The sequence below is a fragment of the Rhipicephalus sanguineus genome, chromosome 4, assembly GCF_013339695.2.
Source record: "Rhipicephalus sanguineus isolate Rsan-2018 chromosome 4, BIME_Rsan_1.4, whole genome shotgun sequence".
In the NCBI taxonomy this organism is placed as follows: Eukaryota; Metazoa; Arthropoda; class Arachnida; order Ixodida; family Ixodidae; genus Rhipicephalus; species Rhipicephalus sanguineus.
The window spans coordinates 46,890,857-46,962,311 of record NC_051179.1 but is presented as its reverse complement, the minus strand read 5'-3'; the positions used below and the strand labels follow the sequence as shown (position 1 = coordinate 46,962,311).

Here is a 71,455-nt window from a genome sequence, read left to right as displayed (position 1 = left end):
TCACGCACGTCGATCTGCAAGACAGCTGCGCACTGACGTGCACAGTGGCAGCCACTGCAATGCGTGATAAGCATCCCGCAGAGCGGCCGAATGGGACACGCGTTTTCAAGTCGATAGTTCCGTGCATCAAGAACAATGTTTTAGCGCTGACGTCATCTATATACAGTCGCGATTGTAGTAATCGCTCGCGCGTACAATGTATACCATCGCTGCTATACTGTGTTACTGGCTGTAATCTACTTGGTACAGTTATAATCCAGGGCAGGACTTCTTGCTGCACTAGTGACATTTAGATCCCCCTCTCCCTTTCCCCTGAAAAGACACGAGATAGAACAAACATTGGTGTTCAAGCTTGACCATTCTACATTAACCTCTTCGGTAATCACTGACACTTGCAGCTTGCATGAAACACTCCCTGACACTCAGTACAACACTTGCTATTCCATATTGTATGCCTGCTTGTTTTTTACCCGCTTGAAGGAGGTTGTACGGAGTTTGGTGCTCGCAAGCCAGCCATCATTGGCGCATTACGCTTCAGCAAGGACACGTGCCTCGCGGAATACTTTAGCCACCTTCGGTACAAATCTAGCCGACAGTGGTATAGCACGTGGTCCACGCTTTCCGACGGGTACTGCACAGTACTAATACTGCCGAGCGCAGAGAGAGAGCGAGAGAGAGAGAGCGAGAGATCAGCAGTGTTAGCACCGGCCTTCTGCACAGGTTTATGGTGTACGCTCTTTTATACGTGACTGGTCGACAGCACTCGGGACATCTCTGCGGACGCGTACACGATGCAGCGAGCGCTCGAAAGCGTGGCGCCTGCGAGAGCTCTGCATGCTGAGGTGTTCTTTTCTGGTATCTCGTCTTCACCACTTTTCCTTATCACGAAGGGGTCGCCTCCGCTAGTCGGCAGCGGCCGGTTGCGCAGATATAGAGTTTCGCCAGCACCGCAGGATACGGGCCGGCCGCCGGACCGCGTCGCCGTTGCTTGACCGCCCTCGGACGAAGCCCCTTTTGTGTGGAGCGCACCGTACCGCTGGCTTCGATATCCATCGCAGCAAGTCCAGGCCGTATATCGACGACTTCGACCACTGACCGCTCTTTATTATTATTATTTTTTGCGCACCAGGGTCTCGCCACCACGTTAAGCGTCGCTTCGCCACGCCTGCTCAGGTATACACCTGTATACTATTTTACCGTTTCTATAATGAAGCCACTATCTTTGGTCGTTGTGGGGGTTTCCTTAAACTCAGATATCGTTTGCTTTTACGTTAATACAGTCTGGAGACACGCAGTGCTGCTAAAAGTGTTTCCTGCTATTAATGCACGTCATAAGATGGACATTTTATTAGTTATTAAACTCGGTATGATAACGGTACCCTTTCACGTGGTCAGAAAAGGAGAAAGAAAAAGCTCATTTGAAAGGTCTAACGAATGCTTGACAATAAAACTTTAGTCTACAGAGGCCTTTAAGCCAATCTTTTACGAATGTTTGCGTATAGCTGACTCGTATTTATCTCCTATGATGGGTGAGCGACTTTTTACTATTAGGCATCCTTGCTTTATGTGCAATTCGGCGGACAGAGGCGCATTCGCGGTTGTGGGAATCACTCCTCCTAGGTTGCGAAGTATTACTAAAGAATGGGCAACCATCGGCAGTAGTTTCGTTCTCCTGGAATTCGTCGTAATGGGAATACTTTGTTTCCGAGTTGTTGTTTTTTTTATTGTCAAATTATAGCGTTTCGGGATGTGACTATAACATGGCAGAATGCCGCCACGTACCAAACCGCAGCTCAAACTTAAGTCTCTCGACGCGCAAACGCTGACCCTCGGTCTTTATTTAATTCGTCTTGAACTGATAGTGACGCTAAAACGATTACTTCGCGTTTTTGTTATCAGCATTTCAGATGTTCCACCGTCATTCTTTCGCACATTTTTTTATATTTTATTTTATTCCGAAGTTACGGCCGCAGTGTCACTTCCGCAGATGGTGATGATTCGCTCCCGCATGTGTCGCTCTTTTGCAGTCATCCTGTTAGTCAGCGGCGATTCACAGTGTATTACTGTATTACATTAGCAGTGACGTCTCGCGGGCAATGACAGAACAAGGAACTGATCCCTAGCTCGATCGTGTAACTGTGGACTGTTTCTAGAAATACTGTATGCATGATAGAAGGAAATCGGCATCTGGGTGATACACAATTTGCAACGACATCTCCGGCAGTGAGTGTTTGTCGCTAGCTGCAGCCCGTGCCACTGCTTTCGCAACGCAACAACGCGATCTTTCAGCCAATTCAATCAGTTGCTACTAAATACCTGAGGCAACAGGTGAAATGAGTTAGTCCTAACGAGAGGCGTAGGTGAATAGAGATTTAGTGAACTGTTTAATTTGTAAACCTCAGGATTGCGCGTGTGCAGCCCAGGCCCCTAGCCAGGATTTTTTTTTTCGGGGGGGGGGGGGGGGCACATGCTGAAAGCCTTGACAATTTGAGAAAAACGCCTATTTTCATTATTTATTTTTGGTAAAACACCATGTATCATAAAAATTTCTGGGGGGGGGGGGGGGGCGCCTCCCCCCTGGCTACGGGCCTGGTGTAGCCCACGTTTGCAAAAAAAAAAAATGCTAATATAGCGGCAATCCTATAGGAAACGCGGCATTGAACAATGGGCGAAATGTGCGAGCACATTGGCTTTCTTTGGCATAACGTTAATTCACTGATGTAACTTTAGGAAGAATCTGGGCAACTTACAGAATAGAGTCGGCATATTGCAGCGATTCGTTTATTAGTCTAATGTCTCTAGTTTCATGCATTAACGTCTGCCGCGGTGCAGTGATTACGGTGATCGCGTCTTCCGACCCGAAAGTATAGCGTGTTCGATCCCGGCCACTGTGCTATCATAATGCTCAGCCAAAATTCGACGGCGAGCTGCAAATCTTTATATATATATATATATATATATATATATATATATATATATATATATATATATATGTGTGTGTGTGTGTGTGTATATATGTACACACACACTGCATTTACGTTTCGAAGGCTTCTACAGTCAGTCCTGTATACCGACTCCTATGACCGATGTGTGTCTTTTTTTTTTTTTTTTACTAGCCCGTAATGATTTTCATATGATTTGCTTGTAATGGTTCGAACGTGCAGTCGATGCAAGTATATATAGATGACATTTCGCAAACATCGACAGAAGAGGCGAGTCAGTGGCCATGCAGCGACACGGCGTTTAGAGATCGTGACCTTTGCTGCCGAGACGGCGATAAAAGGAAAAAAAAAAAGAATAACTGCGTGCCTTGCAACGCTGATAAAGTTGTCGAGAAGAAAGGATCGGTAATCGTACGCGTCGAAACAATCTGCTTTGGAACAAAAGGAGAGCTGGCGAGCAAAAAGAAGCTCTCGTAAGTGAGAAGGTGGAGGGGTGGGGAAGAAATAAAACACGTCGTCTACACGCACACGCAGGCACGGTGTCGCATTCGTGGCTGGTCTAGAAGTGTATATAGACCGGTGTAGCATGACGTCTGTGCAAGTACGACTTTTGGTCACGCTGTATTCACGTTGCTTGGACTTTGCTCTGCTCTGTACTGTCATACCCCGCCAGGCGATGACTCAGCAGTCGCGGCATTTGTTCTGCTGATCGAGAGTTCGACGATTAGATATTCGCGCTCAGCGGCAGCATCGACCGATTGCAGATTGGTCGGGGATGTTGAAATGGGCCGTTTACTCGAGTCCGTGGACTACGCACACACGACAGGTCACGAGGTCATCCCGCGGTAATTCGTTTTCTGAGGCTATAGCTTCCGACGAGGCCAGCCGCAATTCGAAGAATACTCCAAAGCAATCGCTCAATCGATATGTTCTTTCATTGTGACTCTATCGATCAATTCTTGCATTCTTACGTCGTGGATACATATCAGTGGTTAACTCTTTCTTTCACCCATTGTGAACATACAATCGGTTGTTTCATACCATCATTGTGAATCTATCAGTAGTTCATTCTTCATTCATTACGAATCAACGAACGATTAATGAATAACTATTTGCGAGGCAAGATGACCGCTGGTCAATAATAGTAACGACTGGATTTTGAGGTTAGTCAAGCGCGCGAGGAGGAGGCAGAAATTTAGGTGGGCAAATGAGATTAATAAGTTTGCCGGGTAGCGTGGCCGCAGCAAGCACATGACCGGTTTAATTGGAGAAACCTGGGACAGGCCTTGAATGCAGTGGGCGTAGTCAGGCTGCTTCTGTTGCTGCTGCTGATGATGATATATAATGATGATTTTGATTATTCTGTTACAAGGCATGCAGCGTGTGTGCCTTTCCACCCGGGCCGCAAAGACATGCGGCAGCCGGTTACATTTGGTGGTTCCGGTATACATAGTCCATTTAGATCTCTCCCTCCCCTTCTCTTTCTCTCTCTTCCATCTTTTGCGTGCTCCACATCGCATCGTCAGCAGCGATTTCCTGGTTGCATACGCTGCCCGCAAAAAGTGCCGCTCTCTAACCGAGACTTCCGCTATACATCGTGAGGAATGTAACTATGAAACGCATACGCGCGGCCTTTTATATACTGCAAAGCGCCAATCACACAGAGCCTCCTTTCACACGTCAAGCTGTGCACGCTGGGGCGTAGCCGGCGTTACCGCGAATAACTCGTCGATACTCGATTGCGAGACCAATTGTTCGAATGTATCTTTCTTTTTAATTCTTATTCACTAGACCGAAGATTGAATGCACATAAAAATTGAATGCACAGAAGCAACTTACGGAACTTCGTAATGGGCCCGCTGTTGACTTGGCGCTCGGCTGACGGATGGGAAAACAAACAAACAAAAAAAGAAAACTCGGAGTCCCTTATGCATTCGCCTAAAACGGCTCGAAGCCGAAAGCCATCTTCTCTTGCTTCTCAATCGATAGTACTGATCCCTCCTTGTGATCCCCTCGCCTCCGAAAGCTTCCTGTTCCTAGCGTGGTTTTGCACTGCCTCCGGGATCGGAGGGTGACGTAGAGTGACGTCATCACATGATGTATCACTCGTGTTGACGCTGACGGTCACTTTTCGTGTTTGACGAGGCATCTGAGGCTTTCGCCTTAAAAAAATCAACACCCCCGTCAAGTCGGCCCGCACTTCACATATGTATACATGCATGCTCAGCTAACAAATCGACTGCGCGCCCGTTTACGTGAGAAAGCGAACGCGGCTAACAGTTCCGCATATTTAGTGTGGTCTTATTACGCCAGCCTCTTTGCGCGACATGTTGCGTGCCGCGATAACGGCAGGAACGTGGCCTCCGCGATCAGCGGATTCTTTTTTTCTCACGGCGTAATGACTCTCAGTCCTCGTTCTGTATACTCTGTTCAGTGTTTGTGGGTGTGCTCAACGTTTCAAATGCCGCCAATAAAGAAACAAAGCGAATGGCACACCATGCTGTATACTTGCCGACATCTTCATTTTAGCGCTAGAAAAGACGCGAGAGACCACATGCATGCGTGTGAGACGAAACTTCCGTGGCAGGGAATGCCTATGCTCTTGCTTTGGGCGGCTGTAACGCCGGTAAAGTGCCCACGACTGATTCGCACCGCATCTTCTTGCATCTCTCATCCGCAGTGACTCAAGAGAGGAGAGGAGGAGGAAAGGACGACGGTCGCGAAGCCCTCTTTTTTTCGCTGAGGAACCTGCAGTCCACGGAGAAGGGAACGGGGTCGCTGCGCTGCTCGACATTCGACAGGTGCGAGCCCTTTCTTCTCAAGTTTTCAGCGGACGCAATGGCGCATCCTCTTTATTTCTAGTTTTGTTTTCTTCTTTTTTTTTTCTTCAAGGCGCGCCTAGCGTTACGTGTATGCGTACTGACGTAGGCCACACGTACACCCCCGCACAATCCCTTCCCTCTCTCTCTATCTCCGTGGAGCAAAAGCCACAACCACGTGTACGCACTGGTCGGGGAAGTGTGTGCGAAGCGTTTTAGTGTGCATGACCCCGGTACGGCAGTGTGTGCGTAGAAGTCGAGTGGGCTGGCCAACCGGCTGCCGTGAATGAATCCGTGTCAAAAGGCCGCCGGCCCGTGCGTCCTCGGTCGGGCCCATGTTTGGGCAAGGCGCGGGCAGGCCCTGCCGCCCTTTCTCTGGCTTCGAGCCGGAGGCGTCGGCGTAGACCGGACGTCGTGGGCTTGAGGTCATGTGTGTGTGTGTGTGTGTGCGGCATTCGGAGCAGAACAAGGAAATGGGAACGCGCCGCCTATAGTCATGGGTACTGGCACACCGGTGTGCCCTTGTGCGCTTCGGCTCAGCTGTCCAGTGACAGTGGTACACCGTGGCGCTCCTCAGTATTGCTAAACTCTACTACTACTACTACTACTACTACTACTACTACTACTGCTACTACTACTACTAGTAGTAGTAATTGCAGTAAGGAGTGTTATGGTGGTAGCTGTAATAGCTGTAGTAATAGTTGTAGTAGCAGTTCTAGTAAGAGGTGTGGTGGTAGTGGCAGCGGTAGTAGTAGTAGCAGCAGTTGTAGTAAGGGGTGTAGTGAGTGGCTGCCTTAGTACTGGAAGAGAAGCGTACACAATTAAAGAACAGACTTATCTTGGCTCAAAAGATGCAAAAAACAAAAAAAGACAGTTGATGGCCCTTTCATATGAATTTCGGTCATAACACGAAAGTGAGAGGTGTATTCAAGAAATTGACCGCCTCTTTATTGGACGTTAAGAAATACAAGTGCGTAAATTTGTACAGTTTCCAATATAATTGAGTTGCCTATAATTTCTATTAACAATTAATTTATAACGCACTACCGAAACGCTTGAACAAACTAATTTCACTAAACGCGCATCGGTAACGTCTAGCTCCGAGTCCTCGTATCCTGAGACATTCTCAGCGGGTAGTTTGCCGAAATGTATAAGTAAATGATATACTTATTTCCTTTCCGCCTGGAAAATTACAGAACTTCAGATAAAAGTTATGTGCAGCCGTCAGAGCACTCCTAAAGAACCTTGATAACATTCGAACTGAATAATAATTACAGACAGTATGTTAGAGAAAACAACAAACGTGGCTATCACATTTCGGAAGTGTGTTTGGAGTGGCATCTGGCTATCACATTTCTAAAGGGTGTTTGGAGTAGCAACTAAAAGATGTCGCGCGTCGTGAGCGCTGCTGCTTTGCTTCTTGTAGCGACATCCTAATACAGATCTACCGTAGTAGAATACGTTAAGTAGTTCACCTTTCATCCGAAACACCATTTTAATGGCAACACTTCCGTGACGGATATGATGTCGGTGAATTCTTGGTGGAGCCCGGCACACGTACATGTCAGAAAAAAGGGGGGGGGGGGACGCACTGACATTGATCGTATAACCGAACGATTCCGTGAAATCCACCCTATATAATGGCCATTTTCCACCTCCTCCTTGGCGTTATCGATCAACCATCCAGTAACAAGACAGTCATAAACAACGCTCACTAAAGACAAAAAAAAAAAAGTGATATGAACAACCATGAAAACGCGAACTGTTGTCGCATTTCTGCTGCAACACTTTGTAAATCCTTACAGTATTTCCTTACGTATGCCCTTGGCTCTTTCGGAAGGACTGATCCATTAGCTATATAGCCTCTAGTGACTTAAGCGCCGCGCAGTGCTGTGCTACATTGCAAGGCCAGCGCCTTATATAGTACAGATGGCTTACTGAACGATATTGTCGGCTAATTGATGGCTAATATCTGCTAGGGTTGACTAACGGCGACTAAATGAGCGCGGCACGGATTGGCTAATGGCCTGCTAATGTTCGCCATCGATTGATAAATGGTGTCTGTAGTGATGGCTACTGTTACAAGCGCGCTCTTTTGTCCTCCTTCGTGCCAAACGCATGTATATCTATAGTGGGCCGAAATTCCGCGCGCATTGGCATTAGCAAATATCGACTGTTACTTTAAGCATTAATGGAGAGTATATTAGTGCTGAGGCCTCCAACCTCTTGTTAGTTTAAGTATTACTAGAGAGTATATTAGTACCGAGGCCTCCAATCGCTTGCGTTCTATTGTACTCTCCTTGCGATATTTTATTCGCCAGCTGGGCTACAAAAGAACTCAAAAGCTTGGGGCCGCTACGGCATAGGGGTCCCCCATACTAATACTTTTTAAACCACGGCCGCAATTGCAGAAATTTGTTAATGAATACCGCGTCATCTGTACGCACTGTAGGCTTACATATGACAAAACTAATATTGATAAAAAAATCCCTTGAAGAGGGGGTGTCGCCGCAGCCGACGTTTCGGCAAGTGGAGTTGTCTTCGTCAATGCAGCTACTCAGAACTACAAGAATATCGTTATTGCAATTCAAAACCAAAATAAATGTTATACGAACACGACACCTTATAGGTTGCGCCTTTCAGACACGTGCACGCTACCGCGGCTATACAATACATCCGCGCGCAGGTGTATTGTATATAGCGGGGACGTACGTCGCGCCCGCGACGTATACGTCCCCGCTAGAGAAACCGAAAGCGTGCCTCGTCTCCTTTTCGGGCGCTCCCCCCAAAACACCGCGGCGATCGAATAGTACACACATACACGACGTCGGGTCGTCCTCGAGGGAACCAAGTCCTTGAACGGTGAGAGAGCCAACTCCGCGCGTGCGTGCGTGCGCTCGTATACGCGTCGTCGTGTACCCCCGATATAGCGACTCGCCCGCGAGTACGTACTACGCACGCACGCCACAGCGCGCACACACACACACACGGGTGTGTGTACGCGCGAGGGCAGTGGCGACGGCAGATCTCGCCAAGGCAGGGCCGCGTGCAACCCCCCTCACCGTTCCACGTCGCTGATGACATCGAGCACGCTCAGGCTGTACTCTTGCTCGCAACTTTCTTTTTTTTTTCTTCGGAGCTCCTTTTTCTCACTATCTCTAGAACTCTCGTTCTTATCTACAAACACGCCACGATATCATCTGCCGGGGCCTTCGTTCTTATACGTTTCGTCTCTCTATAGATAGCGTTCTTATACGAATCTCCTCCCCTTTCGTCTCATCAAATCTATCTATATGTATACGTGGCTTGCTTCAACCCATTCCCCCCTCTCTCCACTCTGGTTATACCTCCACCGCACGATCTCCATCTTTTTGTTTCTTTCTCCACTTCTAAATGCCACATATATATAAATACTTCGTGTTACACACACGACCCGCACATCACCGCGTCGCCGGAAGAGATCGAGCTCCCGTATGTAACTCTCTCTCTAGGTAGAGAGAAAGATAGACCAGCGCTACATTGGATGCGTGCGCAGCAGCAGCGATGGCATCGTCTTCGTCTTGGTCATGCGTGCGTGCGTGCGTGCGAGCGAGCGAGCGGTCAGCCTTTCGTCCAAGGTAGAGGCGGGCGGCACGACCAAAACTTCGTGACTTCCCGGCTGCCATTGCAAGGAAGGGCCCCAGCGCTCTTCGTGCGTGCTATACCCATATAGCGGTACTTCTCCTTTAAACGCTCGCCTATATATAAGAGGTATAGATAGATACGCGTATTACCCCTCCGCAGCGCTGTTCCCCTCCACTCTCTCCCTGCCAGAACCTCTCACAGCTCCACCGTTCATATCTGTATCACGACCGAGGACAGCCCCCCCCCCCCTCACCCTCCACCCCGCCTGCGGGGGTCGGCTTCTCTCTACTCTCGGCCTTCTCTCTTGTATTATTGTTTTTACTTCCCCTACATTTCAGGCCTTCCCGGTGCACCGCTTCTCATGTGTCCTCTACGCGAGACAGTTACGGCACTGCATAGTTTCGGTTTCTCTTTTCTGTTTTCATCTTTGAAAGCCACTTACCCACCTGCGGGGAGTAGAACAGCAATCACAAAGAAACTAGAGTGAGTGAGAGAGAGAGAGAGAGAGAGATATGAAGATGGGGTGGAGAGGATGATTTGAACGGCTAAGACGAAGCGCGTGCAACTCTGCGAGAAAGCGCGCCCTCCCCCCCCCCCCTTTTTTTTTATTTATACGTATACCTCTAGCATTTATTTTCGTCTTCGTACAGCAGTCCCTCGTCGGGTGTCACGGCGTAGTATAGCGGAGAGCATCGATTGGATAAAACTGCGCTATTCTTGTGTACTTCTTTATCTCTTTGTTCACGTGTTTCGCGACGGGGCTCGGGTATAGTGAGCAGATCACGGTAGCGTGTTCTCTTCCGCCTCTTTTTTTTTATTTTTACAGTCTTTTCCGAACCTGACGGTCCGATATCTCCCGACGACGTTCCTCGCTACTTGTACTACACCGGCTGCCTTTCCGCAGTCGTCTCGGCACGCTACGCTCGTTTTATCTTTGTTTGCTTTACTTCGTTTCTCATTTCGTCTTGGTTGTTAGTTTTTTTCTCTCTTTTCTTTTATCACTTCGATGTGCGACGACGTGCACGATTCACTGCCTTATAGACGAGGGTTGTTGCGGAGAAATTAGGGTATGCAGCACTCCTCTCCAAGTTGAGTGGCGACGCATAAAAATGATCCCCAATAGGGGGTGCTCGCGCACGTATATTTGGGTGTGTGTGTGTGTGAGAGCGGCGCAGCTTTTCTTCTCCTAATTCCGTGCATAGACTTGCGGTGTTACGCCTTCAACGACTTCACGTCTCCGCGGCGTGTAACGTGCTGCACGCGAGTATAGTAAGCCGTCAACTGTACAGTGCGTGCAGCTGTCGCATACGCTCTTTCTTTTTTTTTTTTTGTCTCTGTGTTTTGTTTATTGTTTCCTTGCATTTGTGACGCTAAACGGAAGAGGCAATCAAGCCCATGAGCTCGTATTTCTGCGATTGGATGTGAAGTTGACAACGTGACTAGGCTGATAAAATCATCCTGTCTCTGTAAACTCGACGCTCACGATATAGTGGGTACATGCTGTATTCGACATTACCTGGGAGCATCGCGTTACCCTTAGTGGATATTTGAGTGTTCCGCGACGTTACTATGTAGGGGTAGCACAGAAGACTGAACAGGTATACGACGTCAAAGCATGGGCCACTTTGGTCATTACGCTTGAAAATGCCTGTTCAAGAACGGTCAAATGTTGGCTGTACGATGCATACTAACGATTCATCTCACCGCTATGAACTATGCATAAGGCCATAGCCTCGGACCGTCGTAGCTATAGACCGTCCTACGACGATCTGATCGTCACTGAGCGGCAACAACGGCTCATCGCTGCACAAGCTGACGGCAGTATGCATTTGGGGCTATATGCACCACGTTATCTCACTTATGAGACAAACTAGCCTATAGGAGGCGAGAGGACAGCGCGAGCCTTGAGAGTAGAGGTGTCTGCAGATGTCGTGAAACACCCTACTCTACTTCGGTTCCAGCACGGCTACAACACGGAGCTCGAGCCATTATGCCACTATAACCACGTGGCTCTTTATGTATGTTCGTGCGTGTGTTTGCACAGTTGCGCTCGATATGACTTGCAACACGGGAGCGCGTGGCCTCACGAGTTCAAAACCTGCGCATAGCTTCCACTAGGTCTTATTTCCATAACTAAACGCTGTTCTCTTACTTGGGGATGATCACAAATGAGGAAATATCATTCAGTTGCTGAAATGAAAGCAAGTTGAAGCCATGCACAATCTTTGAACTCGTGAGGCCATGCGCTCCCGTGTTGCAAGTCATATTGAGCGCGACTGTACGTGTGCGTGTACTTACACATACCCACTGTAAAACTTCCGGGAGAGGGAAAATCGAACCCTCCCAAATCACCCCCCTGTCTAGGCCACTGCTGTAGGTCCCTTTGGATTCCTATAGGGAGTGTCGCGTGTATATCCTGCTCAACTTTAAGGTATTACGAGAAACAGCGTGACACTGCCGACGACCGCGATACGGCGTTGTTTGCCCAGCCAGCAGGTGCGATGTGCGCTTGCGGTCGAATCGGAGCTGCGCGTCACGCGACTGCTCTTGGATGGTAAGGAAGGAAGGAAGGAAGGAAAGAAGAGAGAGAGAGGGAGGGGAAGAGAGGAGGCTCTCGCGACGAGGAGAGCACCTGTCGCACGCTATACGCCCCATCACCGTCAGAAGTCATGCAAGCCGCGCACGAAACACTAGGCACGAGCGGCATTGTACGGATCGACAACTCGGTAAGCGTGCGTGCTCCTCCTTTGACCAGAAGCCTGTTTTTTTCATTAACAGATAGATAGAAGAGTGGAGAGGAAGGCGGGGGGAAGTTAACTACCGCCACCTAGATTGAGTTAACGAGATCAACGGATTTCCGGTTCGTGATAACCTGTACGGAGTTGAATGGGGGGAAAAAAACGGAGTTGAATGAATAGGGGAGTATGATAATAATAATTTCTGGGGTTAAACGACCCAAAACCACGATATGATTCTGAGGGACGCCGTAGAGGAAGGCTCCGGAAATTTTGACCATCTGGTGTTCTTTAACGCGCACCTAAATATAAGTACACGGGCCTCTGGCATTTCGCTTCCATCGAAATGCGGCCGCCGCGGCCGGGATTCGATCCCGCGACCTTCGGTTCAGTATTCGAGCACCATAACCACTAGACCACCGTGGCGGGTGAGGGTTCATAGCTACAACAGCGCAAACGTAACGAGAAACCGAGAAGACAGATGACAGAGTGCTGACTTCTAATATTTGTTGAAGTCAGCACTCTGTCCTGTGTGTTCTTGGTTGCTTGTTACGTTTGTGCCGTTACATCCATGAACACTGCATCACCAACTACTGCCAGCAAATGTTACTGGGAAATGAGGAACTATACTATATGTGTCGTTTGCGTTGGCACTCGTTGTTTTGGCTATAGTCAAGGTAAATACGTAGCACCGCGGCCTTTGCATTTTTTTTTATTTTCATTTGTACGCACGTATAGGTAGTACTTCTCGTATTAACTCACGCGTAGTTCGAACTTTGTGGGTTTTGGTCCTCAACAGCGGGCGGGGTGTTGTGTTTCCGTCCATTTTCATTCACTTGTCATTGATTTAATCATTACTACACCTCGGTTAAGAACTACAAGTAACACCACCTGCGCTTTCCTTGGCTTCATTATCTGTTGGCTTCGTATGCTTCTATCCGATCGGACATCACGGAAATACTCTTCTATTACTTTATAAAAATCGCCCTCAGGGAAGTTCTCTTGGGTTTTCCTCGGAGAGTGAGGGAGAAACACTGATGAAAGAAAGTGCAGAGATTGGCCTGAGTTGCATCACTCTATAACCTGCGCCTCCAGGCTAGGCGATCGGTCTGAGGGAACGACAGGGGAAACGTAGGAATAAAAGCGCGATCTCAACTGTCCTCCAAGTCTCTGGCTGCCCTCAAAAGAGTTTTCTGAACAGGTGTAATTGAGTGTCGCGTCTGAATCTTACGCGACGAAAAGTTCAGTGGAAAAAAAATGGAGCATCTAGAAAGATGAGCGTCGGCAGGATGTTGTGTTGGTGGGTGAAAACCCGTTGTCGCATCGCCGTGGGAGGAGGGGGGCGGGGTGGTGAGCGCTGGTGTAGCTTGGATGAGGGGCAAGTTCCCCTTTTGCACCACCCTTCCGACGCCCATGGCTGGAAGTGACGAAAGGTCGTCGAACAAGGAATGCCCTTAGAATAACAGAGAGCCGAGCTGTATAGTTGGTACGTATTCACGTTAGAAGACAGGGCGTGCAAACACGGACACAAGAGCGACGTCCAGAAAACACAAACACTTGTTGAAGGCTATAGCTCGTTGCTGCTGTAGAGAGAGATAGATAGAGAGAGAGAGAGAAAGAGGCAAGGAAAGACAGGGAGGTGCACCAGACACACGTCCGGTTTGCTACCCTGCACTGGGGGAAGGGATGAAGGGGCAGGCTACAATGCAGATTAAGGGGGAAATCCCTTTCATCGGATACACTACCAGTGTATATAGCAGCAACCGGCACTGTCGCTTTGACCGATGTCGTTCTCGCTGTCTCTCTCTCTTTTCATCCGACACCGGAATCGTCGATGAACTCGTCAGCGCCCGTCTCGATCCTCGTGCAGAAAGTGCAACAACGCTGCGAGATAGAGAGAGCCTCGTCCTGACCGACCGGTTTAACGTCGCCGTCGCCAAGCAGCGCCAAGGCGGGCACAGCGTGACTCACCGACCGCTCTTCGCCGCCGCCGTCGTCGTCGTCCCCTTCGCGTCTACCGGGGAGGATTGGTTCACTCGGATGCGAGGCGCGTGTCGTTTTCGTGTAAAACGAGAGGAACCCCCCTCTTTCCCTTTCTCTCTCCTCGGCCAGACTTGTTTCTGCTTGCACGCGCTGATTTCACCGTTCCGGTACTCGCGCCCTCATCTTCGATGCGTGCACGCGTTCTCTCGCCGTGGAGCGGCGGCGGCGACGGCGACGAGATATCGTGCCTCTTCCGACGCCCTCCGTGCAGCTCGGCTGCCAATAATACACCCCGTAGGAAAGGCGTTGCCACTGAGAAGAGCGGCGAGCAAGCCGGCCGAGAAGCGCGCGTACCTCCGATGGAGCTCGACATCAAGTAAGACCTCGTTAAACGTTCTGAACGCTGCGAGCATATATTATATAATACACTTAAAGCAAATGCACCACGTGGGCCTTGTATCGAGCATACTTCGGTCTTACCAAAGGCCCATTTTGGCGTTGTTGATAGTTACCGCTTGTGCGTGTGTGTCCCTTCTTGACCCGACCACGGTGGTCTTGTGGTTACGGTGCTCGAGTGCTGACCTCGAAGGTCGCGGGATCGAATACCAGCCGAGGCGGCCGCATTTCGACGGAGGCGAAATGCTATAGAGGCCCGTGGGCTTAGATTTACGTCCGCGTTAAAGAACCCCAGGTGGTCAAAATTTCGAGCGTGCTTCGACCTGCATGCCTCGGTGCGAAAGATGCAGCACACCGCGTAGTGGGCAGCATGCACGCAACGAGACCACGCTGCGGAGGGACGTGTTTTTCTGTGCTCTAGTTGGTGCAGTTACATAAAAGACAAACTGCAGCGCGCAAGCGCTATTTTACGTACACGTCAGAGACGTGCAGTTGCCTCCCATCCTCTGCGGTGATGCGCCCTTGCCATACGACGCGTCTTTGAGGCGACCACCATGTTGAGCAATTCAGCGTAGTGTAACTGTTCCAACTGGACGGGGCGTGGTGCTAATTCATGATATACGTTCGTATAAACATCGATTACGGGCAAAAAGACCGCGCACGGAAAGGTCGTACACAGCACACCGTCTTCTCCTCTACATGTGCGTGGCGTTCATTTTGCGTGCAATGCGGTTATTCCTGCGTATAGCGGTTACATACCATTAGCGATATCGCCCGCCACCGACTGCGCATGCGCAAGGAGGATAACTGTAAAACTAAACATGCTGACGCCATAGTCGTGTTGTCACCTGCAGCGACCATCGTGTTTGAGTGGTACCGTAACTCTTAAAAGCAAGGTATACACTCAGCTAATGGCAACCCAGCCAGTCCAGTAACTCGCACACAGCACGCGACTGTGACGTAGACATTATTTTTTGGCAATAAGAAGTCTCTCTCGCTGAAGGATAAGCCGCGTTATAAATGCATTCCAGGTGGTTGCTAACCGTTTGCTGTGACCGCAAGTGTGGATGCACGAAAAGCCGTTAGTCCGCGTTATCGACGTGCACGTTTTCTCCAAGAGATATAGCTAACCGTTGGCGCGACGACCATCGCGTAATTAATATTATGTCGCGTGCACACGGGCCCCCGCCAGGCGTTGCTTGCCTTTTGCTCCATGTAGTACCTTTCTTGAAGTTGTACCCGCCACAGTGGTTATGGTGCTCGAGTGCTGACCCGAAGGTCGCGGGGTCGAATCTCGGCCGCATTTCGATGGAGGCGAAATGCCGGAGGCCCGTGTGCTCAGATTTAGGTGCACGTTGAAGCTTAAACACCAGACGGTCAACATTTCCTCCTCTATTACGGCGTCACTCATAATCATATCGTGGTTCTGGGACGTCAAACCCCAATAATTGGCGCTCTCTGGCCGTCAAATGGCCCTTGCGCCATAAAACACGACACATCATCAAACCCCCCAATAACTATTATAATATGTTGCGGGTATACAGGGGCCCCTGTCAGGCGTTGCTTGCCTTTTGTCCCTGTATACCTTTCTTGAAGTTGTACTCAAGATCAAGTAAACGTTCATTCAAGCAGCGGAAATATTCAGTCAGAACGAGCGAAATAGAATGAAAGGGATCGTCGGGCGCTGTGTGTGCGTCGAACCGGTCTCCAAGTGACTCGGGATCCTTTTTTTTTATTGTCGCTCTCGACTGTTCGAGAAAGCAATGAGCAGGCACGGATGATAAGACCAATAAGACAGACACGAGCTCGCAAGATTCACGCTTACCCGATTTATATCCTCGGGTTTCTATCTTATTTTGTAAGCGTGGATTCCGCGAGCTCGCTATCGTCTTATCTTTTTGTCTTTGTGTCATTGTTTAAAAAGAGCAGGATGGACTTTGGTCAGCTAGACATCCGATGTTTTTTTTTCTTTCTTTTCTTCTTTCTTTAATATTTCGCCTATTCGCGTATCTCTCTCCAGTAGCAACACTCACTCGTGTTCATAACTGTAGGTGTAATGCTTACTTCGAACATTCGAGATAGTCGAGGAGCTTTAGAAGTGGGCTGTTTTCGGACGAGATAAGTTTCTCCGTGTTCAGTCTTTTTTTTTTCTTTTTTTGTCGTAGTTGCGTTTCTACATGTAGTTTGCTTGAGAACTTCGCGACGGCACCTGACCGTTCTCGTTTTTCGAGGTAAAATATGCTCTTCTCGACGAGATAAAATAAGTTGCGATAGACGAGCGGAAAGTCGCTTAAAAAACAGGCAGGGACATACTTCGGCGCATCTCTCTCAACAACAGCAAAAGTTATTAACTGGTGGTTCTTAACTCGTGACCTAAAACTCGCACAACGCCATCGAATCAGTTTCGAAGCCAATGCTACACGGCTCAGCGACATGCATCAGGGGCGTAGCCAGAAATTTTTTTCGGGGGGGGGGGGGGGGTTCAACCATACTTTATGTATGTTCGCGCGTGCGTTTGTATGTGTGCGTGTATATATACGCAAGCAAAACTGAAAAACTTCGGGGGGGGGGGTTGAACCCCCCCCCCCTTGGCTACGCCCCTGACATGCATGTACACCTTCATGAAAGTGACATCTGCACAATAATTTTCTATATAAAAAGGACTACTTACTCTACACGATTCTTTACAACTTTATTTACTATCCGACTGGAATCGCTCGTGGGTCAACCGCAGTGGTACAGTGGTTACGGTGCTCTGCTGCTGAACGAAGGTCGCAGGTTCGATCCCGGCCACGGCGGTCGCATTTTGATGGAAGCGAAATGCTAGAGGCCCGTGTACTCCACTACGTCGTGCATCATATCGCATCGTGGTTTTGGCAAGCAATTATCATAGAAATACGAAGGCAAACGTTGAACACGGCCTGCGATGGGACGCTGGCGCTCCGCCGGGGTCTGAGCCACCGTGCGGAGCGGACGTCCGCACATCGTGCAACCTCTGACGGCCCATGTATGAAATACAGTATGGGTGGAAGCTACGTCGTGTTCCGAGGGGGCAACCGCCGCCATCGCAGTATGACGCAGTCCCAAGAAACATCGTTCAGTATATGCAAAGTTCCAGGAATAGATGCGCCCCCATGGTATATGACAAAACCTCAGGGTCCAAGCAGAATAGAAAAAAAGAGTCGGTCCTTGGCGCCCGACAAGCAAGTGATGTGCTGTCAAGCGGGTTGCGTGACGCAGGTCGAGTCGGTGTGTTCAACGGCTGTCTCTTCCCGTTCCAGGGACGGACGTAAGACGCTTGTTGCGTTCGCGACTGAAACCAATTGGCGTCCGTCGCTGTGACGTTCACCGAAACGTCTGGAAGTATATAGAAGCCGGGGCTATTTATAGCGCTTCAGCACTCCGGAAACTTCGCATCCCTTCCTTTCTTGTTCTTTAAGAGGCGATCTGTTTAAGGTCGAGCTTAATCCCCGCGGAGCGTAACGCAGCTCCAAGAGGGCATGTGCCACAGGAACTGGGCAAGCCCCACTATTCACTTCCGGTGCACTAAACGTTATGAGCAAAGTCAAGCAATGAAATAACAATATGACGTCACCAGCTCCGCTGTTTAGTAGCCTTTGCGACGTTAAGCCACTGAAGCTGCTTCAAGTGTTTTTTTTTTTTTTTCAGTTTATCTTGTCACCAATAGACATGGCAGTAGTGACAGCGTGCAACGACGATCGCGTTCTTCTAGTTTCGAAGCCATGGGCTCGAATCCCAGCGGTCAGGATTGTACGAAGACATAATTTTGAAAAATTCCATGCGCATTGAGATCCCGAGAAAGAACTCCCGGACCATCTGAAGCTAATTCGGCAACACTTCCTATCTCTGGCATGCCTTAGCTGTTTGCATGAACTTGCGTGTTTCGATTAACCATTACAGCAGGTTCCGCATCAGAGTTGCCAACCGCACATTTACTCAACCTCAGTGCCTTTTAACCCTTTCACACGCCACGAAGGTCTGTATATGCGTCAAATCGATACAACGACACAACGTTATTTCAAGGCACTCGATATTCTGTCGCAACAAAAGTGTCATAATACGTTAATTTATGCTATAGAAATTATTCGTAATTAAATTGTATTTAAATATCTATTTATTATGAATTCATTGGTGCAGTTTTTGCACAAATAAAATGTAATATCAGGCTGGAAATAGTCCAAATTCGTTTATGCCCATATTGATGAAAGAAAAATTACTCTTTAGCCGCTGCTCGCGGGAAGCGGCACGTCAAACGACTCGTCGAACATAGTAGTGTTTTCACCAGAGGGATCGTATGCAACAGTACTCTGCAAAATGAAGTTGAGTAAAGACAAATTTATTTTGCAGGATTCCCCCAAATCGAAATGTATCTTGCTCTTTCTTAGCCCCTAGTCGATACAAACAGCAAGAACAAGTAGTGTACACAATTGTGTACATATATCGTCTCAAAGGGTCAATCTCTCCATCTCACGAAATTCCCGCCGTTCGCTGCTAGAATTGCATCCCCTTCGTGATGACTCTGCCCCGGTTTCATGTGCTCTCCTTTTAATGCAGCACCATCCCTCTCGCCTTCATCACTTGGTCTCTTTCGAGTCCGTGGATGTCAACTGCGGGATGCGGCGGAAGACCTTGGGGTGGCCCCGCGCGTAGCCTTGCCCTCCTCCTCTGCAAATTTCTTTTCGCCCTCTCTCCGGTGTTCGGGTCCTTCGCGCGGGACCCAGGCGCGTCGCGCGCGTTCTTGTTGCCGAGTCGGTACTGCGGGGACACCCCTCCTCCCCCCCCTCCCCCCCCCCCCCCCCGGCAACCTCCCCTTTGGCAGTGTTGCCGAGCCACAACCACCACTTTCCCGTCGCACGTCGTGTGTCGCCGCTGGGCTCGGCTAATTCCGAGCCGCTGAGTCAGACGCCAACCTCGCGCTACAGACTCGCGCGACGGGCGTCACACTCTCTCTCTTTTTCTCGCGCAACTACACCCTCGCCCTCCTTCCCTACTTCTCTCTCTCTCACCAAGAATAAACAGCGCGCGGCCGCACATCCGTTTAAAAACCTGGCGCGCGCGTGCGACACGGCGTGCCTTTTGCCGTCACAAAACAAAAACGCCCTCCCATCAGCGCGGACGTCGGTCGAAGACGTGTCTATCTGCGTGGATGTGTGTGTGTCGCTTGAAAGGGTGTCGTTTGACGGGTGATACAAACTAGCAGATAAGTGTCTCGTCTGGACGGTGCTGCGTTTTCGAGCGGATCTTGACCCTCTCTACAGACCGCGTGCTCATCTCGAGATCTCTGGCCTTCGGTGCTTTTGTGTCGATTCTCGGCGTCTCGTGTCGCGGTAAGTGTTGATATAGGATAACAAAACTTGATATTCGGCGAGATGGTGCATAGCTTTTGGGAACATTAAAGTGCGAAAAAATAGACATTACTGTGCTTCTCGTTCCATGTGAATGTCTTATTTTTTGCGCTTTAGTGTTTCCAAAAGTTGATATAGGAGCATTTGTGCGCCACAATCACTTTTTTTTTTTTCTTGCACCGTTACGACCACTATTGCGCCTGCGCAGTGCAGTGTGAAGTGATGTGTAGCGCGCGATAGTGGAGCAGAAGACTTGTAGTGGCTCCTGGAGTTGAGGACACGGTTTCGATTCCTGACCACGGCTGCCGCCGGCAGAGGCATTTCGATGTGAGGACGAAATTCGTGCACTATTTCAGCGCTGTGTCTTGTTTCTTCTACACTTTGTCCTCGTCTGTGTGCGCTTCAACCTTTCTAAGATTCAACCAGCCCACCAAGTCATCCTCGTGAGCATTTTAAACGCCCGTGTACTTGTATTGAGGTGCGCGTCACAGAAAAAGAAAGTCCAGGTGGCAAGAACTACTCTGATGTCTCCCCCCTTACCCTCTGCTCATAATCACATTGTGCTTTCGGCACGTAGATCCCTGCAGACCACGCCCGTAGCCAGGAATTTTTCTCGGGTGGGGGAGGCACTTGCTGAAGGCCTTGACTATTGGAGAAAAACACCAGTTTTCATTATTTATTTTCGGTAAAACACCTCCCCCCTCCATCAAAATTTCGGGGCGGGGGGGGGGGGGGTCCTAGAGAACCCCCCCCCCCTGTCTACGGGCCTGCTGCAGACATTCCACTGTTAACAAGTGGGCTGTTCTTCGTGTTTTAGTAGGCATACATGAGTGAAGGACATTACATAAAATATACGTGATTTTGACGCGAAATATTATCGCGCACCTCCACCAAAATATTGCACGAAGAAAGCCCTCGCACGAGTGCAGAGTTGATATATTTACGAGAAATATGAATGACACTCAAGCGACGGTAAGAGTTGTCGTCTTCCTCTATATAGTCGGCTACAACATAAGAAAAAAAAAATGTCTGCTCCACCCACAGCCACCGCTGTCCCTCCCACGGGGAATTTGCATAATTGTTCCAGCCATTAGCGCTTACTCATTTTAGTGACGTCAAGCACTTCTCGAGTGTTTCAGATAGTTTGTCTATATCCCATATAGACACGTTTGTGTCGCTGGTTCTAGGACGGAAACTTGAAGGTCCTGGTAAATTTCCTTGGGGACTCCAACATCGCTGGTCAGCCAAGCGTAACGACAAACCTTCAACTCTTAATGTGCGCGTAGTATTTGCATTAGCCGAGAAAAAAGTACTTACGGTTCGAGCGGAAACCAGCTAGCACGAATGTCTTTCAGAGGCGGAGGGCATGCCGGCACGCCGCGGTTCTGTGGGCGGAAGTTACGTTTTTCGTATAGGTTGTAACTGCGGTGGCTGTGAACCGACTGTGGCACTAGCCAGCTTCTACGTTCATCTCGCAGCAACATCTTCGACTATTTGTATGACCGGCTGACGCGAGGAGTGATTCTTGCAGATAAGAATCGGTTGTCTTTTCCCGAAAGCGGGTGGGGAGACGGAGCGAAATATGCAAATTTCGGCGTCGCGCTTGACCGGAAGTCGCCTCGTGACGCTCTCGTGGCGCTCGGTCACGCCTTTGTCGTCTCGTTCCCGTAATAAAAGAGTCGCGCAACAAGGACCTTGGGTGTATAGAGCGCACGCGTAAAGAGAGCGTATATGTGTATACTTGCGCGTGTAACTATAAGCGGCCCGCGAAGTTCTCCCCCGCGGCTCACCTAGCTCTACGCGCTTCGCATTGCGTCGTGTAACAAAGTCTTTCTTTAAGCGTCGTTTCCTTGGTCGAGTTGGGTCAACGGATATGAATTAACTCGACGTAAAGGGCCCATAAACCACTCCGAGTTCAAAGACGAAAGAGTGGTGTCTTTCTCGTCTTCACTACCTTTCCTCCTAGCCACTTTTTTTTTTTATAAAGCAAGTGTACAATCTCACCACTAAGCGTCGAGCCTATCAGGATTTCGCGCTCCTCGCCTACGCGATGTCATCTCTGCTTGCGCAGTCGAAAACTCGCAAAACGAAGTGAAATCGGTTGATCGCCCACTATATGTAGTCACGCGAGACAAGCCAGAACGGGCGGGCAGCTTGCATTGCAAAGCAGGGTAGGAGAAAGTTCACAACTGACATCCCTCATATATGTTGACCAATCGAGAGCTTATTTCCTCATGACGTCGCGTGAACAGGCTGATGGCGTCACGAATTGGGTCGTAAAGATGGGAAAATCCAGTAGAGAATCATGACCAGGATTTGGGGACATATGCACGTACCGCCATCTCTCGTCGGTGACTGCGGTGGCCTGCCGTAACTGCATGGGAAATAGGCGAAAAAAAAAATCTATCTGACGGAAAAAGTTAGTTGTCCAAAACGACTCCCGGTTCTATACAGTAGAGACTTATTTGAACATTCCGTTAAAATTACAGTGTCGCACCACAAACCGCGTGGCTTCCCTGAGTGTTTAATATTTTACAATGGGGCCCATGTGTTTCTAATGGGCGGTGTTCAATTATAGTGCCTATAGTTCAATTCTCCTGGGAAGCCACACGCTTTGTAGTGCAATACTGCAATTTTGCCAAAACGTTCCGGTATAGGTCTCTACTGTATAGAACCCCGAGTCGTTTTTGATAGCTTGCTTTATGCAAGAGATATGATTTTTTTTTTTCGCCCATTTCCCATTCAGTTATGGCAGGACGCCGTTGATACCGCCGAGTGATGGCGCCACGCACAAATGTCCCCCAAATCCTGGGAATGAACGCGCTCGTTCTTTATTTTCGGAGGTTGTTTAGGGACTCTTTAAAGGGACCCTGCAACACTTTTTTCCGTGTAACCATCCAATGACCTCACTGTAGGAGTTAATTACCTCCCGAATAAGATCGCCGCAAAAATTTCTCGAATCTCGCAAGAATGAACGGAGTTACAGGGATTCGTGGCACGCTTTAAGCGCTTTCTCTCTCTCCTCTCGTCCCGACGAGCGCGCTGGAAACTACACTGTGCGATATCGGTGAACGTTAAAGAACACCATATGGTCGAAATTACTTGGAGCCCTCCACTATATACGGCATGCCTCATAATGATATCGTGGTTTTGGCACGTAAAACCCCAGGTACTATTATACGTGGAGGTGTCGTGTTTTGTCGTTACTTTCGTAGTGATTTAAAATCCAGGTTCGTATACCATGTAGACGTTGGTGCTTAGTTTTCGTCATCATTCCTCGCTCTCCGTCTTTTACATCATGTATACACTAAGAACAGGAAAAAAAAAAAAAGAAAACGCGTGCCAGCAATCCGCTTGCAAGGACGGGACATGTTAATATAAGCTCGCTTCGTTTTTTTTTTTTTTTTGGAAGATAGCTAATGCGTGTACCCGATTACTTGCATATTCGCGAGGGCGCGAATGTATATTTATTCTGTGTATAGCTACTAATGTGCCAGCAAGCATTGCGCAGAGCCGAAGGTTACGCCAGCGCTTCTTTTCGACCCCCCCCCCCCTTTTTTTTTTTCAGCGAATGTGTCTCGCGTGTGAAGCGGCGGAATCGCTTCCCCACGGGAAACGTGGAAAAGTACGAAAAAAAAAATAATAACGCATGCGATTCCGCCCAAAGTTCGAAGCAGCAGCAGTGTTAAGTAGAACAACTTTGAAAAAGCTGTCGATGTGTGCGATTTGGGAGCACGTCAGAGCACCACTGACTAAAATGAATACGGTAAATTTCTCACAACGGCATATATAAAACGATGATGTCATCCTATACAGATTGTGATACAAACTCCCTATCAGAAGGGTGGCCAACATTAGGCCCGTCTCCAGCAAAATCTGTCGGAAGATGAACGAGTGAAACAGGAGTACATAAACAGTCAGACGTACAGCAATGAAGGAATAAATGCTTATGCTCGAACGTAAAAGAACAGTATACGTATTCCGTTAATGTACCAACACATCTCAAGATGTGTTGGTACATTAACCGAGATGGGAGTAAATGGACTTGTCCTCTAGCACACGCCCCGATGGGGGTTTTATATACTCCGTCCAGGGGAGTAAAAAATTTACCCCCCTTAAGGACGGAGGTTTTGGATGGACTGAGGGGAGTATTTGTTTACATTCATAGGGGAGCTTTTCCAGGTAAGTATGGGAGTAAATTTTTATAACCATCGAAAAAAAAATGCTTTTCGCTGTCGCACCATGCACCTGAGAATCTTTTAATTAAATTAGCATCGAAACACGCAAACTCGATCACACGTACACAAACATGCACACAACATTCGCAAAGTAATACAACACTCACACTGACAACCGCTCGCCACCCGCGCTTCACAACCAAACTTTGGTCACCGAGTATATATAGGCACCACTTCTTGACCTCCAATGTAGCTCAGATGGGACACTTCTTTTCCGTATAATTAAGCAACAAATATCCATGGCGTACGTGTAAATTTGCGGTGGCCTTATAGACACCACTGAGGCACACCTATCTTTTACTATAAACCCACCTAACATTCAACGCCTTTTTAATTAGCGAATTTTGATTATCAGCTAGCACTCTGTCGCATGAGGTGTATCCGCCTTAGCAGTACTGTGCGTAAGTCTGTAAAATGCACATAATCGTACACGAACCACGAGCGGCCGTGCACGAACGCTTCAGCGGCACACGTTCACGAGCAACACCGGCGAAGAACCGCGTCGCCCCGCCGGTATACCGCGTTGTGGCCGACGGCGTCGCTAGGCCTCTCCCAGGAGTACGGCACGGCTATAGGATGAACGACAGCTCGCGATCACAAAATGCTTGCTGCTGTACAGTTTTCGTCGCCGTTATTTTACACACACTGCCGCTATCCGAGTCCGCTATCCGCGTTAAGCTACGGAGCGATGCACTTACAACGAACGAGACGGCTCGTAGTCGCGGTTCCTGTTGCTCGTAGTGCATCGGCGGCCGCATGTTGGTTCAATCTGTCTCGTATCGGCGCTCGCCTTCTCGCTAGACGTTTGACAGCGGTGGTTGCATGACGCAAAAGAGACAATTTTAAACTTTTTCATTACAGCAGCTTTTATTTTCTGTGAAACATATTCTTTGCTTCACCGGTGGCCGGTGCGAGCTCGTAGAACTCTCCACGGCAACCGGTGTGGCGGTGCGAGTTCGCTACGTCGCCGGCTTGGTACCGACGACGTAGCGAAGCCTTCTTACCGCTTAGAAGTTGCAGCCGGTGAAACATCGGTTCGGTGACACTCCGAGAAGCAAGCGTTGCCGGTGGTCGGGGTGAGCGCGTCGCCGGCGCAGCTCTCACACCGGCCGCCGGCCGGCTTGATGCCGACGACGAAGCGAAGCTTACTTCTTTCTGCTTCGAAGTTTTAGCCGGTGAAACTCCAGAAACAACCCGCTGACGATCACAACAGCTTACTTTTGTTACCGATGAAATGATTTTTCGCACTTCTTCGTAACTCGGAACGTTGAAGCGAGGTATCCGTGGCGTGTCGGAGGCTTGCACTCGTGTGCATGGGCATTGCCGCTTGACGGGAGAATAAACACGCGACAGCCAGCTCGATGTGTTCGCGGTCGGACGCTGGCGCGAGTTGAACTTGTCTCGGCCGGCCGTTGCAAATCCTCGCTGCACTGATAATTTCGTTGTCTGTCGACAATGCTCACACGGCGACCCACACAAGGCACTGGAGCTTCACACCGGCGTGCTAAACAGATGCCCGTACACACACGCACATTCACACACGCACGCACGTCACGACCAAAAATGGTTTTTAAAACTCCCATAGGGAGTTTCTAACCACGTGACACCCACGTCACGACCAAAAATACTTTTTAAACCTCCCATAGAGAGTTTCTAACCACGTGATCTAAAACTCCGTGGGGAGTTTAACAAGGTCATGTCGTTCATAAACTCCCTCATTAAGCAAGGGGCGTTTTACGACGACATGTGCCGACTTCACTCCGCTACCACGGAGTAAATGATTGGGGCATGGGGGTTTTAGGGGCTCATATGCTGGAAAAGCTCCCATCTCGGCTAATTTTTGTTTACAGTGTGCTGCCAGCTACTCTCGTGTAATACTTCTGCTATGAATTTCACGAATGAAAAAAAAAGGGGGGGGGGGGTTAGAAATCGAGAGAAATCGAGATATGGAATGTGCGGGGTGTGACTCTGATTGCTCGATGCGGACTATAATTATACGGGATTGTGCGCAGAGAGGCAGAATTTTTTGTGTAATCTTCGAGTTATAATGTCGCTCCCGTTCAACGAGCGACCGAAGACTTGGTAACGCCTATCCCGACAACTAGATCACGTGGTTCGCAATCTTTCACGTCACAGAAAGCTGTCGGTATGACCTATAAAGGAAAAAAAAAAAGCCGCTCAGATCGGGGCGAGTAAGCATTTTGGGCGAGTTCGTGGTGATACGCGTTAAATCTTCACAACTGCGTAAAAAAAAACTGACAAAAAGAGACTAGAAAGACAACAGACTATTAGTTCGCTCCAGGAGACATGCATGCCCGTCGCGCCCGCACTTAAAACGAGCTCTCGTGGTTTCGTTGGCCACCAAAAAGTAAATAAATAAAAAACTGCGTGCGATTCGGCGCGTTGATATGTTTTTTAAAGAAAAGTTGTCTAGCTTGTTTCGTCGAAGTTCAGTCGAGCAGTCTATAAGCTCCACCGTTCCATCGGTAAGAGGAGTTGATATTCGTCCTATAAGACGCCGTTGACATTTTGAAACCAGCAGCTCGTGCCTTCCAAAATAGGATATACGTGTGCGAGAAAAGCTACATTGAGAGAGAGAGAGAGAGACAGACAGACAGAGAGCAACGGCGTCGTACAAGACCACCATATCTCGATGCTACCAACGAAGTGCTTACGCCGCCTAGCTTCGCGGCTCTTTATTTTTTTCCCCAACTCGCATTATGCATACCCGCTTACACGGCCCCGCGTTCGATCGGCTCAGTGATGTTTCTTTTCTTGCTTCTTTTTTCTTTTCGTTTCGTCTTTTTCGAAGTCGAAACGCGGTCCACTCTTGTGCGTGAACGACCGTATTAGATACAAACGCGTTCTCGCAGACATGTTACGCACGCGCGTAGGTTTTCGCGTGCGTAGGTTTTCTTAAGGGCAGAGTCTCGCATATTCATACGTCGAGAGGAGAAAAAAAAAGCCAAGGAGCTTACGGTGTGCCCGCGCGCTCTTTTTTTAAGGACTTCGGAGATAAGGGGAGGAGGGGCAAAACTTCGCGTCCCGACCTCCTCTTTCTCCTGTCGCTGCGGAGTACAAGACCTCAAATAAGGAACCTGGCGGTATACAGTCGGTTCGATAAGACGGACTATACATACACGTCCAGTGAGGGGTCTCGGAAAGCCCATAAAACAAGCGCCCAACGATCCCACAGAGTACGTCACAAGCCACCCCCTTTCTTTCTTCTGATGACCAATGCGACCCCCCACCCCCTTTTGTTCTTTATAGCGTGAAGCTATACGCAATGCTCCGCAGGGACCCCTTTTCGTGACAGTGGTCACTTTTCCGCTGTCGGTGGTGTGGTGCGGTGTAACGATCTTGGAAGCTAGGAATCCGGGCTAGGGAAGTTGAAGGGTGGGAGGGGCGAATTGTAGCCACCGAATGCCCACGAAGTTCTCTCGGTTGTAATTGCTGCGAACCACGATTATCGTGGCGCAAATATAGACCACGGACCCTACCTCCTCTTCCCCCCTCCCCCTTTTCCCTACCCCCTTCCGCCCACTCTATACTCCTTTTACGCAAGGCAACACAAGCCACAGCCGAAGCCACTTCCTCACTGCACGTACGCGGCCTCCAGTGTGACACACGTGCCCGCACGCACGCACTGTAGAACTCTACAATGCGCATGCGTGGTATAAGCATACGCAACGGCCTCCCCTTCGTATTGGAGGGCTTTTGTGTTGCGTTGAGTTTTTTTTTTTTGCCTTTTGAACGTGCTTAGAGGAGTCCCACTCAGTACGCGATCAACATGCGCCGTTGGATCGAATCGTACACGTATGTAAAGGTAGATGCTACGCATAGACATCCGTCATACCTGAAACGCGTGCGTGCGCTCTCGTTTGCCTTTTTTTACGTTTTTATTTGCTTTATTTTTTTGTTGGGGGCTTTTGCGGTGATACGACACAGCTCGAAGAGAGAAAGCGCGCGTTATCTCCCTACGCGTTCCGTGGTTTTTTTTTCTGTTTTTTTTTCTCTTATCTGCGCAGCTGCCTTGTTCTTCGTGCGCGCTCTGGAGCGTTGTCGTTGTTTGGAGGAGAGAGAGAGGGCAGGAGAGAGAGAGAGAGAAAGTGGGTTTCATGACGAATCGAAGACGGCTGTCTACCACCAAGACCCGACTGCATGGCTCGAACGAGTGGGGACATCGATAGTCTTTTTTTTTTTTTTCATTTGAAGAGTTCAGTACGAAGAACTTTTTGAAAGGCTTTGCGTGTATCGCTGGGGGGTGGACAGGCGGGACGCCATTTTTGAAATTATCTCTCCTAATGCGTACCTTTTTCACCTTCATCGTTTCTTAAAGGTCGATCGGATCTACCACAGCGCGACCAGGCAGTGTAAGATGCCTTATTCGCTAAAAGAAGGGGGAAAAGAAAAGTAATGAACAGCGCTTTCGCGATTCAACATCGCAGAGTAAGAGTGTGGAAATTCCACAACCGTAATTCCGATACGCATTCCCCTGCTGCGAGTCGAACACCCACACAACGAATAAGTGACATGGCCGTCAAGGCGAACGTGTCCTGGGAAAAAAAAGTAATTTCATAAAGCAAAATACGTACAGACAAAACGTCATCTCGCAGCGTGTCAGCTGTGTTTTTCTGTGAAGAACGTTACTCATGCCCGCTTTCGCTATGTAGAGTAAATTCCGATGTATCAGAGGTCACACACGTGAGGTCACACACTCCGATGTGAGGAAGTGAACCTTCGACCACCGATGCGTGAGTCTCTTCTCGGATTGTGGCGAGAAGGTGTCTTTTCAGTGGCCGTATTAGTAGTAGTAGTAGTAGTAGTAGTAGTAGTAGTAGTAGTAGTAGTAGTAGTAGTAGTAGTAGTAGTAGTAGTAGTACTAGTAGTAGTAGTTTCAGTATATAAAGAAGGGCGCTCAAATATAACTTCAACGAACATTGCACTGCCGCGGGCTTCCTTCATCTCCTCAATCTATAGCAATTTACAACGCTTCGTGTAATTCGCAATTGAAGAAGTTTCAAATCTCGAGATTGCTGAACTGTATCGGATGATATCGCTACACGTGTCGATCAGTCACGTGATCTTTGTGTTTCGCTCTCCTGATCCGCGCATGTATATAAGGCGTGGTGCAATAAACTTATATTCATTCTTCCCGTTACGCTCGGACTGTCGAGATGCGCCGACGACAACAAACGATACATGGTGTCAGAAGTGAAGCAAGGGCCTAAACACGTACAACATGGATTTTGTGAAGCCACCGCCCCCGCTACGTACTAATGGGGATATCAGCAAGAACTGGCAGGGCTTCAAGCAGCGCTTCGAGTTCTTCTTGACAGCGTCGGAGACCAGTGGCAAGCCTCGAACGGAAGCGACAAAGACTGCACTCCTTTTAAGTATCGCAGGTGAGGAAGCCATTGAGATATTTAACACGTTCGAATACCAGCAAGACGAGGACAGCAGAGACTACAAAACCGTCGTGAAGAAGTTCGATGCATATTTTGCCGGACAGACTAACGAAGTGCACGAACGTTATGTATTTCGCTCAAGGATCCAGACGCCGGGAGAACCCTTCGAGCATTTTGTAAGGGACTTGAAGACTCAGGCAGCGGCGTGTAACTTCGGCAGCCTTAAGGAGTCGATGATCAGAGACCAAATCGTATACGGCACCACAGACAGCAACCTTCGAGAAAAGCTGTTAAGAGATAATAATTTGACTCTGCAAAAGGCAGAGCTGGCATGTAAAGCTGCGTAAGCAGCAGCAGCGCACGAAGAAATCTGGGCGCGCGAACAGAAGCAAGTAGATCCGGTGGGCGTGGCTCCTAATAGCAAAAGTTTCCCACGAGAACACGCCTTTTCGAAGTGTCTGAGATGTGGGCGCGAGCATGCACCACGAAGATGTCCAGCCTTCGGCATGAAGTGCAGGAAGTGCCACAGGCGCAACCATTTCGCCATATGCTGCAAGGCATCCACGGAAGTTCACGAGCTCCTAGACTCCGAAGACAACTTTGACATTTTGGACGTTTCAAATCGAGGCAAAAGTCAGCGCGACTGGACGGTGGAAGCTCAAGTTGAGAACGTGCCAGTGGACCTAAAAGTCGACACGGGAGCACAAGCAAATCTGCTGCCTTGGGGGTGCTACCTCAAGATGCGCCCTAAACCACCGCTGAAGCCAAGTAGCGCCGTGTTACGCTCATACGGAGGAAGTGCAATTCAGCACGTCGGCGTCATACGTACCGAGGTGACGCTCAATGACACAACCTCAGTGCTAGATTTTTTCGTCGTCCGGAAGGGGCGCCAAGCGATCCTCGGACTTCAAGCATGCCAACTCATGGGACTCGTGCCGCGTGTTTACAGCGTATCCAAGAGCAGCCAAGAAGGCATCGTGGACGAATTTCGCCACTTGTTCACCGGAACCGGGTGCGTGCAACGAGTATACAAGATGGTGTTACGTGACGGCGCCGTACCCGTTGTCCAGGCCGCACGGCGTGTTCCAGTGGCCTTACAAGAACCCCTCAAGATGGAATTGGACCGCATGCAGCGGGCAGGAATTATCACGAAAGTGACCGAGCCAACAGACTGGGTGAGTCCTATCGTTATTGTTCGAAAGAAGGACGGAAAAATCCGAGTGTGCATTGATCCACGAAACATAAATGAGTGCGTAAAACGAGAACATTACATAATGCCTCGCAGGGAAGACATTGAAGCAGATCTCGCCGGGGCGACAGTTTTCTCGCGGCTGGATGCAAACTCGGGATTTCACCAGATCCCTCTAGATGACGAAACCTCCCGAATTTGTACCTTCACAACACCATTCGGCCGCTACCGGTTTATGCGCTTGCCCTTTGGTATCGCATCTGCGTCAGAGGTCTTCCAGAGGACCTTGAATGAAATTTTTGAAGGGCTTCCGGGAGTAAGAGTGTACGTGGACGACGTCCTTATCTGGGGTGCGTCTATAGAAGAACATAATGAGCGCCTTAGGTCGGTGCTACGAGCAGCCGAACGTGCCGGTCTAACATTCAACCCAGAAAAGTGCGCAATAGCGGTCGAAAAGATAGAATTTCTCGGGGACGTGATTGACAAAAACGGCATCAGACCAAGCCCATCCTTGATAAATTGCATGCTACAGATGCCAACGCCGGTGGACAGGCTTGCGGTGCAAAGAATGCTTGGCGTCGCCAACTACTTTGGCAAGTTCTTGGCGTCACTCGCTGAAAGAACAACGCTACTGAGGGGCCTCATCAAAAAGAACCGCATTTTCGAATGGACAAGTAACCACGATCAAGAATGGAAGCAGTTATGCGACAGTTTGAGCAAAGAACCTTTGCTTTCTATCTTTGATCCTCAGCTAAGAACTAAAGTGTCGTGCGACGCGTCGCGAAATGGGGTTGGATCAGCCTTGTTGCAATACCACAATGATACGTGGAGGCCGGTCGCGTACGCGTCACGAGCGCTCAGCGAAACAGAGCAACGTTATTCACAAATTGAAAAAGAAACGTTAGCTCTGCTTTACGGCTGCGAAAGATTTCATCACTTCATTTACGGCCGCCAAGTCATAGCAGAGACCGATCATCGGCCCTTGATCACTATTGCTCGAAAACCAATAGGCGATATGCCGCCAAGACTTCAGCGTTTTTTCCTGCGTCTGCTTCGTTATGACCTTGACTTGCAATTCATTCCAGGGAAGCAGCTTGTCCTTGCCGACATGCTCTCGAGAGCCACAAGCAGACAAGCGGACGGAACCGAAAGCGATGACGTAGAAGTCCACGCGGTAAGTGTGGTGTCTTCTTTAGTGAGCGACCGAACATGGAAGCGGTTGGCAGCAGAAACGGAGAGGGACGAACAGCTTAAGGATGTTCTGAAGAGCCTAGAGTCCGGGGAGCATATCAAAGGCCAATGGAAGCCATTTCAAGCAGAACTATCTCAAGTTAAAGGCGTACTTTTGAAAGGCTGTAAGGTGGCAATACCCGCTACCATGAGGCGGGAAATGCTAGATCGCATTCACCAAGGCCACTTAGGCGTGAACAAATGCAAAGCGAGGGCAAGAGAGCTTGTTTTTTGGCCTGGATTGAACCAAGATATCGAAGCGGTGTGCCATAAATGCGCATCATGCAGGAAATACGCATATAAACAGCCGACAGAGCCCCTGAAGATGCGCCCAGCGCCACCCCAGCCTTGGTACCGAGTAGGGGCTGACCTTTTCGAATATGGTGGTAGGGCATACTTGTGCTTTTATGACGCGCTCTCAAACTTTCCCGAGGTGGAGTTGCTTAAAGACACATCTTCGAGAACCGTCATAGAAGCAGCGAGTGCAATCTTCGCCAGGTACGGCATACCAGTTGAACTTTGTACCGATAATGGGCCCCAGTTCACAAGTAATGACTTCGCGGCGTTCTCTCAGCGGTATGATTTTAGACACGTTACTTCAAGCCCGAGATACCCACAGTCAAATGGACTCGCGGAAAAGGGTGTGCAGGTTGTTAAGAGGATTCTAAAAAAATCAACGGACTCGAAACAAGACTTTTGGCTCGGATTACTCGCTTACAGGACGACACCAATGGAGGGCGCCCCGTCACCTGCCGAGGTGTTACAAGGAAGACGACTGCGAACGACGCTGCCGGATGCCCGGGCCGTTCCAGAACTTATGGTCCGAAAGCATCGCCAGAGCAACGCCCCAAGGAGAACACTAGCGCCACTGAACACAGGCGACACCGTTCGAGTTAAGACAAGGTCATGGGCTAACAAAGCACAAGTTCTCGAGCCCTGCAACACTCCCAGGTCGTACCACGTAGTCACAGAGGAAGGAAGAGTGCTCCGCCGCAACCGGCAACACCTACTTCCGACCGGTGAAAGCTTCCGAAGGCGAACGGGTTCCACCAGCGGTGAGGACTTCGGCGAACAAGCTGCAGATGGCATAAGGGGACCGGGTTCCCTACATGCACCCAATGCTGCAAGCACCACCACAACTTTGAGAAGGTCAACAAGACGAAGGCGGTCACCACAACGGTTGACCTATGACAGAAACTTTGTGCAGGTGTCGTAATAAGCTTCTGGGTGTCGTGCAGTGAACATTGCCTCTACAGTGGACTGTCATATTTGCTAATCTTCTATTAAGAACTTAACTGTTCTATTTTTGTTTTCTCAAACGAAAGAGGATGTATCGGATGATATCGCTACACGTGTCGATCAGTCACGTGATCTTTGTGTTTCGCTCTCCTGATCCGCGCATGTATATAAGGCGTGGTGCAATAAACTTATATTCATTCTTCCCGTTACGCTCGGACTGTCGAGATGCGCCGACGACAACAAACGATACATGAACCATGGTTGCCGTGCCGAAAGCGTATGCTTCAGATGTTCATCCCGGAAAGTTCGGGAACTTTGCAAGCGCGCGAGGCAGTTTCCAGTGGTTCGTACTCTTTCCTTATAAGTTGCGTGCAATAGACCGTGATACACTTCCTCGCGTGGTTATTTTAAAAACTTTGGAGCAAAGATGTATATGCCGAAATGAAACGGATGTCCGTAGGTAGGTTGTCCTTACCACAGGCATGTGCCGCAGAAATTGGACAAGCCCCACTACCCACCGCTGCTCCACTAAGGATGACGTGTACGCGGGAAAGAAAACAAAACAAAACAAAACAAAAATGTGCCACAGACATTGGGCAAACCGCACTACTCACCACTGGTCCACTAAAGTGTCGAGAAAGGGAAAATGCGGCAAAAGGACGCGTGATGCTCACATGGCTCCTCAAGATCGGGCACGAAACGCCAAGACGACGCGTGTCGCGGCAAAAAGAGGCATGCTGCTTCAAATAGAAAACCTTAAAGGTGCGTACGCTACACTGAAAAGAAACTTTCTGCACCTTTCACTCCAAATTCAGTGTCACCTCTGTTGCGGTGTGCTACACATCTTCGCTGGTGACCCACCTTCACAGTGTGTAACGGCTCCGTGATAAACGCAGTGATAAATGCCGGTGCTGCCCTTTTCAGTTCCATCATATCGCCACGCTAGTAAGGTTAGCGATTTTTTTTTAAATTCATTCTTGCTGGATTGATCGCGTGCGTGATTTCTGGACGCACCGTGATACTCGCGGTTGTGTCCGTTGCGCCAAAGCTCGCTTTTCCGCAATAAGACTGCCTGTGCGGTGAAGCCCACTATTGGAAACCCAATTGTTCCACTGGAAATTTCGCTGTCAGAACGTCGTGACTCGCTCCGCGTGCGACAGAGAGGTGTCGTGGGGCGCATCTGCGCGCAGTGCTCGAACAGCGAATTAATGAAAATAGCGCCCATTAGGGAAAGTGGGGGCACTGAATGATTCATAGAGAACGCGGTGTGGTATGGTGCAGATATAATCTTGAAAGAAGGCTGCTACTAGTTAATGGTTGTTCATTACATGACACTTTAGCGTGGCACTTCGCTGTTGCTATCCAAGCACTTCCAATTTTTCGAATATTCAGAAGATGCGTTAAAAAAAAAAAAAAAACACGCCCGCCAGCCGTCATCGCGGACCGAGAGGTTGTGAGTTCGACTCCTGTCAACGGAACTTTTTCTTATACTCTTTTTTTCTTTGCCATTTGATGGCGTTCATTTTGCTTACGTATTTCCGTGACGGAAATAGGTCATGAAAATCTTGGTGGACCCCGGCGTAAAACGCTTTCGTGTTAAAATAAAAATGCTACGAAATCGGTGGTTTTAGTTCAAGTAAAAAGTTAGATTGGATGCATATGACGTCGGAGCATGAGTTTACTTAAGATAAGGAGGACCACTTGACTGTCAGAATAATCTATGAAAATTGATTGAACGAGTTCATTGAAAGTGCAGACGGTTTTCTTGTGAGCGGCTGGGATCGTTGCGGCACCTGGCGGAACATATCTCAACCACGAGCTTCTTTCTACGTGGCCTCCGAGATCCGCTTCGTCAGTGCGACGAAACACGAAGTTAACCCGAGAAATACATCAGGGCACACGACCGCCGATGTGCGCCCTTAACGAATTTTTAAAGAAATGCTAACGCTGTTCTCTGTGCTACAAAAATATGTTTTCTTGTTGATGTCTCATCGAATACTGTGGCCTTCACAAACTATGGCCTAGCCTTTTTCGAAATTGACAGGTTGAGTGCGTGAAAATTCTCTCACAGCATACCGCCGTTTGGCAAAAAGCCGACCAGTCGATAGTAGCTAGCTATCGTTGTGCATTTAAGTCACAGTGAAAAACTCGAATGGTCTCGTAAGCTTTGATCACGCGGTGTAATCATGATGATTGTAATGTCTTTAGCGTTGATGTCCAATATCTGTATTACAGCATACCGCATGATGACTAAATGACAAGTTTCGAAAATTCGTATTAAGGACAAAAACGAAGGAACTCGAATTTCCTGATAGTACTGGTGTATCTGTAAACACTTTTTTTCGAAATTCTCCCATATTTTACTTGGATTCTACGCCTAGTGAGTAGTCCTGTAAGCTTGTGCCGTTTGCTTCTTTCTTTCTTTTCCCCCCCTTTTTTTTTCACACTTCGTATTTCCACTGCATTTAAATTTCGCGCCACCCACAAGCTCAACTTTGCTCTCTCTCTCTTATCGTTTCAGGTTGAGCTCGAAACCATCTCCTTGAGGGCCAACATCTGTTCGGGAACAGCGCCAAGGAACTCTCCATCTTCTAAGGCTCCGTCAACATCTTACCAGACAGCATTAGAGTTGCAATCTGACTTCTAATACTGTCAGGTAAAGATGTCCGCGGCATGCCAGTAAAAGCGGCGTGGGATATCCGGCTTCTCTTCGCGCGAACAGCTCCAGATGAAAGCTTCGGTGAGGTCGACGAGCGACTGGCACAAGCGTCAACGAATGAGCACACTTTTACCGGACGGCGAATAATAATTTAAAAAAAAAGTGGGGAGGGATGTGATTGCGAATGTGACAATTACGCGAAGAAAAGACGCAAATATTAATATTAGTAGTAGACGCAGCTAGTAGTGGTGGTGGCGGCGGTAGTAGTAGACTAGTAGTAGTAGTAGCAGTAGTAGTAGTAGTAGTAGTAGTAGTAGTAGTAGTTCCATTGGTATTATAATTACTGTTGAGAGACATAGATGGTATCTTAACAATGAACCGAAAGAATTCTGGAAACACGATGCGTTGTGACGAATGCGAACCCTTTATCACAACACGAGATGTGGGTCTGGCCTCAAAATGTTATCTAAAACGATACAAGAAGCGAGAATTAGTAGCATAGCAGATAAACCAAATAGAATCGTACTGGCGTAATTAGTGCCGGTATACTTTAAATTAACCACACTGCGCACAAAACTATCCACGGGATTGACTCCCTATAGCGACAACGAGGCATTTTTATTGGCCCATTTCCGCGTGTGCAGTGTCGTAGCGATTCGAAAAGAAGGAAAGTAGTGTCAGTCAAAGTCGACTCGAAAGAGTACAGCATCGATATACGTGTGCTAAAAATAATGAAAAAAAAAACGTGAAAAAATCCCGAGGATCCGGGTAAAAAAAGAGTGCAGGATCTGCAAATGAAACGAGGAAAACGATGCAAATAATGCAAAGGTATAATACCACTTAATTATGCAATACTGCGTCATAAGTAATGCTACAAATTTAGCACACATAAATACATACACCGTGTGCGTCGAGCTTGTCTTATTTCGTGTCGGCTTAGCGTGACACGCCTTTTATTTTTGTTTTTATTCTTTCTACGCGCAACAACCTGCGCCTGAGGCAGGTGTAAATTAAAGGGTTACCGACACAAATTTACGCGGCTGAGATAGCCTGCGGGATCGATTCTAGTGAACATGCGTACATCCTCTACAAAAGCTGAACAGCGAATGCAGCTTGGAAGGTAATTTATACGATTTTTGAATTTCGCGTGCCCGATCTAGCGCTGTACGTCGCACCTCGCGACATTGACATCATACAAAGCGACCTGAAGGGGACCCCAATACTTCCGCAACGTCGCCACTGCGGCCGAGCTCCGAGATGCCCAGCTAAATTATGACGTCACAGTCGCCATTGCGCTTTTTGCCGCGATTGAGCCAGCAGGCTATTCGGCGGCTGCTCGCGATGTCCGCGCCCGCAGCGAACGTGTGGAAGCCTTAGGAAAGTATTTGCCACCAAGTGACGATGACGGCAACGACATCACGCTGCACATTCCGCATGTGAAAAACCATTCAGGCAGCGCGGAAGGGCGTCACAGGTCTGTGTGCCATTTCCCACGCTAGATGGCGTTAGTTGCACAAGGCGGCTTGTCGTTCTCGGAGCTCTCCCAAACCGAAACTGAGAGTGGTCGGTAATGAACAGACTGTAATTAATTATCAGTGGCGCGCTGCGGCAAGCGATGTGCCGTGTTATGACTAATAGGCCTCCACAAACATACTGCAGCAAAAAAAAAAAAAAAACGCCACACCAAAATGTTTGCGTCAGCAGCCCTTCCAAATAAACGTATCTACCTTCGCAGCATGCGAAGCTCGCAAAGTGAAACTCGTTAAAGCTGTCTTCACTGCGGTAAGAGGTTTTCTGCGGAAAAGCCCGCTTCGGTCGCGTGTGCATATATGAAATATCGGTAAAAAGAAATAAAACAGCATTCATAAACTTTCGGCCGTTAGTCACAAACCACTTCGGCTTCTCTTTGTTTCCTTTAGCGGTGCTTTGCAACATTGTTCAGCTTTTTTTCTTTATGTTTTAAAGCTAAACCCTTCTTATCTGTGTGTGTTTGCTCATGCGTGGTTGCCCAATAGCGGTAAATAAGTTCTATTTTCTTTACAGATACTGCTGTCTCCAAGCGGCGACACTGCAGAAGTAACGACTTATTTTTCTCAAAGTAGACTTACAGTAGCAAGACACTGTAATACTTTAGTACTACAGCGGGGTAAGATTTCACTGATTATTCGCTCAACTCCGTCGTGCAGTATGTTCCGGAGCGCTTACAAACGTTTAGTTATTAAGAACTACAGCTGATGTGTATTTAAATGCATTGTTTCGTGCTCTTGCTTCTTATAAATTACTGAGGAAACAACCATTGCTGTTCGCGCGCCACTACTGATGTTTACGCCCCATAGAATGTTCTCTTGGGACCCTTCGGCGACAATGCTGTTGAGTCCCCGAAAGTGTACACGTTTACTGATTTTTTTTTTTCTTTGTATGAACTGCAAAACGTTCTTATAGGCGAATGGTGTACAGCATATACCGAGCTGACCACATTCTGCATAGCCATCAGTCTATAGCCGGATACAGCTTCAGAAGTTCTTGGTATTTCCTCTTCATAGGCGAATGCACACAGGCATGCACCAATGGGTGTGCACTCTCGGTTCATGTCATGAGCCGGACTGCCGGTGACCACGCCTTCGGAGAACGTTTCCGAATGCATGAGTGGGACTATTTCTTAAGTCGCGGAGGCGATCGGCTGCTGCGCTTCAATCAGCTGGGTGGGGCCTCTCCGGACCTCTTAAGTTGTAACCGACTATAGGCTATTTCACGCTAATACTGTGAAGGTTAAGGATACCACTTAAGCAATTCATGATGGATCTAATTGGAACCGCTTTTATCGATATTACAGTGACGTGACTGCGACAGACTCTTCTGAAAAATAGTCTCTGCCGCATAAATGACTGCCTTTTAAGCGGTGCTTCGACCACGCTACTTGACAACAAGCTGTTGAAATCGACCACTCAGAGCGGGCAGCTTCCGGGTTCTGCGAGTCAAAATGAAATTCTTTGTCAGTAAGGAAGCTTATTAAATTAGATTACAATAAAATAACGGTAATAAGCTGATCACTCGAGGTAATGTATCACCCGACGATAGCGGATAAGTATAGAGCGTGTAGGTTAGGTTCCTCTTCCGAATGCAGTCGATCGACGGCCCCTTGTTTAGATGCGCTTCGAAACTAGCGTTGTCGCCGGTGTGCGCTAGGGCAGCACGATTGACGTCACCGAGTAAAAATAGTGGGGGGCGAACTCGTTCTATCGACAATGGGGGCTGGGCGAATGAGAGAGAGGGAGATCGTCTCGAGGCAGACAGATGCCGAAATCTGGGTTGCGTCGTGCAGGGAGTCTTGGAATAATCGGCGCTCGCAAAGCAAAGAATCGGCGTACTTCAGCGTTTTCTCGGGACTCCGAATGCGCTTTACTGGGACTCCACTTTCTGACTGATTGATTGATTCATTCATTGATCCTCGAGTGCTGCTGGCGCTGTCTTTTTGAGTAAGGAAGCAATCAGCTGCGCTGCATGTTTTTCGCAAAGACACGCACAACGATGAAAAAAGAACAAAGCAAGAACAAACGCCAAGACTCGCATGATGGTGCAAAAGGTAACATCCGTTTATTGCGACCACCATCATCAACAACAACAACAAGAAAAAGGTTCGTATATTGACAAATAAGAAGACAAAATAAAGGACGAAAATGATCCTGCTGAAATAAAGTGAGTGACAAGGAAATCTCTATGCTATTTTAAATAGTAAAAAAAGACCAGCAAGAATTCGAAGCAGCTGCTGAATTCGAAGTAGCGATTTCTATACACTAGGCCGAATGGAACGCAAGAACGTCCTCGTGTCCCGTCTGTCTGCTGCACGTACGATAAAGAACCTGAGGTGGTCACCATTAACACACGTTCCACAGCTAAGGTGTGTTTCATTATGAGATCGCGATTCAGTACTAAATACAGCTCTATCATTTAACCCGCCGAAAAGCAGTATCATTACAGCGCAGACGAGTGTGGCGTACTAGAGACGTTGTAGTATAGTGCAGTGGCAACGTAGTGTGTAGTGTAGTGGTGTAGCAGTGGTTATGACAAAGAGTGGCTACCGCTATAGAGCAGTAATGCTGCACCTTCTGCTTCGCGCGACCTTTGTATATCCGTCAGAAAGCCCGGAAATGACCACGCCCAAACATAAACAGGCCATCATTGTCATCGTAATCATCATCATCGTCAACCTGACTACAACCGCTTAAAGTCCCTCGAGCAGCGGAACTGAAAACAAGAAGACACACTGAGGACGTCGCTGTATCGATGGACAACTGAAATTTTGTTTCTATATGCGTGTGGCTAAACAATTTCAGTTGTTAGTACAGCGACGTCCTTAATCGTTTTCTCCTTCTCCTTCGTTTTCAGTTCCGCTGCTCGAACTATGAACCAAATTACTCCGGTGAATGCCGTTTTGACTGGCATTCTCCTATAGGCGATCGTGATGGAGCCACTTGGCCTGCTGGGAGCCAAGGTTCGTCTGCTGGGAGGAGCCAAGGTTGAATGACTGCACACACACATACAGACCGAGCAAGAGAGTGTGCTCGCGGCGCCTGAGTCATCCGGACACCGGCGCGCCCTGCGTCGTTTGCTCCTGGAGGAGGACCGACACTAAATAAAGATCATCACGCCGCGCACAAGGGGCGCGCGGGGGAGACCGGGCCTGCTAAAAACAGAAAGGAGGGTGGAAGGGGGGTGGGGGCTCTCGCATGCGGTGCCGTTACACAGGGCCTCCCTCCACCTACCTGCGGACCGGACGGGATTGGCCGCATGACTCGGTCCGCAGACGTCATACGCCGACTGCGCGGCTCTCTCGAGACCGGTGGTCGTGCATAGCCGCGGGCTCCTTACAAAGCCGCCGGGCCCCTTCATCAGCTGAGCGGGCACGAGCAGCAGCTGACTCGTAGAGGGGGACGGAAGTGTGCTGAGTCATGTGGGCGGCGCAACGGAAGATTGCTGTGTTCTGAGGAGCAGGGCGAGACCAAGGCCGTGCCTCGCACGTCTGACGCGCAGTCGACCTCGATGCCGCAGATGGCGCATTGCATTCCACATAAATCCGTCCACATTCGGCTAGGCGCCGAGCGTTCCGACTCTGATTGCAACAATGCGGAGCCCGCTCTTGACCCGAGCCAGGGAACGGGTGTCCGACCCGAACATGCAGCTGCTCGCAAGAGCAGTTGGAAGCCGAAAGAGAGTACACGTCACTCAGACTAAGAATCACGGCTCAATCTGAGTCTGAATAAGTCTGAGTGATCAACACTTCTAAACTGACACGGTCGGGCGCAAACTTCCAACTGAATTTATTATCGAAATGTGACACATGTATATGCAAATATAAGCAAGACAAAACAGAAACACCAATGGCACAGGTGCGCAGTGTGTCAGCGCGCATGTGCCCCCCCCCCCCCCTCCTCCGAAAAAAAATTCCTGGCTACGGGCCTGTGGTAATCAAACCTGTAACATCCGAGAGAAGTGAAGTGTGCACTCCGTGTTCGTCACCACACAAGTCATGATGACGGAGCAACATGTCCAGAAACCATCGTCACGCTAAACATGCGGTCCTGTGCAACAATGATGGCGTTACTAGCGGCCTATTACTACGGCAAATCCGACACGTTCAGTTCACACGTTTTCTAGAGCGCGCACAGGATTTAGTAAAACATCGTGGATGCACGGTCACGCAGCCAAAATATAACCTCTCACACCGCGGTAAATAATGAGGTAGCGAGCATTTCGCACTCTCCATGGTTTCGGCAAGTATCTTGGCCTGATATCCACTTCAGTGCAGTTCATGACCTCATCCGGTGAAAGTGGCACGGGCCGTACGCCCGCACGTTCTATCTGTTCCTATGCTAACAAACGGGTTGACCCAACATTACTAGCATAGGTCGGCAAAAATGTTGGAGCTCATTCAGACTCACTCAAGAAATATAATTTGCTCTGCGGGCTCACTCAGACTCAGACTCACGAAAATTCTCCTCAGCCGGACTCACTCGAACTTTACTGAGCCGGAGTCACTCAGACTCAGACTGACGGCTTCACCTGAGTCTGAGTGAGCCTGAGTGAGTCGACTCATGGGTCTGTTGGCGTAAGATTAACTTTTTCGATCATGGTTTCAATGTTCCTTAACGCCAATATCTCACATAATCGGGTGCTCTACTATACGCCTTTTGATCGTGTACCGTCAAATACGAGGTATCTGTGGTTTCAATCCAGTAAGGACATTTTTATGAAATACGTACGCGCGACTCACACAAGATATCATTATCAAGAATTTCCAATGAAAAAGTTTGCAGGGCAGGTCATGGCACCTTTTCCCCTAACTGACGCGTATGATCAATAAATATTGAGGTGGTGCATGAACGCTGGTGTGCCGAGATATGTGTGAATAGACTTGACTATAAACGTAAATCGATATAAGGCTGATGGTGATGCTGAAGTTGAGTAGATAGGACCATAGGTCGGCAAGAAACGGTGGAGCTCACTCAGACTCACTCAAGAAATATATTTTGCGCTCAGGACTCATTCGGACTCAGAATCATCAATAGTTTTCACAACCGGACTCACTCGGACTCAGCCTCACCAATATATTACTCACGTGGACTCACTCAGACTCTGACTCACAGTGCGATCTGAATCTGAGTGAGTCGACTCATGAGTGAGTTTGCCGACCTATGATTACTAGTAACTTTGGGTTGTCTAGTAACGTTGGGTTGACCTTCCTCCGGGCGCCATCTTGAATAAAGTCCCTGCAGGTAAAGGACCTTACCTACAAGCACAAACCCTTTATACTAGCCGGCGACTTCAACGTACACATTATGGACCTTATGACCGAGCTCTACGATACATTTCGTATGACTGCAAACAAACAACAACCAACAGGGGAACGTGCATACACCTCGCCTTTGCCAACTTCAGGCTAGATCCGATCGAAGAACCACAGGCTCTGAATTTCACGAACCACAAAGCAGTATTAATGAAAGCAAAACGGAATCTACAATTCAACACGACATACGAGTTATGACCAATAAAACACATTGTATATAACTGTACACACGCGTTGTCACTCATTTACATGCACTATAGTGGGCAATGTCACGGGAGATTCACGGTTACCGAAGTTATCGAACGATCCCCAGTGCTTCGCCCACTCATCATCATTCACTTCATGGATATGCGTGAATTTTTTCGCCTGTGTTTGAGGGGTATTAGCAGAGCCCTTCTGGTAATAGTAAAAAAGATGAAGAAGACTGTCGAAAACGACTCCCCGCTCTCCGTACAGGGGCAAGAGAACGAAACGGCCCTGTTTGCAGGGTATTTCTGATGGTAGTGCGCTGCGCAGGCAGTTACAGGGCCGCCACAGGCGTAGCGAGGACAGCCAGCCCAAATCAGCATTGTTCGAACAATGCTGATTTGGGCTGGAAAGGAATTCTAGAAAAAAATCCAGATAATTTCCGGCGCAGGTGGCTGTTTTGGTAGGCGGTACATGACCATACGAAATAATTCTGGGGCCGGGGGGGGGGGGGGGGGGGGGGGGGGCTGTAGCCCGGCCACCACCCCCCCCTGGCTACGCCATTCGTGTACATTTTGTAGAACGCCGAAAGAAGGCTGATTGATCTGCAGTCCTTTAAGTCTCTCACGTCTTCCTTTCAGTGTATTAGTAAAACACCAGCGTTTCGCCAACTCGCAGGTGCATTTGAAGTTTTAAGGCATCGCGTGTAGATTGTCGCGAACTTCTTACATATAAAATATACTCTATCTTTCCCCAGATCGGTTGTTATGCCGTCTCCTCCGACCGCATTTCCGCGGGATGTGCCTTGTAGTGTCTATTTAACCTAATCGATATCCACGTCTGGCCCTTCGGTTTCACGTTCGTCGATGCTCAAAATAGGGCGATTTATTGAATGAATGAATGAATGAATGAATGAATGAATGAATGAATGAATGAATGAATGAATGAATGAATGAATGAATGAATGAATGAATGAAATAAGCACCTTCGCTTTGTCATTAATTTTTAAAAGTAATATTGCCCTGCTTATCTTTCACTGTATGCATTAAGCTGCCTTGAACTCTTTATGTCTTCCCTGTTTGTTCTACTCTTGACGTTGTAGTTTCGTATGATCACTAAGTTTACATTTGTTTATTAGTTTTGACAGCTCAGCAAATTCTATCATCTGTTCTCTTCCGCTCTTCGACTTACCATCCTTAACATCTTATTTATCATCTTTCCTCTTCGAATAATTAAGGGCTGTCTAGCAGACCGAAGACAGGCTGCTACAGCAAAGCAGCACTTGGAGGAAACTCTTTCTCGCTACTGCCACGCTGTGCTTACATCAGGGGCTGTTGCAATGCTGGTAATTCCTCCTTATTAGATGCAATATCACATGTTCGCCGCTACGAAATACCTGGAGGAAAGAGTTACTGAAAGAAATACATACATCGCGTCCTGCTTGCTTGAACTCTTGAACGTTGCCGACCAGGAAAATCGTAAAGGGCGCCATTTTGCTATAAAAAACCCGGAAGCGGAAACGCAAGTCACAACGTGTAGAAATATGAAGCAGGAGCGTTGCAGAATCTGAATTATCAAGTGACTTAGAAAATATATTAGTTTTTAGTTTAGCTGCGGGACCACTAGTTCAATCATGGCGTGACATCTCGGAGGCCATAATTCAATTTGAGTAGCTTTCAAAAACGACACTAGAGAACAGCACTTGCCAATACTACTGGTAATTACTACATTTGTTTAACAACCATAAAAAAACAAAAATAATTTTTAATTAAGTTAAGCACAACCAAGTTTTTCGAAGTGTGTAAAATCTCGTAAGAGCGCTAGCTACGCTCTTATTTTAAAACAAATAAAGTCTTGTATTAATTGTCCTGCGCTCATCTGTACAATCAGTGCCTCCTCTCTGGTACAATGCATCTATCTAGTCTCCACTTTTGAAGGCAAGTTTCGTTTTTGTTGTTTGAGATATGTTGCATGGTGCATGGTGCATAGATCCCGTGCGGCAAGTGCGTTTAGTGCGTTTAGCGTGAATTTTGAACGTTGAACGCCGCTATCCGCGCACGAGTCGCTCAAGTTGTAAGTCGGCTGTGTTGTCACGATTGTCACTTTTCATTGTCACGCGCGCATTTTTGCGTGTTCGTGTCGTTTATTCGCTACGTCGGTGGCATTTACGCATTCGCGACAGCATTTGTACTTTGTCGTACAAGGCCTCTTTCTCGCAACTCGCGGCGTTCGTTTCGCTTCAACATGTTTAAACTGTCGACATCGCACGTGTTTTGCGGCTGAATCAATGAGCATGCCGTGGCGCAGTTGGTTTGACTTTGAGATCTGCTGGTCGTTACGCAATTTGTTTGTTTATCGACTATGCCAGTGATGGACTGCTTCGAAAGAGATGTGCTGCTACATGCTGCTTCAAACTGTAATTTTTGCTAGTAACTGCTCCGAACCTGCTTCCGAAATGGCGCTGGGGAACTGAAAACTGTGAACTACTGTGAACTTTAACCGTGTGACCGTGTGACGATACAGCGCGAGCCTAAACGAAACCAAAAACAAGCTGTCTACGATCATACTATTATGCTAGTATGCAGCTTGTATACTCCGCATACTAGCATATTGGCAATGCTACAAGTACTGGCATTGTTGATATATAACTGATTTAGCTGTATTATACCTAACAAGCAGACGATTTTGGTGAAAGGTGCGTGAGATTAGTTTGATATCACACTGATCACTAACTGCTGCTGTGACTACTGTGATGTGTGACTGATTACATTTATCGCTTTACCAGCTTTGACCTCATTTATGCCACAAGAACTGCCATTTTAAGTGTATAAACCGTTTAGCTGTTCTGGTTCTTTTTTTTTTTTTGCAACTTTGAGTGCTGGCTATTTCGGTGAAATATGAAAATAACAGCTAGATCGCTTTGATCTCGTACCGATTATGAACTGCTGCTTTGGTGACACTTATATGTGACTGTGGTTACATTTATAATTTGGTCCTCAGCTTTATCTGCTTGATATCATCGCTGCCACAAGTACATGGTATTTCACTTAGTGTTCAATGACCACATGTCTTCTTTATTATTTATTTCTTGTACTTTGTAGCGATTATTGTATGTGTGGTACGTACGTTTCATAATACATATTAATATTTATGAGATCCTTAAATGACACTTAAGAAGTTGAAATACCTCCAGCCACAAATTCTTGGAGGAAACCCGACGTTTCGAGACCGGCTTGGTCTCTTCTTCAGGGGTGACTGTGCTGATCAGGGGGGCTTCGTCGCAGCTTGTTTTTGGCTCCGCCTTTCTCTTTCCCTCACATTCCGGAGGCCGTGCACGTAGATCGGAGGCATTGTTCCGAGGGACCGGTTCACATTCGCAGGTGTGTTCTGGATGTGCCACGACTCGAGTAAGAGCCTCCTTCCCAGATTCCTTTCCGTTTCTATGATGGAAGCGCCCTCGAAGTCAATTTTGTGGTCGTGCTTCTCGCAATGCTCTGCAAGGGCACTGCGTTGTATTTCCATCTTTCTGACGTGGAAATACAACGCAGTGCCCTTGCAGAGCATTGCGAGAAGCACGACCACAAAATTGACTTCGAGGGCGCTTCCATCATAGAAACGGAAAAGAATCTGGGAAGGAGGCTCTTACTCGAGTCGTGGCACATCCAGAACACACCTGCGAATGTGAACCGGTCCCTCGGAACAATGCCTCCGATCTACGTGCACGGCCTCCGGAATGTGAGGGAAAGAGAAAGGCGGAGCCAAAAACAAGCTGCGACGAAGCCCCCCTGATCAGCACAGTCACCCCTGAAGAAGAGACCAAGCCGGTCTCGAAACGTCGGGTTTCCTCCAAGAATTTGTGGCTGGAGGTATTTCAACTTCTTAATTCTTCCACCCAGCCAGACAGACTTCTGTCGAAATGTTTACATTTAAATGACACTTTAATATCGAGGAGTCATTCGGTTAATATTTTGCCATCTGCTCCAAAAACGCCATTAGCTGCACTAAAGCAGTATTTTTCTCCGCTCCAGAATCTGCTCAGAAAAGCAAATTGCTTCCATCACTGCTATCGCACCACCTTAAAACAGTTGAGTCGTTGAATCACCACTGTTCTGTAGGAAACCAGCGAGCAATCACGACGCAGACGGTGAACGACACTACTGTGTTGTGGTGGTGTCTCTTTTCCTGTAAATGTTGTGTTTGCGCACTGGCTTCCTTTGCAAAATGTTGCGGCAACAAGTGCAAGCTTTTAATTTCTTGAGGTAGGTAGAGTCCCGGTGTCAACAATACTGCGCACGCAAGAAAAAAAAATGTTCCTTGCTGCGTTGCTACGCTTCTACTGTCTACGTTCTTTTGTCATCATCGCTCGCTTTCTTAAGCTTTCAATCAGCTTCTCTACAATTGTCAATTTTGTACAGATTCGCTCTTTAGCCTCGCAGTTCAACCTTGTATATACGCCCATTTCGCCAAGACAAACACCCTGTCACCCTCTGCGGATCGTTGTGTTTGTAATTGCTAAAACAGACAGTGCTTGCTTCAATATTCATGTAGAGATAAGTGAGCTCTCTATTTTGACAGGAGATGACAGGAGATGTTGCTTTGTGTGTTTGTATATTTATTGGGCACGGTAAACACCTCGCTGATGACAACACTACATTTTTTAGTGGTACGAGCAATGAGTGACACTCTTGTTTCTCTTCCAAGCACTTCCAGTTTTCCAAATATTCAGAAAACATGTTTAAAAAAATAAAACTGGCACGAAATCAATGGTTCTAGTTCAAGTTAAAAGTTGTGTTAGATACATATGACATCGGTGTATAAGTTTACTTAACATAAGGGTCAATTAAATGTCACGATAATTAATGAAAACTAATTGGACGAGTTCACTGAATGAGGAGACTGTTCAAAGTGCTACACTCGGGCTCAGTTGCTTGTTTGGAGAGCACGGCGAACGAGGAGAACGAGGCAGAGTAAAGCAAGATTTAAAGACAAATGGTTGTCGTGTCCTGTTTTTTTGTCATTATAACGCATAAATTTCTTATCATTGAACCGATTCCTAGAATCGTGCCGTTCATTTATCGCTGCCTGCAACTCTGTCGAAGCGGTATAGCCACACTTTCACGTCTTCAACATGTCACCATGAAAGGATACCGGAATGTATGCATTATGGACATCATTGGATGGAAGCAGATCCTTCCGTGTCGCTCTTCTGCATCTGTCTTGACCTTGCGGTGGACATTCTTTCGAGGCTCAGGGGACCGAATAACAGATTTCACTACACACCCCCTTGTTCATCTGCAGGTGCTGTGTTAATTCATAACCTCTGGAATTACATATTCAGCTAAAGTGTACAGCAGCCATAATTTCACTAAATTGAAACGCAGCATATGTAGTCCCAATTTCTTTAATCTGGTCTTTTAGAGCACAGCTCTTAAACACCCGTTCCTGCCTTGAGCGATGTTGCCGTGGATGGCGTAACTGATAGACATGCAAAAATAAAATGAGAAAAAATACTCAGGATTGAATGGGATTTGAACCAGGGCCCTCTGTGTGGCAGTCGAGTATTCTACTACAGAGCCACGCTGGTTCTTGAAACTCACTTGCAAAAAGACCCTATACAGGCATCATGTCGGGCAAGCAATCGCGTTAACCTATGTAATATAGCGTGGCAGAAGAGCAAAATAACAACCAGTCATGACATAATGCCAATTGTGCCACGAGTGTGTAGTTTAATGCTTCCCACCCACTGCAAAGTGCTCAGCCATAATTCGTCATCATCATCGGCCACATGCAGCATCAACAAAGTGCACATAAAACCTTACAGTTGTGTAGCGGGTACCTCGCTTATCCGCAGAAAGACGAATAAATGGCGTAGTGGGTGCTGTCCTACTTCACAAAAATTATGATTTATGGCATAGTCGATACCTTGCGGAAAGCCAGAAAATCAAATACAGTTGGCCTTGCCCCAACACGAAGCTGCGCTCAGAATTTGCATTCGGCAGTATCCTAATCGTCAGTGAATTTTCTTATAAACATGACTTCATTCCCTTTGTAAAGCGAGTATTGATTGTTGCAAACTTGTCATGAATGTTTGAGTCGCAAGCGTTGCTAGCCCTACGTGGCTCATGGACACAAATAAAAAACTTAATGTAACAACAAACTTCTACTTAACCCTCTTCCCATTATCTTTTGTAGACATTTATGGAACATACATTCTGTTGGTAATCTAGTGGTCTGGCGACGTGCATCGCATGTATCTGGTCGAAATGAAGCTCTCTGTATACATTTGACTGGTTCTTTTGGAGCACCATGCTCCAGCTCTGAGTGCTCTGAGGCACCCTCACCTCCGAACTCGGAGCACAACTGAGATCTGGTCACGGGACTCCTCCATCTTACATTCTGGCGTGGCGTCGGCTGCTGCTGTATGTGTGGTGTTCCTGCGCGTCATAGAGTTAATCTGCATGTATTGCTTGTTTGTAGTGGAAGACATGATGACGTGTATCCTCTTCCAGCCTCCAATTGCTCTGGTGTGTGGCTGCACGTTCGGTTCGGACAAACTTTCTATGGTTCGGATTAAAAGTCGGCTCCGTATTGTTACAATCCGAGAGAAAGCGTGGTAGCACCGAGCCGCATGTACCATTAGTAGAGGTCCTATCTTCCCGTGATTCCATGGAAAATTGCAGAATTAACATTTTGTTGCAGAAATGCGGAAAACTAGAGGCTCGTGAATATTCAAGTTGAAATTCAAATAGAATAATATCCGATCATGAAATCGCAAAAAGCTAGGGCTTCTTGTCACTGTCAAGCGAGCCCTCTTCACATGTTAAGGCCCTTCTGGCTTTGAAGTGTGTCCTTGATATTTCTGCTTTTTCAAAAGCCCACAACAATCTCGGCACTTGGCATCACATCTTGCAATTTTCTCACGCTGCAACCACCACTGCTGAACTACCCTTTCAGAAATTGCAAAGTTGCGTCTCACTGCACAGTTGTTAGCTTTTTCAGCATGAAGAATAACAGCCCACTTGCACGCTGCTAGTGACAGGGACTTAGCACCATTTCCTTCCAAACAAGAAAAGCCAGGTGTAGATTCTGATGTTCGAGGTTTCTGGGTAGGGACGGAACAAATGCCTCGAACACTTTCTTTCATTGCCTTTAAATGCTCAGCCACAACAGCTTCCTTCACTTTTAAAATAATGTGAGCATGTTTGGAGGCTGAAAGATTTTAATATATAAACTGTGACATGTACTCAGTGTCTATTCAATGTTGCCGCAGAGTTTTGCAGATCCCTCAGTTTTGACTGGCAGAATTTAAAATTTCCCACCACATAATGTGAAGGGCTCTAACCATGAGACAGTTTTCTTATTGCGATTCCTGGGGAAACCAGTGGAACAAACCTGGGAGGCAATTCTCACAAGCAATGGTTATGGTGAAATGGCCAGCTTTCCTCCAGCATTGTAGAAAAGGTGGTGGGACGTTATTGGATAAATGCATCAAAACGATACCCGGTGCCCCCAGTAGTTTCAGCACCGCAGAAGACGTCGTAAGTGAATGCAGAATATTGTTAGCAAATTTCGCTATTCGAGTACACTTACTGGTGCTGTACTGTTGATGTTCTCGTCTTTCGCAGAGTCGGCAGGATGGATGAGCATGAAGCAGCAGCGGAGGAAGCGGTACAGGATCATTCGGCCGATGATGGTCCTTCACTGATTGACCTGCCGGACGGCGTGCTGATCAAAATATGCCAATATTCAGAACCATTTGATGTGCTGAGCCTCGGAAGAACATGCCACCGTCTTCGCGAGCTGACTTCGAGTCGGTTCCTGTGGACGTCCTTGGCTCTGTCGTGGTGCCGGGGCGTGTGGAATGATCTTCCCGACAAAGTTTGCTCCCTGCCAGAGGATCCCAAGCAGTGGTTTTTTCATCTGCTACGGCTGTGCAGAGAAAAGCGACCACCGCAGATGGAGACAGTGTCGTTTGAGAATGGTGAGACGTGGCTCCGGATGCAGAACGACAGGTTTGCGTGCAAGGTATGTGTTGAGCTGTTTCAGGCAATTATTTACTCGGCATCTTGTGGCACTCGATCTTCTGCTGTGCTGTTTTATCAGTCCTCGCAGCAAGTAATGAATGAAGGAAGGGGAATTGATCAGGGGCTCATTTTCTTTGTTGTGTACAGCCTAATGAAACCAACGGACAATGAAGCGAAGGAAAGTATAGGGGCATTATTTGTAGTCTTTATCTGTAATGTGGTAATTATGATATAAATGTAAAGAAACTAAGGTGGGCGAAGATACAACTTACCTCTGGTAGGGTCCGAACCTGCAGTCTTTGGATAACGCGTCCAATGCTCTAGCAAGTGAGGTACACTGGCAGTCGTCTTCCCATCCACTTTATTGGGTATTATCTGTGCATGGAAGCCCCGGAGTGTTAGCCAGTCTGCTGCATTACTTCTCACAGCAAGCAGCATATAAGGTGATTGAGTGAGCCACAGGGAGCATGGCGAAACGTTATTGTATCCCCCTACCAACCCTCTGTGTGGCATCATCACAACATAGCATAACCTTCATGAAACATTGAACTAGCAATACAAGTTGATATGTAGCCCCATGTCATATTTATGAGCACTTCCGATAATTAAGTAAAACAAAATAATGGGGCCCCTTCAATTTTGAGTTATCGAGAGCTTGCTGTATCTTTAAGCCAGTACCACTTCTTTTATGAGTTGGCAGCTCGCCAATGAACCCCATGTGCTATCTAAAAACACCAGATAATTCCCTTTGTGCTTCCCGTGGCTTCAATAGGTTGTGTCAAACAAAAAAAACCCGTCCCTTTGATCCATTGCCTTTCTTTCGTTCCTTTCACAGTCTTGTCCCAAAAGATTTCATCCCTTTAGGCAGCATGCAAGATGTTATTGGACAGTTAACGGCTCATAAAAGTTCAGGTGCTACCAGACGCCATCTGGCAAAAAGAATGTTCCACATTCGCCACCATGCCCAGAGTTTGCACTGATGTATGCTGTCATATTTTCTCAGGTATAACTCGCCCCTGCATAGATTCCACACTACAACCTGCGGAACATTTTAAAAAAAGATCTTGCGGTGTACCTCGCTTGCACACTAAAATTCGCATGTTACTGGCACCCTGACCTTAGCTCCAAATTTTTTTGTGCGGGCTATACATGAGCAAACATACTGTACATGTAAATTTTCTTGTGCACATCATTTTTTTTAGCATGGCTTCTTTGACCTCTCCTCGATTACTCATTAATTTGAATTTCTGATGGCTAGTGCTTGTTGCAATGCAGTTTAATTAAGATGACCAACCCTGTCTTTCGTTCTGCTCCTTTTTTTTCTGTTCCTTCAAAAGATTACCATGCTCACCTGGGCATACCAGGCCATGAACAACAAGGCGTCCCCATTCATCCTGCAACGTCTCTGGGTTGATGACATAGCCCTGTACAAACGTCTGTGCCCCAGAGTAGACTTCAGTGTTTCAGAGTTGAAGCTTGATCCAAACGGTGCCAGCCAGCTGGCCACCCTGGGCAAGGCTCGGCCAAATGACCTTCGGGGCCGAAAGCAGCCGCACGTCGACGCTCACAACTACGTCTCGAGCAGACCCCTTTTGAGTGCAAGATGGATTGAGGACCTGTTTCCCCAAGGCCCGGAGGGAAGCATTTGCCCGTTGTTGGTGTGCCCTTCCGCAGACGGTTACGCTCTGGAGTCCTCGGGTGTCGACGGGCTCCTTACATGTGCGTCCTACGTGCTTGAGCAGCATCTTGCACGTGCCTGCCTCAGAGGACAAGAGACGGTTGTAAAGATGGCTACCAGGATCAAGAAAGCATGCTGGGGCTTGCACTCTGCCTATGTTGACCATAAGAGCACAATTGAGGATAGGTGGCCAGACTGCCCTGTGGCCCATGCGATCGTCAGCATGTCTGAAGAGGGATGGCCCAATTTTACTTCCTGTCAGGTAAGGCTGCAGTTTGCTAATGGGGCGGTGTAGGGAACGAAGCACAGTAAAAGCTTCCATTCACAGTACTATAGTACTAATGCATGTGGGGTGGTAGGTTTGATTCTAGACTATGATGGTCTGGTTACTGTGGGACTGAGTGTAATGGCACTTGCATGACGAGCTATGGGTGCACATTGAAGGAAGCCGGTTATCTTAGAATTAATTTGTGAATTTTCTTGATAGGACTTCTTGAGGCCTTTGTGTTGGCCAATGTGAGCACGTTTGTTTGACAGAATGATGTGCTCAAAACTATTTCTTGTGCAAGGTTTCAGCAGCTAAGACTATCATTCTCGTTGGCAGCCTTCTCTCGACCCGGTAGGCCTTCAGTGGAGAGAAGTGATGTCCCGGTGTGCCGCACTGCTTAAAGAACATGGAACGTTGGATGCCATCGTCGATATGGCGAGGATCCGGTGGAGACGTGTCCTGCTGTCCGACATTGAGGCTGTGGTTGGACCCAGTGACGAGACGTTTGTGTCGAGGATTAATCTCACGGACTGCGACGTAATTGGTGGAGACAATCCGCGCCAGGACATGGCTGCGGCTGCATTTGTGTCTCCATCTGGTGTCTTAGTAACATGGCAGCTGCTTGGCCAGGGCCGCTACTGATTCTGTATGGGGGCTGATGCACACATGCACGTTAAGACCTAAAGTAGAAAACTGCATAGAAGGCCAAGCGCAACAGGAAAGTCCAGATCACATAAAGAGGCTAGTTTTAGATATTGTAGATATAGAGGAGCCTTAAAGGAGTACTGACAGAAAAGTTTTACATCTTGTTTTTTCCATTGCATTAATTAACGACCCACCTATCATGGCTGGAAACCTCGTGAGCTCGAGCACACAATGGTTAATTTTTTGGAGACGGTTTTGTAGCACCCAGTCACAGCTACGGTTTCAAAGAGCACCGAGTGAGGCGGCACCCGGAATGATTTTCATGTAAACATAACTGGCTACATGAGCACACAAAACCGTGTTCATGTGAGCACCACGCGGACAACTATTTTCAGCAAAGGCCCCCTGGGTGCTGCTATAATCCCCTCTGGGATGTTGCAAATACATGTGACCCTCCAAAAATGCACTTCCACGGCAAGGACGTCAGCCTTTGTACTTGCGTGCAAGTCTGCCCCCTCTTTCTGTTGAAAAGGTCTACTAGGAGAGAGCGCTCACGAGGATCATGGCAGCCAACACAAACTTCCATCACTGCTATTCGCACCATCTTAAAACGGCTGAGTCGTTGAGTCACTGCTGTTCTGAAGGAAACCAGCGAGCAGTCAGAACGCAGATGGAGAACGACACTACTAGGTTGGTTGTTTGCACTAAAGCCAAAGGCAGGCTTCGCTTGCAGTGGCACGACCCACACTTTAAAATTTATTTTAAATATGTTCCAGGCTACATTAACCGTTGATATTTCATAGATGATGCGTGTGTGTCCACACAAATCTATCCGACAAGTTATCTTGCCTTCAAAGTTTTGTGTCAGTACTCCATTAAGAGTATTCGTTGCTGGGCTAGTTGATTCATAATGGTAAACTGCAGAGCGCAAATCTGATGCAGGACAGAGAAGTACGCACACAGTGCAGGGCAATCACTGAACACTTAATTGTCATGCGCCCAGTGTGTGCACAAAATTGCATGCAATGTCTTACTTTTGAGTACTAGTGGAAGTCACGTAAAGTGTGCAGAGATGACTGTTTTTTGTATTTTAAGGGGACCGACAACTGATTTTTCTCGACCCAGTTTTTTAAGGCGCGACAGGAAGCTCACCCTTCGTAGCGTTTGTAGCTGCACTAGTTTATCCGAAAAGCACGTAGTTATTTTATAAGCAGTATTTTTCGATCTGAAAGGCTCCAAACACGCATGGAGGCTTGCTCCAGCAACACTGAGAATTGATAGCGATGCCGCTAGCCCTTGTGAAAGCTGTCGTTGTTGTGCTTTCGCAGGAGTTACTGTAACTATGCTTAACCACCTTTATTTTGAGCTTTCCAACCATTTTTGAAAATAGCAAGCTGTTACAATGAGATGTGTGGCTTTATACACCTTCCCGGTATTTGTACAGCGTTAAGTTAGGGTGGCTAGAATTCTAGCCACCCTAGTTAAGTGCGCCTGCGCCCAAGATTGCCTGCGCCTGTGTCATGGATGGCTTGTCCCGGCGTCGTTACTCTCTCGATACACGAGCCAAGCCAAGTAATCGAAAACGTAACTGTGCATATGCACGGCCTAACCGAGTAGTAGTGCGCGCCATTTCTGAGACGAAGTGTAGGTAGTAAAACTATGTCGCTCTAAAATCTTAGGGACCTGGAAACCGTGCACGGTTGCATGAGCATGCTGAAAAGTTGCTCAAGACGCGCTGACGAGCATGGGATCATTACGTCACGCGAAGGCAGCGCCACTTTAATGCATACTACTAACGCAGGCCAATATGTACATTATTATGGAGTAATACCTTTTAATATAAAGAAACGAACAATATCTCAATATTAACAAAAGATTGTCGACCACGTACAGCAATCAACGGTCACGTGGCCGTCTTCATCGGATCATTCATGTTTTTGCCGCCAGAGGTGCCACAGGTCATTTTTCAACTTTCAATTAAAAAATAAAAATATAAATCCATCTCTCACGAAAAAAAACAGGGTTGGTTTGAGTCAGTGCAACGGACAATCTTTACATCAGTGGAGTCAACTCATTTTATATTCTGGGCAGTTGTCGGTCCCTTTAAGGCTTCCTGCAACACCTTTCCAAGTAACAGTTGAATTGGAGTTTATTGCCATCGATATCCGGCAGAATTTGTATGATTGCTGTTGCTCTGTTCGGTTAGCAAGTTTACCTTGCCTTGTTTCCGATTCTCGTCGTTCCAAATGCTGTCAGGCTACAGGTATTCTATACGACTGTCTTACTAATTGTTGCGCCTCGAGTTGTGTTTAAGGTGTTCACACACTCACCTCTATTGGAGTGAAGTTGTGCCATTGCGTAGGTAGTGTGGGCCTTCTCCTTGCTTTTTTTTCATGGCATTAGTGCTTGAAAGGATGTGAGCAAGAAGTATGGCTGCATTGACAAAAACGGGAAAGAAAAGCTTTCTAACAAAGTGCTCATCAGGAGCACAATACTAGTCTCTAACAGCCAGGGTAAGTTGACAAGCCTGGCATCGCTAAGAAAATCTGAAAGTGGACAACCTTGTACAAAAGAGCTGTGATAGTCGAGCATTTTCTTCCGTCTTTAGCTAAAATGCTGTGTGTTCTTTGTTAGTTCTTGTCAATCTCGTTTAACGTTATAACCCATGGAATCCTTACTGCTGTCCACGTGTCTATGCTCATCAGCAGAATTCTGTGCGAGCTTCTGCGTCAATGTGGCTGTGTTGCAGTTGCCGCATAGTTGAACCGAGAGAGCATGTAGATTTCACATTGCACATTCATGCCCGTTTCAGCTTCTGCATAGTTCCTTTGTAGTACTTGGTTTCTGGCATGTTGTCAAACTTTGTCCTAGAGCCCAGGCTTACTGGTTAACATGCCAGGTGTGGTTAAATGCTCACAACGCCTAGCAGCCACCAATTTAAAACTTGGGTGAGCTTTATTGTATAAAGTGGGCTGCTGACTATGGATTGTTTATAGAGTAGAGAATTATTCCATGCCATAAAAAAATAGTTTTTGTACGCGCGTGATAGTTGCCCAAGAAAGTTTCCCTATTTTGTGTACCAATAAAGTTACGTTCACAAGTCGGCTAATTTGTTTTCAGAGCTTATGCTATTAGGCGACGTTTATCTGCCTGTAGCGAAGTCCTGATGCTCCTAAGTACATATTGCCACATGCCAGTAATGTCACAGGCTAAACCAGAGAGATGGCCAAGGGTCCACGTCTTTCCCGAAATCAGACAGAGCAACCTTCTCTTCTTTTCTAACCCCGCACGTATATGTGTCACAGCGAACGTCTCGTACATGGTGGCATGTGGCAATATGCAGCGCTTCAAGACGTGGGTTTTCTCCCGAGACCTGCCAGTCGCAATGTCACACTGTGCAGTGCAAGACCTATGACACTGGCTGCGAGACTTCTGGATGGGCAAAGCTGTGCACACAACGCTACCGCTACAGTGAAAACTGTAACGCGCCTGTCTAGGGGCAGAGCTTCTCTACTGTGACCTTGCACGTCACATGCGCTGAATATCTTTTTCTCTCTGTATATAATATATATCATTTTTTTCTTTCGTCCACAACCTCTGCAGCTTGTCGGTGATGCTGAGCAGTGGTCCCGATTAGTGCTTCAGGAACGGCAGAAACAGAGTCTTTTCTTTTTGCCTTAATTTGTGGCAAAAAACAGACCTTCATTGCTATAACACTTTGTGCAATGCTTTGCACCATGGTAATGGCCCTAATTTAGGCAGCATTCTTTAATTATGCATATATAATTGCCCTAAATAAACAACCAGTTAATGAGCATGCGTATATGCACGTGGCACCATAGGTCGGCAAACTCACTCGTGAGTCGACTCACTCAGATCGAGCTGCGAGTCTGAATCTGAGTGAGTCCGAGTGAGTGGTATTTTGGTGAGTGTAAGCCCGAGTGAGTTCGGTTGAAAAAAATTTTCATGAGACCGAGTCCGAGTGAGTCCGGTTGAGGAAAATATTGGTGAGTGTGAGTCCAAGTGAGCCCTAAGCTCAAAATATATTTCATGAGTGGGTCTGAGTGAGCTCCACCTTTATTGCCGACCTATGATCCTATCCACTCAGCTATCTGCATTAATATCAGCCTTATAGTATCGGGTTACGTTTATACTCAGATCTATTCCCACACACCTCAAGGCACTAGCATTCATGCACCACCTCAATGATTATTGATCAGAGGCACGAGTAAGGGGGGGGAGGTGCTATGACCTCCCAACTCATTCACGAGACTTCCTTAATAGCAATATGTCGTGTGAGTCGCATATTTCATTAAAACGTCCTTACTAGATTGAAACCCCCGAAATCTAGTATTTGAAGGTACAAGACCCAAAGGCGTATCGTAGAGCACCCATTATTTGAGATATTGGCATTCAAGAGCATTTAAACCATGATCGGAATAGCTCACTTAATGCCAGCGGACTCATGAGTCGACTTACTCGGGCTCAGGTCAAGCCGCGAGTCTGAGCGAGTCCGGCTGAGCAAAATGTTGGCGAGTTTGAGTCCGAGTGAGTCTGCTTGAAAAAAAGTTTAGTGAGTCTGAGTGAGCTATCACAGCAAAGTATATTTCTTGAGTGAGTTCCAAAATTTTTGCCGACCTATGCGTGGCACATAGTGAAACATTTTTTTTTTCTATTTTCTAAATTTTCGCGCTTTAGAGCGTGTGGACCTTGCATGAGTACGGACCCTATGAAAAATAAGTATATATATGGCGAATAGTTCAGCCAGTTTCAAATTTTATAGCACTTGGAATGAGTAATCGTACAAAGCAACACTTCGAAGAAACTCTCTCTTGCTACTGCCACGCTGTACTTACATCGCAAGCTGTCGCAGTGATAGCATTTACTCCTTATCAGAAGGAACATGAGCTGTTCACCGCTCAAAGAACCTGGAGGCAAGAGCTACCAGAGGCAATGCATACGTGCGCTAACGATTGCACATATTCAGTCTCATTCTAAAAAGACAGGGCGTCTTTTTAGCTCAGCTCTCTGTTATTCTATTCCGTCTCCTTTGGCGAGTGCGAAATGGGGTCAACTTCTGCAAGGCATGTAAGCAGGCCATATGGTTTGACAGACTTGAATTCTGATATTATTCCTGCAGTTTCAGCCTTGATGAAGTAAGGGTAACAACTACATCCGTTGTTAGAAATTTTCCCTTTTTCATGAATTGTTGCTTGCAAAGAGGTTATTGTGTGCACTTGTGACAGCGTTTGGTACTATGGGATCTCACTGAGATTTTTGAGATGTCAATGCCTGCAGTATGCACTACCCTCTACTTTTTGTATCGCATTATTCTTTCCTCCGTTTATTGGGCTTTGAGTTTTCTAAAAAATTAAATTAAAATTGTAAAAGGTGCAACGCTTCTTAAGAACATGCAGATATGCAACACGCCTAGCATGGCACTCTTTACACACGTTACAGAAAGCTGAAATATAAGACAGAAATGGAATGGCTACAGAAACTGTGTCACTTGCAAACAGGAACACGACTCATTTACATACACAAAAGCACAGGGCAAAAATAAAAACATTATAACAGTACTTGTGAATGAAAACAGTACCAACAACAACAAGGTAGAAAAAGAACATTACTTTTACATAACGTACAACAATTTCTCTGCCATTTCTTCATCGACCTGACGGAATCGCAGGGCAGCTGCATTTCGCTGCTCCTCCAAGCCAACCGCGTGGCAAGTCAATGCTAGCCAGTAGGCTGCATCTCTTATGCCTTTCTTCAGCTGCACCTTAGTGTAAGTGTCCAGCGACATTGTTGCAAGTTTGACTGCTTCACTGGCTGCTTCTGCCCCTTTGCTAGAAAACGTGCACTTCGCTCGCAGAAGACACAGGTGTCCAACGTCTGCAAGGCTCCCGTGAGAGAGGACGATCGTCACGACTTCGTCGAGCAGCGTGCTCGCGTGTCCCGGCAGGCCGATTTGAAACTGAACCTCGGCCATCAGTACCACAAGCATGGCTCGAACGTAGGCCAGGTGGTGCTTCTCGGCATGTGTGAGGCCCTTGCAGAGAACCGGAATGGCAAGCATGGGTTGTGAAGCTTCGATGAAGAGCTCGGCCTTCAGATGATACAGGCGACCCACGAAGTGCGGCTCACAGCCGATGAAGTCTCTCTCCATGTCACGACATCTTTCAAACAACGCGTCGATTAGGTCCAACGCTGCAGTGAAGTGGCCCTGCCAGAGGAGGGAGCGCGCCCGGCAGAGGTCTCCCTCGTGGCGGTCCAGTACTCGAATGCCCGAAGCGAGCTTCTCCACCAGCGGCCAGTTCGCCTGGTACAGGGACACGTTGAAGGAGGTGACGAGGTGGCACAACTTGAGCGTCTTGTACGAGTCCGAGTACTGCGGGAACAGCGACTTGGCGAAGCTGAGCACGTCCTTGGCATTCTGATAGTGGCCCTGCCAGGTGAAAGCGACGGCCAGGTTGCGGAGAGCCAGGGCCGACACCTCGCCCAGGGGCTGCACTCCCGAGGCCCTCAGCGGATCTCCGCGGGAGGCGTGCAGCAGCCAATGCGACTGCAGCAGGGAGAGGGTCTGGAATCCGTAGAGGGCCCAGAGCGCCGCGCGCTCGGCTAGTGCCGTGCCCGCGGGCTCGGACATGGCGTGCTGACAGTTGAGGAGGTCGCTCTTGCCGAGCAACTCGAGCACGGCGCTGGGCGCGACGCCCGCCTCGCCTTCGACGCGCGCCAGCGCCTGTATGCCGAAGGAGGCGACGCCGTGTAGACCTAGCTCGGAGGCGCGCGTGATGAGACATCGCAGCTGTGAGGGGTCGCAGCGGCTGCCCTGGAGTCGGCACAGGAACGACAGGGCGTGCTGCAGGAAGGACGAGTCGTTCGCGTCCTGCGCGAGGGTGATGGCTTCGCGCAAGGCTATCAGGGCCTCGCCGCGGTGACCCATCTTCGAGTGCAGCGTGGCCAGGTTGAAGGACGCGTAGCGGAGGTTTCGGGTCGCGCCGCCGTCTTCGACGGCGCCTTTGACGGTCTCCGGAACCGCGGGCACGGCGCGGTCGAAGTAGTGCCGCAAGCTGTCGTCTGCTCCGCTGTACTCGCGAACGGCGAGGCAGTTGAGGAAACTGAGGTAGTGGGCTTCGAAGAGGTCTCTGCTACCGGCCAGGAGTTGCTTGATTCGCCGCTGCAGCTGCGGCGGCGGTAGGGCGGCCTTTTCGCTCAGCTGCATCAGCATCACCTGCTGCGCCAGGAACAGGTCAGCTTGGCGCTGCGTCGCCGCCGGTCGCGCTAACCCGACGACGTAGTCGCCCGCTCCTTCGGAAGACGTCTCGGATCGTCGCAGGCCTTCGTCGTAGTACGAGCGGAAGCTCTTGTGCAAGTTTACGAGCCCGCTGAAGTTGAGTTTGTCCAGGGCGAGAAGCATGCGTCGTACGAACAGTCCCAGAACGCTGCTCTTGTGGAGCACGGCGGGCGTAGCGGCCACGGGATCGGCGAGAAGGTTGTCCAGATTGGGGACGTAGTCCATGATTCCCGCTACGCCGGCGTCCCGGATGATGGCCATCTCCTTCGTGAAAAGGTCCAGCGTCTTCGGGTGCAGGACGGGGCGCAGCGCGGCGAGCAAATCGCTCAGCGGTACATCGGGGCTCTGTAGGAGCTTGAGAGAGAGGACGGCGAAGTCCCGGCATTGCTGACTCGTGTGCGACCACGGCTCCTCGCTCGGCTCGACGTGCCGGCGCATCTTGACGCGGCAGTACTCCGACACGAGCACGAGCAAAGCGAGCTTGTGAGCGGTGATTACGTCCTTCGGTGGGTTGCCGAGGGCCGCTGGCATCCATAGTCCGCTGTCCATGCCCACGACCGGCATCGTTCGGCGCTTCGAGGCACTATCGAGGCAACAAACGCGTCATGTTTCGTTTGACATTGCCGACTGGAAACCGAGAACATATAACGCTTCTAGTACACTCAAAAATTATTACCTCGGAAATGCTCAGAAAATCGTAAAGGGCGCCATTTTGCTCCTTGTAAAAAAACCCGGAAGAGGAAACGCAAAAATAGAAATGTGAAGCATACATAGAATTTCTCACAATAATACTGAACTTTATGCAAGCATATTACCAATTTAATTATAAAAGCTTATTAGTTTGCATCTGAGCTCGGAACACACTATATGCTTTCATTTGATTAGATTTCAAAAATCACATCAGAAAACAGAAAAAAAGAACGTAAGTATATATATTTTTGGCAAATGAAGCAAAAATAACAATATGTAGAAAACTAATTGGTTTTGTAATTGCATCTGACTTTTTTATTGCCTCTGAGACGTTAAGCCACAAGCACGCAATCTCGAAGGCAATAAACTTTCTAAATTAACAAAGTTTTGCGGTTGCACGACGCGTGAGAGCGCCAGCTACGTGCTCGCTACATATATAGAGTTGCTCGCTGGCGCTCTTGGCGCACTCCTAAGAGGCATTGCTCATAGCATCGATCTTATCTCAAAGGCACTGACTGCGGTGACGGGCAACGTTTATAGAACCAGGTAAGTTGCAAAACTCCCCGCGTCTGCCAAGCCGTCGCGCGGCGCCGGGGCAGCTTCCAGTTTGGTGGCGCTGGCGGAGCAACAAGCTTCCGCTAGCAGACGAAAACGCGTAGTGTGCGTCAACGTTTATAGAACCAGGTCAGTTGCAAAACTGAGCGATGTTGCGCGGCGCTGCCGCCATCAGCGACAGATGTGGCGCTGCTGTCGCAACAGGATTCACTCACTCCACGCTCTTCAGCCAGCGATGAATGTTGCGGTGCGTTAGAATCAGTGGAGGCTGCCTTCTGCGTGAACAGTTTTGCGCTTTCCGCGCCCTATTGTGCTTCGGATTTGCTGGTGTCTTCGCCATGCCGATATGTTGTGTTCCCGGCTGTACGAGCGGTTACAGGAAATCCGAGGCACCACGACGCTTCTTTTGTGCCTAGGGTCACTAACTCTTCAATGAAGGGAGGCGGGGTAAACTAACATAGGGAGCAAGCGAAGTCAGTTTTCTTAATTGCGGTATATTCCAGACAAATCCATTGTTTCTTTCTTGTTTCGGCCTCTTGAAGTTGTACTTCAGCTGGCTGCGTGCTGCTCGCAACATTTCCTCTTGCTGGAGAGTGTACTCGTAAAAGTTGTCGCGCTTCACACCGAAGTTCAGTCAAAGTAGTCAAAGACCTTCGAATCCACCGCTAGCCACCGCAACATTGCTTCGTGCATGCTATTCGTCAGAACATCGTGTTCTGGAGCGTGACGCGCGTTGTCGGGTGTGCGTGGAATCACATAAAAATTTTTAACTGGATGGTCCGGAATAAATCCCGGACATATAGCTGTCCCGCCAGGGACGGCTCAGGACGCTGTATGAAAAGTCGGGACAGTCCCGCGAAGTCAGAGACGGTTGGTAACCCTACTTGTGCCCCGCGTGATCCGTACCAGCGAAAGAGCGTATATGCTTAGGCATGATGGTAATTCATGTTTCATTTTTGAGCGCACAATTGAACAAAGACGAAAAGCGACGCGGACACGTACAGCGCTGGCGTCCGCGTCGCTTTTCGTCCTTCTTCAAATGTGCGCTCAAAAAGTGAAACATGAAACGGACTAGCGAGTGGCGTGGGATCGCGTCATTCCTCGTGAGGATATGAAACTGACCGACACATCACGTATGTGTGCATGATATGCACCTTCACGAGGAAGACATCCTGAAGACTTTCACTCACACGCTCTATGCTAAGAATTAAGGCTGAAATCGCCAGCGGAATGGAGCCTCGTGGAAGGATGCGTCCCAACGATGTTCTCGAACTTGCCTTGACTTGAGTGATTCTAAAAATTGTGCTGTAAATAATATTTTACACTTAATTGGAGCTGTTTTTAAAAGTTTAATGCTTGAGACTGCAATCGTGCCATTTGTGCGCATCACACTATACATGCCATATCTCAAAAATTGTTTCACTGCATTGCGTGCGTACGTAAAATTACTAATTTTTTTTTCTGTAGCATGACTGAAAATGTGGCGTACGGCGATTTTACCTCTCAATGATAGCGAATAACGACAGCCGCGATGCAGAGTGAAAACGCCTGACGTCAAAAAATATAAAGTGAAGAATTATCGGAAAGAAAACAGCGCAAAAGAGACGGACAACCCGAAAAAGAAATGCACAAACGACAGCGCTGACTTACAACAAAGATTTATTCGTTAACACCGCACAATACTTGCACGGTTTAAAACGAAAAGAAGGAAGTACCAACACGCCCAAGCATCCACTTTAGCTGAACAATTACGCTGCGAGAATGCGCCATATAGTTAATTTCTTATAGGGTAATGGAAAGACACGTATATACAGTCGGCGATGTAAACAACGAAGCCCATTCTAAACGGCTGGCTCGGCGTCTTGCCACGTGCAAAACTCCCCGCGTCTGCCAAGCCGTCGCGCGGCGCCGGGGCAGCTTCCGGTTTGGTGGCGCTGGCGGAGCAACAAGCTTCCGCTAGCAGACGAAAACGCGTAGTGTGCGTGGCAAGACGCCGAGCCAGCCGTTTAGAATGGGCTTCGTTGTTTACATCGCCGACTGTATATTATTGAGATTTTTTCGTTGCGCTGCCGCTGCAGCGTAAACCTGAGTAATATCTACCAACGTTAAGGCAAAGTCAGTAAAGCTATGGCTTTCTAGACTGCCCACGATAATTGACGCTTGATAGCATAACATACGTGTCTTTCCATTACCCTATAAGAAATTAACTATATGGCGCATTCTCGCAGCGTAATTGTTCAGCTAAAGTGGATGCTTGGGCGTGTTGGTACTTCCTTCTTTTCGTTTTAAACCGTGCAAGTATTGTGCGGTGTTAACGAATAAATCTTTGTTGTAAGTGAGCGCTGTCGTTTGTGCATTTCTTTTTCGGGTTGTCCGTCTCTTTTGCGCTGTTTTCTTTCCGATAATTCTTCACTTTATATTTTTTGACGTCAGGCGTTTTCACTCTGCATCGCGGCTGTCGTTATTCGCTATCATTGAGAGGTAAAATCGCCGTACGCCACATTTTCAGTCATGCTACAGAAAAAAAAATTAGTAATTTTACGTACGCACGCAATGCAGTGAAACAATTTTTGAGATATGGCATGTATAGTGTGATGCGCACAAATGGCACGATTGCAGTCTCAAGCATTAAACTTTTAAAAACAGCTCCAATTAAGTGTAAAATATTATTTACAGCGCAATTTTTAGAATCACTCAAGTCAAGGCAAGTTCGAGAACATCGTTGGGACGCATCCTTCCACGAGGCTCCATTCCGCTGGCGATTTCAGCCTTAATTCTTAGCATAGAGCGTGTGAGTGAAAGTCTTCAGGATGCCCCGCCACGGTGGTCTAGTGGTTATGGCGCTCGACTGCTGACCCGAAGGTCGCGGGATCGAATCCCGGCCGCGGCGGCTGCATTTTCGATGAAGGCGAAAATGTCTGAGGCCCGTGTACTTAGATTTAGGTGCACGTTAAAGAACCCCAGGTGGTCGAAATTTCCGGAGCCCTCCACTACGGCGTCTCTCATAATCATATCGTGGTTTTGGGACGTTAAACCCCAGATATTATTATTAAAGTCTTCAGGATGTCTTCCTCGTGAAGGTGCATATCATGCACACATACGTGATGTGTCGGTCAGTTTCATATCCTCACGAGGAATGACGCGATCCCACGCCACTCGCTAGTCCGTTTCATGTTTCACTTTTTGAGCGCACATTTGAAGAAGGACGAAAAGCGACGCGGACGCCAGCGCTGTACGTGTCCGCGTCGCTTTTCGTCTTTGTTCAATTGTGCGCTCAAAAATGAAACATGAATTACCATCATGCCTAAGCATATACGCTCTTTCGCTGGTTCGGATCACGCGGGGCACAAGTAGGGTTACCAACCGTCTCTGACTTCGCGGGACTGTCCCGACTTTTCATACAGCGTCCTGAGCCGTCCCTGGCGGGACAGCTATATGTCCGGGATTTATTCCGGACCATCCAGTTAAAAATTTTTATGTGATTCAACGCACACCCGACAACGCGCGTCACGCTCCAGAACACGATGTTCTGACGAATAGCATGCACGAAGCAATGTTGCGGTGGCTAGCGGTGGATTCGAAGGTCTTTGACTACTTTGACTGAACTTCGGTGTGAAGCGCGACAACTTTTACGAGTACACTCTCCAGCAAGAGGAAATGTTGCGAGCAGCACGCAGCCAGCTGAAGTACAACTTCAAGAGGCCGAAACAAGAAAGAAACAATGGATTTGTCTGGAATATACCGCAATTAAGAAAACTGACTTCGCTTGCTCCCTATGTTAGTTTACCCCGCCTCCCTTCATTGAAGAGTTAGTGACCCTAGGCACAAAAGAAGCGTCGTGGTGCCTCGGATTTCCTGTAACCGCTCGTACAGCCGGGAACACAACATATCGGCATGGCGAAGACACCAGCAAATCCGAAGCACAATAGGGCGCGGAAAGCGCAAAACTGTTCACGCAGAAGGCAGCCTCCACTGATTCTAACGCACCGCAACATTCATCGCTGGCTGAAGAGAGTGGAGTGAGTGAATCCTGTTGCGACAGCAGCGCCACATCTGTCGCTGATGGCGGCAGCGCCGCGCAACATCGCTCAGTTTTGCAACTGACCTGGTTCTATAAACGTTGGTGACGGGGCCCGTCAGCGCAGTACCGTCGTAAAAGTGACGGGGCCCGTCACCGTAGTGTAAATTGTAATAGTGACGGGGCCCGTCATAATAGCGACGTACTTATAGTAACGGGCCCCGTCATCGTAAAGCGGTGACTACGGTGACGGGGCCCGTCAGCGCAGTACCATCGTAAAAGTGACGGGGCCCCTTTACCGTAGATTTTTGGTTGTGTGGCGTTCGTGGCGTAGTAGTTACTTGTGTGAGGCAATAAAGAAAAAAAAAACGTTCATGGTGTAGTTGGTTGGCGCGCTCTCCGTGGAGTGTTAGGGCTGCAGGTCGTCAGTTCGATTCCTCCCGTTTTTTCTTCCTTTTTTTTTCAGGTTATGCGTCAACATCAACGTTACTGCTCTGACGGAGTCGTAACTTTTTCGTCCATGTCTGCGGCGGTTAGACAACCCTATAGCGTTCGGATGATGCGTTGTTCCTAGGCTTGTCCGAATGTTCGAGCACTTCGAATATTCGAACGAATATTACAGTATTCGAATTCGCTTCGAAACGAATTTAAATTCTAGGAAATTTCGAAGTATTCGAAATGAACGAAAAGACATATATAAACCGCATGTAACCCCCTGTAAAGGTGGTTTCACTGCAGTGGAGGTGTGCTATACCGTGAACACACCTTTCCAGGAGAAATCCGCACTTCCGCGAAGCCCTACTTCATGGTTAAATAAGCATGTAGTAAAACCTTGTTAATTCAGAGTCACTGGGACTGTGACAAATTTAATTAAGTGGGTTTTCGAATTAACCAAAACATACAAAAGGCGGGATGCAAGGAACTTTGTATTACTGGAAGTAATCAGAGGTGGTCGTTTGCTGTGCCTCCTAGTTTGCGGCTACAAGGGTTTTTTCCAGCAATACTTGGTCCGAATTTTGCCGATAAACCGGGGAAACGGCGGACCTCACTGAGGCCAGTGCAAGAAAAAAAAAAAGAAAGAGGGGAAAAAAACGGTCTCGTGGTCAACTGAAATGCGCGCCTGCGGAAAAGAAGACGTGCTTCGCTGCAACACAGTGGTGACACACGGGCAGCATATCACCTGCTCCTCGCAGCGTCAGTGCGTCATGATGCGGCCATTCGCCCATCCTTTCTGGTAAAATAAAGAATGTAATAATGACCAGTGTGACGGAATTCGCGATGTGTTCTGGGTGGAAAAAGAGGATCATTGAAGCTTTCGAACTGAGTTTTCGAAGTAGGCGTTGCGGGCAAGTACTCCGCCAGCAGTGCAAGCGCGCAAATTGCCGGAACAACCGCCAATCGGAGGTTCACACACATCGCGAATTCAGTCAGACCGCCCTTTATTAATTTCTCTATTTTCCCTGAAAGAATGGGTAAATCATGACGCACTGACGTTGAGAGAAGCATTCGTCATGCTGCCCGCGTGTCACCGCTGTGTTGCCGTGAAGCACGTCTTCTTTTCCGCAGGCGCACATTTAAGTTGACCACGAGACCGCCTTTTGTTTTGTTTTTTTCTTGCGCTGGCAGCAGCGAGGCTGGGATGCTTCACTTGTCACTCATTAGTATCGCTACATTGCATTGCTTTGTGGCTCCTAAGGGCCACCGTTTCTGCGGATTTGCGGCTAAATCGGGATCGGGAATTGGCACATGGCACCCAAAGTTTTTGAATTAACCGGGCTGGTACTCACCGCCGCTTCAAATTATCCACTCAAATTTACATTGCAAAATACAGGGCCATAGAAATCCTTCTAATTATGCGGGATTTCGAAATAAAAGTTCGAATTAATGAGGTTTTACTGTATTACCCTCACATCGATTCATCATTCTTTAAGTTTGAAAGCTTGTTATACCGGCTTATATGCTCTAATTATAGTAAATTTTAATTAACATATTTTACAGGTTATCACTTGCATTCAACCGAAAGTCAAATCCTGCTACTAGTCAAAGTTGCTTCGAATTCGCTTCGGACCTAAAATTTACTATTCGCACAAGCCTAGTTGTTCCTATGCGACCTCAGTGCTAATCGCGCTGAATAAGAAAATGTTTCTTTTTTTTTTCTTTTTTCAGTATTGTTTCACAATACCGTCCCGAGCTTCCGGCTAGTCAACAATAGTTACTCAATATTCGTGGTAGCACGGCTCAGCGTGGGAGAGCGGAGCCCGTTAATCAGCATGTCGCTGCGCCGCTGACGGTCATGCGCTGCGCAGCCAGTTACAGGGACGCCATGGGCACAGCGAGTACAGCCAGTCAAATCAGCAATGTTTCCTCCGAGATCTCTTTCGACCATGGAAAGCAATTGTAGAAAAAAATCCAGGGAGACTTCAGGCGCAGGCGGCTGTTGTGGTCGGCGGTGCACGTCAGTACGAAAACATTTCGGGGGGGGGGGGGGGGGGGGGGAGCAGCGACATTGGCGGCATGCTGATATGCAGCGTCAGCGGCGCAGCGACATGCTGAGCAGTGCTACCACGAATGAGTAACTATTGTTGACTAGCCGGAAGCTCGGGACGGTTTTGTGAAACAATATTGAAAAAAAGAAAAAAAACGGAAAGATTTTCTTATTCAGCGTGATTAGAACCGAGGTCGCATAGGAACGATAGGGCCAACGTTTATAGCGATAGGGCTCTCTAACCGCCGCAGACATGAACGAAAAAGTTAGGACTCCGTCAGAGCAGTAACGTTGACGTTGACGCATAACCTGACAAAAAAAAAACGGGAGGAATCGAACTGACGACCTGCAGCCATAAAACTATGGAGAGCGCGCCAACCAACTACGCCACGAACACCACACGACGTGGGCGTCTAAAACGACCAAAAATCTACGCCCCGTCACTTTTACGACGGCACTGCGCTGACGGGCCCCGTCACCGTAGTCACCGCTTTACGACGACGGGGCCCGTCACTATAAGTACGTTGCTATTATGACGGGCCCCGTCACTATTACAATTTACACTACAGTGACGGGCCCCGTCACTTTTACGACGGTACTGCGCTGACGGGCCCCGTCACCGTAGTCAGTGCCTATTTCAAAAAGTTTGAAGTCTTGCATCACTTCTGACCATGTTGACACTTCTTTTTGGAAGGCAAGTTTTGTGTAGTACGTGCGTCCCGCGCGGCAAGTGAGTTTGGTGCGAGTTTTGAACGCTGAACGCCGCTTTCTGTGTCACGCAAGTTGTTCTTAGGGTGCGTTTTCACGATTGTCACTTTTGATTGTCGCGCGCATTCTTGCGCCCTCGTTGTTTTGTGTTCGCTGTCGGTGGCGTCTGTGTATTCACTTGTGCTTTGTTGCGCGTGCGACGTTTCTTTCTTGCTGTGTTCGTTTCGCTACTAAACTCTGGAACTGTTGCCGACACCTCACGTGTTTGGCGGCTGAGTCAATGCGCATGCCGGCGCCGTGGCGCAGTTTGAGATCATCTGCTGGTCGTTACGTAACTTGTTTGTTAGTCATCGACTATGCGCACCATCTTAGAACGGTTGAGACACTACTGTTGTGAAAGAAACCAGCGCGCATTTACGACGTAGACGAAGAAAGACACTATAACAGTGCTGTGATGGCGTCTTTCTTTGTTTACGTCGTGATCGTGCACTGGCTTTCACGAAGATATCGCACCAACAGAGGTAGAGTGACGCTTGACAAAAAAAAAAAAAAAGAAAACGAACTTTTTCGTCGCGTTGTTACGCATTTTCCGCAGTCCAAGACGAACACGCTGTTGTGTTTGTAGTCGCTAAAACAAGATGGAGTCGCTTCACTATCCATGGAGAGATAAGTGAGAGAGCTCCCTGTTTTGACAGAAGCAGACGACGCAGTGTTGCTTTGTTTGTTTGCGTGGCCTCCGTGATAAACACCTCGCTGATGGGAACGCACAATTTTTTTTATTTTATTTTTTTAGGCGTGGAATTTTAAGCAACTTTGAGTTTTTCGTGCACTTGTTCGTTGAGAACGTGCGAAAAAATTAAAAAACGTACGATGCCCACGGAATTGGAGTGACTGATTGATTAGTCAATTGCAGAATCCTTTAGGCACAAAGGTTCTTACTAAACAACTTCACGCATTTAGCAGATAGGCCACTTCAGCTAGGCGCTAGCACATGTGTCTCGTGCACTGACCGCGCTTCAAATGCGGCGGTGAAATCGTTCGCCAAAACGACGCACCGACAAACGCTTGAACTGTTATTGCTCTGTGTTATTGCTCTATGTAAAAAAGAATAATTCTTAGCTATGCAGAATCCAACACTTGTGCTTAAAATGTTGGGAAACACCATTGCAGGTTAATGTGGATGTTTTCTATGAAGGTTCTTTTTTTGTGTGTCTGTGGTATGGAAGAAACAGCTTATATCTACACCATTTTGTTTTAAAATGTTTATGCTGCTTACCATTGTTTCTTTTTTAAGTCAAAAGTTCTCCAATATTACTACACATACTCAACGACGTAACTGCTGCGTCCTGTGTACATTTGTCAATTGTAACCGGCTTCATCGGTATTGCTTCCCCTGTTATAATTATTCGGGCTCACACCACTTTTGACGTGTCGTCCATCATTATCATGCCTTGCCCTTGCGGCTGTGTTCCTCCGTTTTTTAGTTGTTTTGTGGTGTACTGGGCTTGTCTGCACTCATGTGTTGACTGCAGATGCCTTAAAGGGGTCCTACAACACTTTTTCAAGTAATCGTCTAATGACCTCAGTATCGGAGTTTATTTTCTTGCGAATCGATTGCTGCAAAAATTTTTCGAATCCGTCAAGAATGAGCGAAGTTACAGGGGGATGGAAAACTGGGTGAGTTGGTGTAGATTCACCTACGTGTTTCGCGCTGTTGGCTGCAATGAATTACAGGGGGATTTTTCGCTCGCTTTACGTGTTTTCTTTGTTTTTTCGTCCAGATGAGCGCGCTGAAAGCTACACAGGGAGGGATCGCGCGGCGGAAAGCTGTGGCTGCATGTGCAGCGTTCCTGCGTGCCATAGAGCTTGTTTGTTTGTTGCCATGTCTTGTTTGCTTGCAATGGAAGACGTGGCGATGTGTACCGTTTTCTGGCCTCCGATTGCTCGGTGTGTGGCAGCATGTTCGGTTTAGCCACACTTTCTCAGACGCAAGTTAAGAGTGGGGCTCTGCGTTGTTGTAATCCAAGTGACAGTGCGGTACAGCCGCACCAAATGTACCATTAGACAATCTCCTCATGTCAGTTCCTGTGGAAACATGATGTTGAACAGGGATGGTAGAAAAGAGAACAGAACAGGAAAGGCGCGTTGTCCTCTTTTCTGCCGTCACTTGTCTGTTGCACTGTTCGATATCACGAACCAGTGCCAACTTGCCCAACTTTCCACTTTAAT

General features: G+C 48.0%; 4 protein-coding genes across 4 annotated transcripts in view; 3 read left to right on the top strand and 1 right to left on the bottom strand.

The window, feature by feature from the left end:
• The first annotated feature begins 29,883 nt into the window (after positions 1-29,883).
• Positions 29,884-32,785, top strand: LOC125758032 (uncharacterized). The gene is made up of 3 exons (XM_049414581.1): positions 29,884-30,686; positions 31,786-31,874; positions 32,651-32,785. Exons 1-2 carry the CDS (start codon positions 30,018-30,020, stop codon positions 31,861-31,863), a joined length of 747 nt encoding a protein of 248 aa, XP_049270538.1. The 5' UTR covers positions 29,884-30,017; the 3' UTR covers positions 31,864-31,874; positions 32,651-32,785.
• A 12,006-nt stretch (positions 32,786-44,791) lies between these two features.
• LOC119389902 (uncharacterized) lies at positions 44,792-56,573 on the top strand. The gene is made up of 4 exons (XM_037657322.2): positions 44,792-44,931; positions 50,484-50,883; positions 52,220-52,822; positions 53,165-56,573. Exons 2-4 carry the CDS (start codon positions 50,494-50,496, stop codon positions 53,468-53,470), a joined length of 1,299 nt encoding a protein of 432 aa, XP_037513250.1. The 5' UTR covers positions 44,792-44,931; positions 50,484-50,493; the 3' UTR covers positions 53,471-56,573.
• Positions 56,574-59,089: 2,516 nt separating this feature from the next.
• On the bottom strand, positions 59,090-61,486 carry LOC119389900 (anaphase-promoting complex subunit 5). The gene has a single exon (XM_037657318.2). It carries the CDS (start codon positions 61,332-61,334, stop codon positions 59,106-59,108), a length of 2,229 nt encoding a protein of 742 aa, XP_037513246.1. The 5' UTR covers positions 61,335-61,486; the 3' UTR covers positions 59,090-59,105.
• A 7,626-nt stretch (positions 61,487-69,112) lies between these two features.
• Positions 69,113-71,455, top strand: part of LOC119389901 (uncharacterized) — a 9,676-nt gene continuing 7,333 nt past the window's right edge. The window contains exon 1 of the mRNA XM_037657321.2: positions 69,113-69,312. The gene's annotated coding sequence lies outside the window, so the exon portion shown is untranslated. The remainder of the gene's footprint in view (positions 69,313-71,455) is intronic.

Bases quoted from the DNA above. Each gene is read 5' to 3' on its own strand.
- LOC119389900 (XM_037657318.2), bottom strand. From the start codon at position 61,334: ATGCCGGTCGTGGGCATGGACAGCGGACTATGGATGCCAGCGGCCCTC.
- LOC119389902 (XM_037657322.2), top strand. From the start codon at position 50,494: ATGGATGAGCATGAAGCAGCAGCGGAGGAAGCGGTACAGGATCATTCG. The intron at 50,884-52,219 runs GTATGTGTTGAG...TTCCTTCAAAAG, and splicing joins ACGACAGGTTTGCGTGCAAG to ATTACCATGCTCACCTGGGC. The intron at 52,823-53,164 runs GTAAGGCTGCAG...TCTCGTTGGCAG, and splicing joins CCAATTTTACTTCCTGTCAG to CCTTCTCTCGACCCGGTAGG.
- LOC125758032 (XM_049414581.1), top strand. From the start codon at position 30,018: ATGAAGTGCAGGAAGTGCCACAGGCGCAACCATTTCGCCATATGCTGC. The intron at 30,687-31,785 runs GTGAGTCCTATC...AATTCATTCCAG, and splicing joins TGACCGAGCCAACAGACTGG to GGAAGCAGCTTGTCCTTGCC.